Source organism: Pleurodeles waltl, chromosome 8, assembly GCF_031143425.1.
Source record: "Pleurodeles waltl isolate 20211129_DDA chromosome 8, aPleWal1.hap1.20221129, whole genome shotgun sequence".
NCBI classification, from domain to species: Eukaryota; Metazoa; Chordata; class Amphibia; order Caudata; family Salamandridae; genus Pleurodeles; species Pleurodeles waltl.
The window spans coordinates 1,136,962,172-1,137,034,260 of NC_090447.1; positions in this window are offsets into that span (position 1 = coordinate 1,136,962,172).

Here is a 72,089-nt window from a genome sequence, read left to right on the forward strand (position 1 = left end):
ATCAATATCGCTTGTCGCTTCTTCCTCTGCCTCTTCCTTTTAGTTTGCCACCTCCTCGCCATTGTCTGTGATTGGTTCTTTGATATTGCCTTAAAAAAATCAAACTCTTCCTGTAAGGTAGTATGTGATTGAACTCTTCCCATTTCCTCCAAATCTGTGTCAGAGCTTTCACTTATCACAACATTTTTTTCTCCCATTGTTGCATTCACTTCCTCAGTGTACGATCCATTTCACCTTTGTCTTCTCCAAAGATCAAACTTACTTGCAAATGTATAAATTTGTCCTGTTTCATAATCTGTTTTTTCTCTATTAAATTTCCGTGCTTTCTTTTGAACAATATCTTCTTTCACTTTTCTCAATCGGTCTTCCATTGCTTGATTTAGAGTGTCTACTAACTTCTTGTCTGTCAACAATTCTATTTGTTTTCTGATTGTTTCTATCTGTTCAATTACATTGTCTCTATGTATTTGGGCATACTTAATCAATATTCTCATCATTCCCATCGAACTTTGAACATTATGAGTTGCTCATTCCTTTAACAATTCTGGGTTAGGATTAACATACGTTGGAATAATCATAATTCTCAGTCCTCTAGGCACTCTTTCTGCTTCTGAATATCTGGTTGATGACTCACATTCCCACCATTTATTTAGTTCTCTTTTTTTCAATCTCTCAAGTTCTTTGAACAAACCGTAAATGTCCTTTCCATTGTGAGAGTTGATAACATCAGCATAATAATTGTAAAATCTGGCTAACTTGTAAAAATATGCAAGAACGATGCGTTCTAAAAACTGGTCATGTGGTATATAAAGCAAATTCCATATGGCGACCGCTAGGTTGACAAAGGCAGAAATGCCGAAACGCGTTCCTTTGCATGTCAGTAAAATGGAGTTTTAAATGTATTTAGTTTGTGGAGTGCTGAATCATATATATATATATATATATAATAGCTAGTTGAAGGCTCCGGCTAAAACGCGTCATCATGTGTTTAGTGTTTTTGATGACACTACTCACACTACTATGTGAGACTGTGAAGAAGAATAAAAAGGATTGAAAATTGCACCTGACTGTGCTGTCTCTTCCTGTCTGAGCCGCTCCGGGCCGGTGTAAGTATGGATGGGCCACGGAGCAATGCTTGAAGGAGGAAGATTGTGTATATATATTCCCGAACAGTTATATAATAATAGTGCTGTGAAGAAGATGTTCATGATGTCATAAGAATTTTTAAATGGAAATTAATAGCTATAACTAATATGACACAAGGAAGGATTCAGCCCTTCATGAAAGTAAGCTTCATTAAGTTTTAATTAAAAAATGTAATAATAAGCACTTTAGGAAGCGTAACTGCTCAGGACACTAGTAGAATGGAGAGGAGCAGTGGCATTTTAGTTTCAATTTATATCTATCTCATAAAAGAGAAGAAATTCTGTACAAGTCAGTGAGCATGTAAAACAAACTAAGAGGAAGGATAATGCCAGATGACACCTGTTTGCATACATAATGGTCAGGCTCTTTCTAACATGGAAGAGTTGTTAAGAAATTATATTGCTTGTGTATTTCCCAGTTCTTTGTACATCATACATTGGCGTTTGGAGGAGGGGATTGTTCTTCTTTAAGAACACTCCATACCTGTAACAACTCAATGGGTAGTTGAACCACTCATGTAGGCGGACGAACGGCACAGACAACCACAGGATTTAACCTCATGTTTTTTATTGCCTTCTTATCAAGAGTGTACAGGAAAAACTGGCCAGCACGTTTCGACTACTCCCTTCAATGGGGCAAAGGAGTTTCCACAATCACACAGTGTTTTTTAAAGAAACCACTCCCAATAGCCTTTGTTCATGCTAACTCACATGAGCACTAGAATGTACAGAGTTTAGAACCAATGTCACAGTGCTGATAACGTTTTTCCACACTGTGTCCATTCTTGAAGAAGCGGCAATTATTAAGAATACTCGATTATGCTTTTTACATATAACTGTTAAAGACATGCCTAAAAAAACAAAAAGATTCCATGCTTCTTCAATTAGCAAAGGTGAACAAATATCACTTAAAACTCATGCAGACATATAAACACATGATCAATAAACACATTCTCAAAGCAGGTTGCATTATGATATTTGTTACACCCTTGCAGGGTCTTCCTTGTCGATGCTCTTTGATGTTTCTTTTCCAATTTGTGTAAAACATCATCATCTTATGCCATTATAAAATGCCTACTTGCAATCTAACAATGCTTATTACCTGAAAAAATGGAATCCCGTATTCAGTATCTAGTAGGCATGGCTGTCTCAGTTCAGTAAGTGTATAAATTGCATAATTATGCTTCCTCGCGCAGTCAGCTCCCGAACCTATCAATCAATCAATCAATCAATCATAGTATTTATAAAGCGCGCTATGTACCCGTTAGGGTTTCGAGGCGCTGAGGTGGGGGGGGGGTGGAGAGGCTGTTTAGCGGTCGAAGAGCCAGGTCTTGAGGAGCCTTCTGAATGTGACAGGAGAAAGGTCCTTTAGTGAGCTTCGGGGATGCCCGGAAGCATTCAGTGGAGGGCCCGGGGTTGAGGGCGCGGAGCTCATCGGCCGAGAAGTGGGAGCGGGAGGCGCGAGGACCAGGGGGTGTGGCGCTGGGCGCGGTCCAGGCGCGGACGGGCGCAGACGGGCTTGCCTCTGGCGCGCCTCCGGCGCGCCAGGGGCGCGGACGCGCAGCGCCAGCCATTAAGAAGGAAGGGGGGAGGGAGGAGCAGCTGGGAGGCGGGAGGCGGGAGGGAGCGGCAAATGGGGGCGCGAGGGGGGCGGGGCCGCAGGGAAGCAGCGGCTGGGGTCGAGGAGCGCACAAGGGGCGAAAGGCACAGAAATCGGGCAAAAACAGTCACAAATGCAGGAAAAAACACAATATGGACACAATACTGGCACTAATAACGATCGGGGAGACAGCAATCAGGGGGGCGCAATGGGGCAAAAAGCGCCGGCGGCGAGGCGCAGAAAAGCGGAAAAAAGCTGAAAAACAAACTTACGGGACGGCGGAAGCGGCACTCGGGTCAAGTGAGCCCACTAGCCACCAGGGATGAGGCGCAGGAGGATGCCTGCGGGTGGAGGAGGGCCTCGAACACGCAAACGGCAGCGTGGTCGTGGGGCAGAGGCAGAAGGCAGCAGGTTGGTGCTGCGGTCGTGAGGGGCGAGTTCAGGACCTGAACCAGGTCCGAACTCGCTCACTGGCGACGCGCAGCGCCAGCCATTAAGAAGGGAGGGGGGAGGGAGGAGCAGCTGGGAGGCGGGAGGCGGGAGGGAGCGGCAAATGGGGGCGCGAGGGGGGCGGGGCCGCAGGGAAGCAGCGGCTGGGGTCGAGGAGCGCACAAGGGGCGAAAGGCACAGAAATCGGGCAAAAACAGTCACAAATGCAGGAAAAAACACAATATGGACACAATACTGGCACTAAAAACGATCGGGGAGACAGCAATCAGGGGGGCGCAATGGGGCAAAAAGCGCTGACGGCGAGGCGCAGAAAAGCGGAGAAAAGCTGAAAAACAAACTTACGGGACGGCGGAAGCGGCACTCGGGTCAAGTGAGCCCACTAGCCACCAGGGATGAGGCGCAGGAGGATGCCTGCGGGTGGAGGAGGGCCTCGAACACGCAGACGGCAGCGTGGTCGTGGGGCAGAGGCAGAAGGCAGCAGGTTGGTGCTGCGGTCGTGAGGGGCGAGTTCAGGACCTGAACCAGGTCCGAACTCGCTCACTGGCGACGCGCAGCGCCAGCCATTAAGAAGGGAGGGGGGAGGGAGGAGCAGCTGGGAGGCGGGAGGCGGGAGGGAGCGGCAAATGGGGGCGCGAGGGGGGCGGGGCCGCAGGGAAGCAGCGGCTGGGGTCGAGGAGCGCACAAGGGGCGAAAGGCACAGAAATCGGGCAAAAACAGTCACAAATGCAGGAAAAAACACAATATGGACACAATACTGGCACTAAAAATGATCGGGGAGACAGCAATCAGGGGGGCGCAATGGGGCAAAAAGCGCCGGCGGCGAGGCGCAGAAAAGCGGAAAAAAGCTGAAAAACAAACTTACGGGACGGCGGAAGCGGCACTCGGGTCAAGTGAGCCCACTAAGCCACCAGGGATGAGGCGCAGGAGGATGCCTGCGGGTGGAGGAGGGCCTCGAACACGCAGACGGCAGCGTGGTCGTGGGGCAGAGGCAGAAGGCAGCAGGTTGGTGCTGCGGTCGTGAGGGGCGAGTTCAGGACCTGAACCAGGTCCGAACTTGCTCACTGGCGACGCGCAGCGCCAGCCATTAAGAAGGGAGGGGGGAGGGAGGAGCAGCTGGGAGGCGGGAGGCGGGAGGGAGCGGCAAATGGGGGCGCGAGGGGGGCGGGGCCGCAGGGAAGCAGCGGCTGGGGTCGAGGAGCGCACAAGGGGCGAAAGGCACAGAAATCGGGCAAAAACAGTCACAAATGCAGGAAAAAACACAATATGGACACAATACTGGCACTAAAAACGATCGGGGAGACAGCAATCAGGGGGGCGCAATGGGGCAAAAAGCGCCGGCGGCGAGGCGCAGAAAAGCGGAAAAAAGCTGAAAAACAAACTTACGGGACGGCGGAAGCGGCACTCGGGTCAAGTGAGCCCACTAGCCACCAGGGATGAGGCGCAGGAGGATGCCTGCGGGTGGAGGAGGGCCTCGAACACGCAGACGGCAGCGTGGTCGTGGGGCAGAGGCAGAAGGCAGCAGGTTGGTGCTGCGGTCGTGAGGGGCGAGTTCAGGACCTGAACCAGGTCCGAACTCGCTCACTGGCGACGCGCAGCGCCAGCCATTAAGAATGGAGGGGGGAGGGAGGAGCAGCTGGGAGGCGGGAGGTGGGAGGGAGCGGCAAATGGGGGCGTGAGGGGGGCGGGGCCGCAGGGAAGCAGCGGCTGGGGTCGAGGAGCGCACAAGGGGCGAAAGGCACAGAAATCGGGCAAAAACAGTCACAAATGCAGGAAAAAACACAATATGGACACAATACTGGCACTAAAAACGATCGGGGAGACAGCAATCAGGGGGGCGCAATGGGGCAAAAAGCGCCGGCGGCGAGGCGCAGAAAAGCGGAAAAAAGCTGAAAAACAAACTTACGGGACGGCGGAAGCGGCACTCGGGTCAAGTGAGCCCACTAGCCACCAGGGATGAGGCGCAGGAGGATGCCTGCGGGTGGAGGAGGGCCTCGAACACGCAGACGGCAGCGTGGTCGTGGGGCAGAGGCAGAAGGCAGCAGGTTGGTGCTGCGGTCGTGGGGGGCGAGTTCAGGACCTGAACCAGGTCCGAACTCGCTCACTGGCGACGCGCAGCGCCAGCCATTAAGAAGGGAGGGGGGAGGGAGGAGCAGCTGGGAGGCGGGAGGGAGCTGCAAATGGGGGCGCAAGGGGGGAGGGGCCGCAGGGAAGCAGCGGCTGGGGTCGAGGAGCGCACAAGGGGCGAAAGGCACAGAAATCGGGCAAAAACAGTCACAAATGCAGGAAAAAACACAATATGGACACAATACTGGCACTAAAAACGATCGGGGAGACAGCAATCAGGGGGGCGCAATGGGGCAAAAAGCGCCGGCGGCGAGGCGCAGAAAAGCGGAAAAAAGCTGAAAAACAAACTTACGGGACAGCGGAAGCGGCACTCGGGTCAAGTGAGCCCACTAGCCACCAGGGATGAGGCGCAGGAGGATGCCTGCGGGTGGAGGAGGGCCTCGAACACGCAGACGGCAGCGTGGTCGTGGGGCAGAGGCAGAAGGCAGCAGGTTGGTGCTGCGGTCGTGAGGGGCGAGTTCAGGACCTGAACCAGGTCCGAACTCGCTCACTGGCGATGCGCAGCGCCAGCCATTAAGAAGGGAGGGGGGAGGGAGGAGCAGCTTGGAGGCGGGAGGCGGGAGGGAGCGGCAAATGGGGGCGCGAGGGGGGCGGGGCCGCAGGGAAGCAGCGGCTGGGGTCGAGGAGCGCACAAGGGGCGAAAGGCACAGAAATCGGGCAAAAACAGTCACAAATGCAGGAAAAAACACAATATGGACACAATACTGGCACTAAAAACGATCGGGGAGACAGCAATCAGGGGGGCGCAATGGGGCAAAAAGCGCCGGCGGCGAGGCGCAGAAAAGCGGAAAAAAGCTGAAAAACAAACTTACGGGACGGCGGAAGCGGCACTCGGGTCAAGTGAGCCCACTAGCCACCAGGGATGAGGCGCAGGAGGATGCCTGCGGGTGGAGGAGGGCCTCGAACACGCAGACGGCAGCGTGGTCGTGGGGCAGAGGCAGAAGGCAGCAGGTTGGTGCTGCGGTCGTGAGGGGCGAGTTCAGGACCTGAACCAGGTCCGAACTCGCTCACTGGCGACGCGCAGCGCCAGCCATTAAGAAGGGAGGGGGGAGGGAGGAGCAGGTGGGAGGCGGGAGGCGGGAGGGAGCGGCAAATGGGGGCGCGAGGGGGGCGGGGCCGCAGGGAAGCAGCGGCTGGGGTCGAGGAGCGCACAAGGGGCGAAAGGCACAGAAATCGGGCAAAAACAGTCACAAATGCAGGAAAAAACACAATATGGACACAATACTGGCACTAAAAACGATCGGGGAGACAGCAATCAGGGGGGCGCAATGGGGCAAAAAGCGCCGGCGGCGAGGCGCAGAAAAGCGGAAAAAAGCTGAAAAACAAACTTACGGGACGGCGGAAGCGGCACTCGGGTCAAGTGAGCCCACTAAGCCACCAGGGATGAGGCGCAGGAGGATGCCTGCGGGTGGAGGAGGGCCTCGAACACGCAGACGGCAGCGTGGTCGCGGGGCAGAAGCAGAAGGCAGCAGGTTGGTGCTGCGGTCGTGAGGGGCGAGTTCAGGACCTGAACCAGGTCCGAACTCGCTCACTGGCGACGCGCAGCGCCAGCCATTAAGAAGGGAGGGGGGAGGGAGGAGCAGCTGGGAGGCGGGAGGCGGGAGGGAGCGGCAAATGGGGGCGCGAGGGGGGCGGGGTCGCAGGGAAGCAGCGGCTGGGGTCGAGGAGCGCACAAGGGGCGAAAGGCACAGAAATCGGGCAAAAACAGTCACAAATGCAGGAAAAAACACAATATGGACACAATACTGGCACTAAAAACGATCGGGGAGACAGCAATCAGGGGGGCGCAATGGGGCAAAAAGCGCCGGCGGCGAGGCGCAGAAAAGCGGAAAAAAGCTGAAAAACAAACTTACGGGACGGCGGAAGCGGCACTCGGGTCAAGTGAGCCCACTAAGCCACCAGGGATGAGGCGCAGGAGGATGCCTGCGGGTGGAGGAGGGCCTCGAACATGCAGACGGCAGCGTGGTCGTGGGGCAGAGGCAGAAGGCAGCAGGTTGGTGCTGCGGTCGTGAGGGGCGAGTTCAGGACCTGAACCAGGTCTGAACTCGCTCACTGGCAACGCGCAGCGCCAGCCATTAAGAAGGGAGGGGGGAGGGAGGAGCAGCTGGGAGGCGGGAGGCGGGAGGGAGCGGCAAATGGGGGCGCGAGGGGGGCGGGGCCGCAGGGAAGCAGCGGCTGGGGTCGAGGAGCGCACAAGGGGCGAAAGGCACAGAAATCGGGCAAAAACAGTCACAAATGCAGGAAAAAACACAATATGGACACAATACTGGCACTAAAAACGATCGGGGAGACAGCAATCAGGGGGGCGCAATGGGGCAAAAAGCGCCGGCGGCGAGGCGCAGAAAAGTGGAAAAAAGCTGAAAAACAAACTTACGGGACGGCGGAAGCGGCACTCGGGTCAAGTGAGCCCACTAGCCACCAGGGATGAGGCGCAGGAGGATGCCTGCGCGTGGAGGAGGGCCTCGAACACGCAGATGGCAGCGTGGTCGTGGGGCAGAGGCAGAAGGCAGCAGGTTGGTGCTGCGGTCGTGAGGGGCGAGTTCAGGACCTGAACCAGGTCCGAACTCGCTCACTGGCGACGCGCAGCGCCAGCCATTAAGAAGGGAGGGGGGAGGGAGGAGCAGCTGGGAGGCGGGAGGCGGGAGGGAGCGGCAAATGGGGGCGCGAGGGGGGCGGGGCCGCAGGGAAGCAGCGGCTGGGGTCGAGGAGCACACAAGGGGCGAAAGGCACAGAAATCGGGCAAAAACAGTCACAAATGCAGGAAAAAACACAATATGGACACAATACTGGCACTAAAAACGATCGGGGAGACAGCAATCAGGGGGGCGCAATGGGGCAAAAAGCGCCGGCGGCGAGGCGCAGAAAAGCGGAAAAAAGCTGAAAAACAAACTTACGGGACGGCGGAAGCGGCACTCGGGTCAAGTGAGCCCACTAGCCACCAGGGATGAGGCGCAGGAGGATGCCTGCGGGTGGAGGAGGGCCTCGAACACGCAGACGGCAGCGTGGTCGTGGGGCAGAGGCAGAAGGCAGCAGGTTGGTGCTGCGGTCGTGAGGGGCGAGTTCAGGACCTGAACCAGGTCCGAACTCGCTCACTGGCGACGCGCAGCGCCAGCCATTAAGAAGGGAGGGGGGAGGGAGGAGCAGCTGGGAGGCGGGAGGCGGGAGGGAGCGGCAAATGGGGGCGCGAGGGGGGCGGGGCCGCAGGGAAGCAGCGGCTGGGGTCGAGGAGCGCACAAGGGGCGAAAGGCACAGAAATCGGGCAAAAACAGTCACAAATGCAGGAAAAAACACAATATGGACACAATACTGGCACTAAAAACGATCGGGGAGACAGCAATCAGGGGGGTGCAATGGGGCAAAAAGCGCCGGCGGCGAGGCGCAGAAAAGCGGAAAAAAGCTGAAAAACAAACTTACGGGACGGCGGAAGCGGCACTCGGGTCAAGTGAGCCCACTAGCCACCAGGGATGAGGCGCAGGAGGATGCCTGCGGGTGGAGGAGGGCCTCGAACACGCAGACGGCAGCGTGGTCGTGGGGCAGAGGCAGAAGGCAGCAGGTTGGTGCTGCGGTCGTGAGGGGCGAGTTCAGGACCTGAACCAGGTCCGAACTCGCTCACTGGCGACGCGCAGCGCCAGCCATTAAGAAGGGAGGGGGGAGGGAGGAGCAGCTGGGAGGCGGGAGGCGGGAGGGAGCGGCAAATGGGGGCGCGAGGGGGGCGGGGCCGCAGGGAAGCAGCGGCTGGGGTCGAGGAGCGCACAAGGGGCGAAAGGCACAGAAATCGGGCAAAAACAGTCACAAATGCAGGAAAAAACACAATATGGACACAATACTGGCACTAAAAACGATCGGGGAGACAGCAATCAGGGGGGCGCAATGGGGCAAAAAGCGCCGGTGGCGAGGCACAGAAAAGCGGAAAAAAGCTGAAAAACAAACTTACGGGACGGCGGAAGCGGCACTCGGGTCAAGTGAGCCCACTAGCCACCAGGGATGAGGCGCAGGAGGATGCCTGCGGGTGGAGGAGGGCCTCGAACACGCAGACGGCAGCGTGGTCGTGGGGCAGAGGCAGAAGGCAGCAGGTTGGTGCTGCGGTCGTGAGGGGCGAGTTCAGGACCTGAACCAGGTCCGAACTCGCTCACTGGCGACGCGCAGCGCCAGCCATTAAGAAGGGAGGGGGGAGGGAGGAGCAGCTGGGAGGCGGGAGGCGGGAGGGAGCGGCAAATGGGGGCGCGAGGGGGGCGGGGCCGCAGGGAAGCAGCGGCTGGGGTCGAGGAGCGCACAAGGGGCGAAAGGCACAGAAATCGGGCAAAAACAGTCACAAATGCAGGAAAAAACACAATATGGACACAATACTGGCACTAAAAACGATCGGGGAGACAGCAATCAGGGGGGCGCAATGGGGCAAAAAGCGCCGGCGGCGAGGCGCAGAAAAGCGGAAAAAAGCTGAAAAACAAACTTACAGGACGGCGGAAGCGGCACTCGGGTCAAGTGAGCCCACTAGCCACCAGGGATGAGGCGCAGGAGGATGCCTGCGGGTGGAGGAGGGCCTCGAACACGCAGATGGCAGCGTGGTCGTGGGGCAGAGGCAGAAGGCAGCAGGTTGGTGCTGCGGTCGTGAGGGGCGAGTTCAGGACCTGAACCAGGTCCGAACTCGCTCACTGGCGACGCGCAGCGCCAGCCATTAAGAAGGGAGGGGGGAGGGAGGAGCAGCTGGGAGGCGGGAGGGAGCGGCAAATGGGGGCGCGAGGGGGGCGGGGCCGCAGGGAAGCAGCGGCTGGGGTCGAGGAGCGCACAAGGGGCGAAAGGCACAGAAATCGGGCAAAAACAGTCACAAATGCAGGAAAAAACACAATATGGACACAATACTGGCACTAAAAACGATCGGGGAGACAGCAATCAGGGGGGCGCAATGGGGCAAAAAGCGCCGGCGGCGAGGCGCAGAAAAGCGGAAAAAAGCTGAAAAACAAACTTACGGGACGGCGGAAGCGGCACTCGGGTCAAGTGAGCCCACTAGCCACCAGGGATGAGGCGCAGGAGGATGCCTGCGGGTGGAGGAGGGCCTCGAACACGCAGACGGCAGCGTGGTCGTGGGGCAGAGGCAGAAGGCAGCAGGTTGGTGCTGCGGTCGTGAGGGGCGAGTTCAGGACCTGAACCTGAACCTGTGTTTCGCAGCACACAGAAGGATCATCCAAAGTCACCATTGGTGCAGAAAATCACAAAAGGAACTTATTAAATAAATATCCATATCAGCACTTATAAAGTGCAAACAACACAAAAGCAAACAAACGGCCAACGTGTTTCAACTCAAGGCCTTTCACTGGGCCTCGCCTACTGTCATGGTGGACACCACTATAATACAAGCACAGTCCTTTCAATGGTTCCATGGCCCCTAAAGCACTAGAACAGCAACCATTGTTTTTAACAAAGATTCCTCCATCAATCTCAACAACATGATAGTAAATACCGATCACTTTTACAGGAATGCGTTATGGCATTTTTGACTAATATTTATAATCCAGTTAAATAGTAAGATAGAATTCAAAAGAAAAAACAAAGGCGAAACCTATTGGCTTTGCTAATGCTTTTCCTGAGAGTGAGTATTCAAAACTAATAGCCAACTTGCTTTTTCACGGGCTTGACATCATTTCTTTTAATACACATCACTGTCAAATTCATATTTTGCTTAAAATAATTACATCTTCTAAAAACAATGACACTAATGCACAGCACATCGTGCCAAAAGATTTTTTTCAGCGCTGAGAGCTGCCACGGTGCTTGTAAACGAGGCTACCAAAGGAATACCGATCCTTTATTTTCCTATGCTTTGTCTCGGATAATGGATCGGATAATTTCAGCTTCTGTAATGTTAGATACGGTTGCATTTGCAATAAGCCTCGTGCCCGGCTAATGAATTACCAGCAGGTTTTAACACAACATATTCTGATGGCCTACTGAATAACTAAAACATACATGTAACGTTATTTGAGTTAGTAGAGTAGTGAGTGATTGAATGAGCATGAAAACTTTGCATCGCACCAACATGTCTTCACGTGTGTAACTTCAGTTCACTCAAAAATACCCCATGAAAGAACTGAAGACAATAGGAAATGGCTTAAATCCATTCCAAACTGAACTACCATTGAGCGTCAGACCTAGAGACAGGTCTAGATGTTTACAAGACTCCGACAATAAAGAAACAAGCATTTGCAATGCAACGGGTCTCACGTTTGCTCGTGTTAGAGCTAATAACGTTGTAAACTCCTAACCAGACTTTTCCTGCCACATAAACCATGTACGTAACCGTAAAAAGTGCAATTAACTGTGTAACAAGGTCGATATTATGCAAAGCACTCGACTTCTGCCAAGAGAGATTGCGCTGCAAAAATAGACAAAAAGTAGTCCACGAACCGGACGGAAAACAGCGAGCCTCGTGTGGTTTCTGTACTTGGTCGATGTGCTCGAGGAGTGCTAACCACCGGAAAAGACATGACGTATGCGTGCCTTCCACTAATGAAATCAAGCAGATTCTAACAGGCAAGCCCACGAACCAATGAAAGACACTGACGTAACGTGGATGGGGCTTCGAGCCCTTTTTAATTCCTAAAGCGTCTAGCTAGCAAAACGCATGCGCAAGCGCATGCGACGCAGGGTGGACCCTAAAAAGGTATAAAAAGTTCATTGGGGATATCCCCTTACAGCCACATGCAGGTATGATTCACATTTTAGATCAGAGTAAATAACAATCCCACTCACTCAGTTCATTTGCTTTCATGCCCAACCTCACAAAATTCTGTGGAGTATTAAGCTTATCTAACCAATCGGTCAGCTGTTGTGCTGTTAAACCTTGTAATGAGATATTCCCAGCCTGTGCTAAAGGTGTCTGTGGTATATTCACACTCGAGATCTGCGGAGTTAACAGTCTCGAACCTGACTGTCTCATGGCCTCTGGAGGAGCCCCAATCGGACTGAAGTCTAACAGGGACCTAGGTCCTTCAAATGTCGGTTCCACTGGAGTCATTCCTTGGGAGCCTCCTACGAACCCTCCTCTTGTCATATCTTGAGTCATTACCCCTTGATCGCATACACCTGGCTACGCCTGCGCATACAATGGTACTGGTGGACCAACTGTAATAGGCAAAGATATGGTGGCTGGTGTCTGTCTGCTCCCCCAAACCTGTGGAGGACTAACTCCCATATTCTGGTTCATCACTGGTGCCAAGTTTGACTGCGGCCCTGTGACCGAAGTATAATTCGGAATCATTTGCTGCTGCACCTGAGGCAGTAAAGGTAGAGTTGGCTCAGTCTGAATCAACTTTGGTCTTCCGTATACTTGCTCTGTCGGCATCATCAGATTTGTGGTAGTCTCTAAAATTGGAACATCTGGGTAAATTATCTGAACCTGTGGTGGTTGCAGTTGAGATTGCATACCGTGGGCATTGGACACGCTAAAACTACTCTGCAACAGGACTGGTGTCGAGACAGAACTAACCTGTATCGGATTTGTTGTCACCTTCTCTTGGGTCGAACCTGTGGGACATGTACTAGTACTCGGTCTATTGTCATCTATCGCATATGGCGGTGGTCGATCATTTAGTAACTGATTAAGGAATTCATCATCGTCTGAGTCATCTACCTCTGACCAAGGCTTCCTAACCTCTTTGTCTTTGGAGTGACTTTTGTCAGTCTTACAAGTAGCTTTCCCTTTTTTGTCTACACCTTCTTGAGCTATTGCCGGAAACAGTCTGACTCCATCTATTGTTTCTCTCCTCCAAACTCTCTGTGCACTATCCCACCTAGCCTCCGCTAGTGTCTTTTCTGCTTTCCTCATTCTCCCCTCAAATTTCTGTTGCTGTTGTCGTATTGCCATCAGTTCCCAAATTGCTAACGCCTCAAACTGTGCTGGCCTCGGAGGTGGCTTTAGCTCATTTAGCACCCTCCGCACATTCTCCAAAATCCTCAAATTGAACGTTCCGTGCTCAGGGAACGCAAAGCACCCTTCTGTCTCTGTAGCTTTGCACCATTGCTTTAGCCAAAGACATGCGCGACACCCTTTTCCTCCATTACAGTATAAGCCAGTGTATCCTCTGGCAGTGTAACCTCCCCTATACTCGTGGTAATATATGTCTCCCCTCAAAGCGCTCTTTAAAGCCTTGAAGAATTTAATTTTTTACGTGTTTTATTTTGTTCACAATCGAATCTGGAAGTGACTTTAATTCACAGAGCTCTCTTCGCCTATATTCTCAACCATTTGCCTCTCACGGACGGCTGCCGATCCGCGCGCGACCCTTCTCACTAACCAACCTATCCCAGAGTGGCTCCAATGACATCACACTCACGCACACTGAGGCTGACAAAGTCTTGCAGCTTGTCTTCCCACTCTCGATTCACACAAAACTAATGCAATATATTGCGAGCACCAACCAAATAAAACTCAAAGGGCCAGATGTATCAAGGTTTTTTGCATTCGCAAACGGTGCGAATGCCCATTTGTGAATGCAAAAAGCCAGTTCAGAATGTATGAAAGGCATTCTAAACGCAATTTTAAGGAATCGCTAAAATAGCGATTCCTTAAAATTGCGACCCTGTTTAGAGAGTCGCAAATTGCGACTCTCTAAAGAAGAAATCGCAAATAAGGATTCCTTATTTGCGATTTCTTAGCACATGTATGAAGCCATTCCTAAATGCGATTTGGGCATTTAGGAATCGCTATTTACCACCAGATTGAACCTGGTGGTAACCATTTGCAAAATTAAAAAAATGCATTTTAAATGCATTTTTAAAATGTACATGTAAAGCACACATGCCCTTTTGCCATGTGTGCGCCTTACATGTCCCGAAAAATAATTTTGGGTGCAGCAGAGGGGGCCTTAGGCCCTCAGGACCCTGGGGTTTTGCATTTCCAAAATTGCGATTTCTGGTTAAGAAATCGCAATTTTGGAAATGCAAAAAATTCACAGATATGGGCCGGCCCATAGGTGCGAATGGGGCCGATATCGCAATTAGCGATTCAGTAATAGCATTTGAGATTTTTAAGAAATCGCTATTACCGATTCGCAAATGTGATACATGGCATTTTGCGAGTCAGAAATGGCGGTTTCTTAAAAATCGCTATTTCCGAATAGCAAAAGGCCTTCATGATACATCTGGCCCAAAATTTGCCGGTTTACTACAGGAAAGGGTAACACAATCGCTTCAGAACTTTACAGAGATTTCGCTTAGTCTCGGCCGCTACTCTCTCCTTCTCAGCTCCCACACTCGCAAGCAAAATTTGACCCGCAAATTCTACTCTCGACTTGTCAATGGATTATTGTTCTAGTGCACTTTAGAACTCACCAAATCTCCATCGAAGTTTTCATTCACTCACCTCGACTTATACTCGAGTCGTCGACTTCACCATCAACCTATTAAACCGCACAAATTACAACATAAACCAAGTGTCTCATACACTTATCAATATACTCCGGAGTCTTAGACCACGCAGGGTCCGTACATTATCAACAACCACGTGGACAATTTTTGAGCACAAAGCGCCACACTCACATGAAGTTCGCCGACTTCCTTACTCTCATACTGCAGAGTAGGCACACTCCTACTAAAACATCATCATCTGGTCTAAAATCCTCACAAACTTCACAATTCACCTGCGGTATGCATAAGCTGTGCAAGCGCAAAATCTACTTCATTCACACTATCACTAGAATGCCGAGAACATAGTCAAACTCCCTTTAGCAAGCTCCGAGATTCCGTGAACGTCATTCGGGACTTAGGGGCACATAATTTCTCCAATTTGCATCATTGAAAGGAAAAAAAATCCCTCAAAAAAACCAATTTATTTGGTACACCTTGCCTACTTCCAAACCACGCCCATCAATCTCTCCAGCAACCGACACCTTTTCTACTAAACTGTAACTTTTGGACCATCCACTCTATCAAACCGTGGTCCCTCGTACTGGGGCCCCAAAGGGCCAAACCATCCTCTGCTACCAAAAACTGTTAGTGCGTCAGAGCCTTAATAAGTAAACTTCCAAGGACACGCGTTTAGGTCGATAAACCTTTGGACCACATTCGGGGATTTCCAAGTACGAGATGTCTTCTTGGCATCACCAACCAATAGATCAATAAACCAATCAATAATTACAAAAGCTAATCAACAACTAACCGATAACATTTAATAAGAATCAATAAATTGAACACACCATGACCTTTCAGTCATGAATAACCACACCAATTCGTTAAGTGTTGGGATATTTATTTCCCTATTGGTTACAATCTAATATCATCTCTGTTAATCTCATTAGCAATAAATCTCATTAGAAACTCTTCTAATTGACAATTTGAACGCAATTAATCAATGCATAGAGAATATTCATTCAGTATTTAGGCATATCATTAATATGAAGCAACTTAGTAAAGTCTCAGTAATACATGATTCAACAAAGCAAGAACTCAGTCATTTGTCTATTTGCACAAGGTTCTGTGAACGCCTTAACTAACCACGAATTAGCATTAGCATGTTGGGCTTCATGCAAAATATTTAGAAAACACGAAATTGGAAAACATCTAAACTAAGTCCTCTATCAAAATAGCAGATGGTATCTGGAAAGAAAAGGCAAACAGACAATTACAATTTGCATCAGATAGTTACCAATCCAACAGATCAGCAAACAGTGTCAGTCTTCGTCCTCAGGGCATCAGTCGATTCACCATCAGCAGAGGTAGGTCGGGTCAAAGCATAGCTAGGAATAGGACCCTTCCCTCATATGGAGGAGAAGTAAGTACCAGGCAAAGAATGGGGTAGAGAATGGTTTAAAGTACTCTGAATGAACTCAGGAAAACACTAGAGCAATAGGAATGACAAATGGAGTGGAGTGAATTTGGAGTGAAGTGAGCTTGTTTCTTCTTGAGTCACGCCGTTAAATCAAAACTGTCTAATTAGCCCTTAACTCCTCATTGGATAATAATTGGTGCATCGTAATCTCTGTCCAATAATTTTCCAAGCATCTTGTCAGAATTTTCCACAAACCACAGTTCTCATGTCGCGGATTGGTCCATATTATTGACGTCTTCATCGGTTGGAATGTCAGGTAGGAAAAGTTACACTTTGCGCTCCAGTCAGTGTCTCCATTGTTTTCTCCTACTACAGTTAACCTTGCACCTGTTTCGAATTACACTGTTGCATTCAGCAAGAACGTCGCCTTGAGCAAGTCGGTTCTCATGAGAAAGAATTTACTACGGCTACACACACACATAACTTCTGGAAAAGTACAGCTTTGAGTCCTTCAGAAAAACAGCACATTACACGTTTAGAAAATGCAGTTTAATATGAGGCCAGGCAGCTAGGCCCAGACCCTCGCTAAGCTAAGGCCCTCTGATTTAATAAAGCAAACTCTTAACACATAACTCTAATTACGATATACAGATACAAATTCAAACATTATTGCATAATAATTCAGAATTAACAAGCTTTTTTCATTAGTCTTCGTATACATTGGTAGCCACTCCCCGTGGGTACATTTCAAATGCGTGCAATATTTTCTATGTTAACACATCTTCTATGCCGCTTCATCACACAAGCTATTGCAAGCTTTTCATGTTAATATTGTTTTAAAAAGACACGCTCCAACACTATGAAACCATTTTTAACCGACATGCTCGCCCAGCCTTTGCCACTGAAACTGTAAAAACTATCATAACATTAGGTCAGACTTATTGGTGCACTACAAACGTCAGCAAAGCACCAAGCCCCCTGTTCCAAAGGTGACACTAGTGAAGCCCAGAATTGACCTCGAGCAGAAGACGCCACCAGAATCACATAACTCTGGTCCTGACAGGTATGTGGTTTTTAAATTGTGCTTCACTCCCATTCATACAGCTCCTTAGTGAGGTATCTCAAGATATGTCCAGAACGTGTAAAATGGGTTGCATCTTGCCATAACCCACTGTAGGTTTTATAGGACTCAACAGATAAATCTTGAATCTAGAGTTCAGAAACTAGACAAAAGGAGGAAAACATAATTTAGAACGCGGGCAATTACATTGTATCCACGTGCTCACACTAGTAGGTGGTAAAATGGGAAGCCAAGTACAACCATTTGCATGTCTTAGTAAACCCTTTGGTATGCTGTCATAGCACATTATTACAGAAGTAATTATCAGCAGTTTGCAGTTTACATTTGCACTACTATTCCCCATCCTTTCAAGGACTACTGAGGAACTTGAAATTGGAGAGTGCGGGAAAAGCCTGTATGCTCAGACATGCAAGATTCTCTTCGCATGCACCCACCAGGTGCAAGTCTGATAACTGTAAAAGTGACCAGTGAACCTCAGATGCGGTAATTTGGGGGGGGCTAAGCTTCTTTCAGCCCTTCGCTGCCAGGCCTTTTCCCCTTTGGGTGCCAGGCTATTTTTTGGCTATTTGGGGCAGTTTGCACTTAGGCCCTCAGAATTTGTTGTCCACATAAGCTACCCATGCCACATTTGCATCCTTTTTACCCAACATCCTAGGAATTATAGAGACACCCAGAGTTTGTGGGTTCCACTGGAGGAGACCAATAAAGTAGCCAAAATACAGCGAAAATTTCGTTTTTATTTTAAATAAATGGGAAAAAAGGGCTGCAGAAGAACGCTTGTGGGTTTTTCCCTAGAAATTACACCAACAAAGGTTTTACTGTGCTAAAATCACCATCTTCCCAGCTTTCAGGAACAGGAAGACTTAAATCAAAAAAGCACATTTTTCAAACCAATTTTGGCATTTTGTTGGGTCATACCTATTTTTACACTATGTTGTGCTTTCAGCCTCCAGAAATGGGTGTGAAACCAATCCTAAATCCCAGACAGCTAAACATTTCTGAAAAGTAGACAAACTTCTGAATTCAGCAAGGGGTCATTTGTGTACATGCTTTAAGGTTTTCCTACAGAAAGTAAGTAACAGCTGAAATATAAAAAAATATTAAAATTGAGATGAAAGAACGAGCCATTTCTGTACAAGTTTTCTTCTCTAACTTTTTCCAGCTATGGCAGATTTTTGAAAGCAATATACAGTTATGTCTGATGGACTCTTCTAGTTGTGGGATATATAGGGCTTGTAGGTTCATCAAGAACTCTAGGTACTCACAGCCAATAAAGGAGCTGCACCTTGCAATGGGTTTTCATTGTAGACCCGATATGCAGCAATTCATTTGGTGAAATATAAAAGGTGAAAAATAGGTATCAAGGGAAACTGTGTATTTCCAAAATGGGCACAAGATAAGGTGTTGAGAAGCAGTGGTTATTTGCACATCTCAGAATACCGGGGGTCCCCATACTAGCATGTGAATTACAGGGCATTTTTCAAAGAGACGTCCTTTTACACTGTCTTACATTTGGAAGAAAAAAAGGAAGACAAGGGGCAATTACACTTGTTCTGCTATTCTGTGTTCCCCAAAGTCTCCCAATAAAAATTATATCTCACTTGCATGGGTAGGCCTACTGCCCGCAACAGGAAACGCAACATGGGCATATCACATTTTTACATTGAAATCTGACGTGTTTTTTGGAAAGTGCCTAGCTGCAGAATTTGGCCTCTACCTTAGCCAGCACCTAAGGAAACCTAGATACCTAGGGGAATCCAAGATGGGGTGACTTGTGGGGCTCTCACCAGGTTCTGTTACCCAGAACCTCAAAATTTGGCAAAAAAACCTCAGTTTTTTCTCACATTTTGGTGACAGAAAGTTCTGGAATTTGAGAGGAGCTACACATTTCCTTCCACCCAGCATTCCCCCAAGTCTTCCAATAAAAATGGTACCTCACTTGTGTGGGTAGGCCTAGTGCCTGCGACAGGAAATGCCCCAAAACACAACATGGGCACATCACATTTTCCCAAAGAACACAGACCTGTTTTTTTGTGAAGTGCCTAGCTGTTGATTTTGACCTCTAGCTCAGCCGGCACCTAAGGAAACCTACCAAGCCTGTGCATGTTTCAAAACTAAATACCTAGGAGAATCCAAGATGGGGCGACTTGTGGGGCTCTCACCAGGTTCTGTTTCCCAGATTCCTTTCCAAACCTCAAAATTTGGCAAAAAAACACTTTTTCCTCACATTTCAGTGACAGAAAGTTCTTGAATCTGAGAGGAGCCACAAATTTCCTCACACCCAGCATCCTCCCAAGTCTCCAGATAAAAATGGTACCTCACTTGTGTGGGTAGGCCTAGTGCCCACGACAGGAAATGCCCCAAAACACATTGTGGACACATCACATTTTCCTAAAGAAAACTGACCTGTTTTTCGCGAAGTTCCCAGCTGTGGATTTTGGCCTTTAGCTCAGCCGGCACCTAGGAAAACCTAGCAAACCTGGACATTTCTGAAAACTAGACATCTAGGGGAACCCAGGATTGAGTAACATGTGATGCTGTCACCAGTTTCTGTTACCCAGAATCCTTAGCAAACCTCAAACTTTGGCAAAAAAACACCTTTTCCTCAAATTTCTGTGCTTCAAAGTTCTGAAATCTGAGGGGAGCCACAAACTTCCATCTACCCAGCGTTCCCCCCTAGTCTTTCGATAAAAATGGTACCTCACTTGTGTGGGTAGGCCTAGTGCCCGCAACAGGAAATGGCCCAAAACACTATGCGGACACATCAAAATTATCAAATACAAAACTACCTGTTTTTGCAGGGGGGTGCACCTGCGTTTTTGGTCCTAGGCTCAGCAGTCATCTAGGGAAACCTACCAAACCCAAACATTTCTGAAAACTAGACACCCAAGGGAGTCCAGGGAGGTGTGACTTGCTTGGATCCCCATGTGGTTTCTTACCCTGGATCATCAGCAAACCTCAAATGTAGCAAAAAAATCTAATTCTTCACACATTCTGTGTGGGATCACTGCACTGGCACAAATTTCCTACCACCCAACATTCCCCTCAGCCTCTTGGTAAAAATGATACCTCACTTGTGTAGGTCGGCCAAATGCTTGTGACAGGGAAGAGCCAAAACACATGTCGAAAATGAGGGGGAACCAAAGAGGGTCCAAAAGGGCAGTTTGGAAAAAAAAGTTTTTAGGCTGACAAGTGGGGCAGAATTTTTATCAATATGAATGTGACAATGCTGGGTGGTAGGAATTTTGTGGATTCCTGCAGATTCTGGAAGGTTCTATCATAAAAATGTAGAGAAAATGAGTGATTTCCAGCAAAGTTGGAGGTTTTCAGGGCATTGTGGGTACGAAAATGGTGCAGGGTGCATGTGAAGCACACCACCCTGGACTCACCCAGATGTTTAGTTTTCAGATGTGTCTAGGTCTCGTAGATTTTTCTACATGGTAGCGTCCCAAAGTCCAAAAAGTGCAGCCCTACCCATTCCAAGTGGTCGCTCCCCTTGCATGAAACTGACCTAAAAAAAATCCCTGGTGTCTAGTGGTTTCCACCCCGATTGGGGGCAGATTGGCTTAGTCAAAATAGGCCGATCTGACCCCAAGGGAGGCGGAAATGGCCTAAGGATAATTTGCCCCCCAGGGGAGCGACCCTTGCCTAAGGGGTTGCTTCCCACGTGTAAAAAAAAGTGGAAAAAAATCAAAATCATCCCTGGTGTCTAGAGGTTTCTGCCACCCCTAGGGTCAGATTGACCTAATTACATTAGGCCGATCTGCCTGCTGTCTAGTGGGCATTTCTGAAATCCTATCTCTTCACGATCGGGCTGCAGAAATGCTCAGAGAGACATAAAAGGAAAGGAAAATCGTTTCCTTTCCTTTGATGCCTCTCCCGCCCCCAGCACGTGATTGGAGGTGGGGACTGCCTCTGATGAGGTCAGCGCACAATTGCACACTGAAGTAATCAGACATCACTGGAGCGGGCTCAGGCGGGGCAGAGGTGAAAGGGAAAGCGATTCCACTTCCATCCCTGCACATGGGAGAGGGGTGTCAGGTTATTGGGGGGAGCATTAGCGCTTCCCCCAAGGGCCCATAGCAGGACGTAAGTGTTACGTCCTCGACACCCGAGCAATGCAAACGAGGACGTTGCCGTTACGTCCTGGGCACCCAAGGGGTTAAACTGCTTCCTTTGACACAGAGGACCAGGTCCCAGATCCCAGGTCCAGGTCTATGTTGTGATGCTGGGAACCAGAGCACAGGGTCAAGAAAAAGCTGGGGAGGCTCAATGCAACAATACTACACAACACACTAATGTAGCACATCATTCATTCATTGTGACACTCATCTTATAACCATGCAGTCAGCTAGCCACTAATTCATCCATCCACTGACTCACTCATCCATTTACCCATTGATTCATTCTCACATTAACTCACTAGCCATCTACGCAATCGGAAACAAAAACTTGCCAATCAGTGAAGAAACACTTTTAAGCATAATATAGGCAGGCCTATCAGCTTTGACAATGCTTGTTTAAAATATATTTCTTCATGGCAGAGTACGGAGTTGTAAAATTTTACTCAGATGCATGAGAAAAGTGCATGCTTATCTACATATTTAAAGCGTATTTCACTTTTCAATGAGCTACATGCCACGGCTAGCTTCAGAGTGCAAGACTGAAATGACAGCAAGCAAGAAGGTAGCAGGGACACCACATGGAGTTTGGATAGTAGAGGTGGCACAGGAAAAGCCATTTCATCTTCTGTGGCTGATGATGTTTCGCCTGACACTGATGCGTTGTTTCCGCTTCTGTGTCAGCATTACAGCATCATGGCGGCACACCACTGCTGCTGTAGCTGTCAATGCTGGGCTGCCCAAGCTCGGTTAGCCCCTTCCGAGTGCTCTGCTGCCCTCTGCCCGCTGTTCTGGACCCTGCTTATCCGAGCACCACCTCACCGTGCCACTGAGTTGTCTAGGCAGGCCAAGATCTTTAGGGGCGGCTTACTGACCCCACTGCCGGCCGCCCACTTTTTGTTCCGGGCTTGAAGAGGATTGGTGCTCAGCGGTGTCCCATGACAGGAGGTGAGGACGCGGGTCGGTGCAGGGACGCGGGTCGGTGCAGCTGGCTCGTGAGTTGGAGTGTCCCTTGTGGAGGGTAGGAGCTGGAGCCAGGGGCTAGGGGCCAGAGAACTGTGGCAGAAGGTGGACTCAGGAGACAGTATGAGTGCCTGTCCCACAAAGGGCCTGTTTGACATTTGCTTCCCCAACCCTTGCACAGTTAATATTATCCAGATTGGAGATATTTCACTCATGGGGCCTCAGGATCAATCCCTTCAAAAAGATTGGATATCCCACTGTGTTGGCAAAGCTGCAACCCACTATAGTGCATTGCAGGAAGAAACCATATTAAAGCCTGAAAAAAGCTCAAGGCAGTGCAATCACAAAATACAGTAAGCAAAGGGTGGAAGCTCTTGAGGCAATAGGGATAAGGTGGAACTGGCTGCCTGCAGCCCTGTCTCATTGAAGCTCTGACTGAATTGTGCCTTGGGCACTCCTGCACCCCATCCCACCACTGATATCCATGTGCATCTGGAACATCAATGGTATGGCACAGAAACTAAAGTCGCCTGACCTAATTACATTTTTAAATACTCACAAAATTATAGCTCTGCAGGAAACCTGGGCCGAGTTGAGCTGCCCGATAACAGGCTACATTGAGTTCTGGAAGCCGGCCCTTACGGAACACAGATATGGCAGACCAAAAAGTGGGTTATCTACATACACAACAATTAAAATAAAAGGGAACATCAGTCTAACAACACTTCAGAAGAACTGGCTGCAAGGAATTAAGATCAGTAACTGGAGATCCTTGCACGCCCTTCTGCTGATAAATGTCTGCACTAACCCAGGTGCAAAGGAAGAGATGTAAAAATTCAACCGTTTAACATAAATTGTGTGTGACTTAGCTTGTGACCACCCCCAGGCAGACTGTTTGATCACAGGGAACTTTAATACAAACCTCTCTCAAGAATTCCCTGAGGACTACAATGGGTCCCAAATAGAGAGTGCCCTGCCTATCATCGAACAATCTAAGCCAAGGGGCTGTCCACGTAGCCTGCTGGGTGAATATCTGGTTTAGCAGCTCAGTAGTGTGGGTTACAATGTACTGAACAACTGTTTCCCACATGATATTCCACCAAATTGGTTGAGAACTGATGAGAAGACCTGCTCCTTTCTCGACAATATCATCTGCAATACAGAAATGCTCCCCTTCATTGAAAATTATCACATTGCCTCACGGGCATAGAGCGATCACCACACACATATCACTGTTATGATGTCTAATTTACCTCACCATGCCTCGGCTTGAGCCACATGCAGAGGAACATGCACGTAGGCTCTCATTATTCTAATGAGACTACTGGATTTGAGCGGCAGAATCGCCTGCAGTGTGGGAGAATTAACACACTACAGGTGACACCTGTCGCCCTAATCCTGGTTTTGCTCCGGCTAACCAGCAATGCCTCATCTCTACCCAAGAGCAGGGATGATTGGGCAGCCGAGCACATGACACAATTGTCTCCTCAAGGAAATTGTGGTTACTCAGGTCTCCTTTGTTTTCTCTCAGTTTCATTAGTCTCACATACACAATGACAAACAGAGGCGGTATATGTTTCAATAAGGTTTTAATGAAGAGACTGCATCTTAGATAACAAAGCATATACTGCAATAACCAGGATGATACAGCATGACAAAATTAGAATTGTGACAAGGAGAGTGAAGCATAGAAATAACGCTACCATATTGTCACTAGAGTCACTAGACTAATTCCTACCTAGGCTATAATAAAGCACAGCATGTTAAGCTCTAATTCTGCCCTTCGGGTTCCCCTGGGAAGACATCATCCCCCATACCTGAGCAATGGCCTGAAGTCTGCATAAGCAGCTGTAGCGAAGCGTTCAGCAATCAGCATACAGTCATGGTACTCTGGTTGGAATCTCTTTCTAATGCGTAAGGGACAGGGAAGTGTTTATATAATAAAACAGCTGATGTTCTGGGGAAATGTCCCTACTTAAGGATGAGTGTTTTTCCATGACTACCAGAGACAACACTTTTACCACGTTCACCAGCAACCTATCTTACTGCAGCCTTGAAAGAAGCACAGAATGAACAAGAATGTCTTGTTTGAGAACGTAGTGCTGGCCTAAGCAAGAACAGCTAGATAGGAATAAACAAAACAAGACCGCAAAAGTGGCTATTGTTAAAATAATAAACAAAGCTGGATAAAATATATCTAGGTTAAAGCAGGGGCAGGCCTAGTATGCTAAAATAACATGCATGGAGCTATAACTAAAATGGCTACACAACAGTATCACTGCAGCACCTGCTCACTCCCTACCCCGAGATCCTGACCATTTGCATCCCCCAGCTAGGGTACCATTTCCTCCCACACACTGATTAGAGTGTGTAATATCTAAAGCAGGATCAGATGGGGCTGCAGAACCCAACGGTTTGCGTTAGGCACTTTCCAAACAGGATACAAAATTCTGGGCAGGTCAACTCAAAAAGCTCTTTTATTACTGCCCGGGGGGGTTCAACAATACCTGAATCATGGTGTGGTGCCATAATCCATCCAATCCATAAAGGAGGTTCAAGATCTGACATGAGCAACTACAGGTTAATAGCGCTCCACGACAATGAACCAATACTATGCCAGCTTTCTTCTGGAGGACTTATGACTGTGGGTTGAGCATAAGGGGCTAATTCCAATGCACCAGTCAGGCGAAGTCCGGCACGCTAACTAACCTAATGGCAATATCAATTCTGATGGACAGAGCAACAACATCATGATCCATGATGCATTGCTATTTTGCGAACCATAAGTCAGCGTTTAATTGGGCACCAAGTGGAGCCTTGTGGGACAAGTTACGGAAATGGGGAACACCCTCAAATCTTCTGGAGGCTGTAATCCAGTTGCTCACTGATACCTGGATCAGCATCAAATTGGGAGATGGTGTCAGCCTGTCAAGGAAAATCCCCACATTCCAGGGAGTGAAACAGTGGTGTGTGTTAGCCCCTCTTCTTTTCAGCCTTTCTATTGTGGACCTATCACAGCTCCTCGATGCCACCAACTGTCACTCCCCCAAAGGTTGGTGGTGCACAGATCAGTATCCTATGCCGATGACCTTGCCATGTTCAGTCTCACAAGGGTAGGTCTTCAACGGCTACTCAACCAACTACATGCCTACATGACCACCAACAATCTAGAGGTGAACCTGAAGAAAACAAAGGTTGTCACTTTTGGCATGAGAAAATAGGGAGGTGGCTGGCTTTAATGGCAACAAAATTACTTCAGATCAAATTTATAAGGGCCTATGGGTGCATATTGAAGCCAGGGGTTGTTTTGTGAATCAACAAAAAGAAGTTGAAGCAAGGGCACTGACCCTCCAATTGTCCCTATCGAAATTATCAAAATCACTACAGGGGCCAAGCCTATCCTCTCTATTGGAAATTATGAGGGCTAAAATCAATCATTCACTGACCTATGGCCGGGAAATCCAATTGGACAGATACAGTTGGCTGTTGAACAAACTAGTCACAACGAAATGCAAAAGGGTTTTCTGGTTGCCAAAGTCTTCATCTGCTGCACAGATCAGGCTGGAATGTTTGCCTCCCTAACCAGCGGGCAGCCGATGCATAGCTCAACCTGTGCCATAAGTTGTGGGGGCTGGCCAGACTGCCTGGAGGCATTGTTATGGACTGAAATCAGCTCTAGTGGGCCACTATTGGTTCCTTGAGGACTGCCGTCAATTACTGAATGCGAAAGAACTCTGGACTAGCAACTTGAGCCAACCAATATTTAAAACAAGTATTAGAAAACGTGTCTGCCTTTGGGCATATCACTAGGCACCGGCTCTCTGCTGGAACAACATGTAGGGGCTGTGGCCACTGTGAAGAATCCTTTGATCATGTTGTGTGTCTATGCCCTGCCCAGTATTATTGAATGAATGCAGATACAGGCTATGGGAAGAGTGGAAAAAACTGGGAGTTCAGACTTGCCAGCAAGCCATCATCACATCTCTGAATCCTGACAATACAACTTTGAATATCTTGTTGACAAAACTTCTCATCACTGCGTTAAACAGGTTCAGCCATTTGGAGGCCTCACTGGGGGACTCTGCCATTATCTTTGGGGTTTAAAGACTGATGTGTTACACAATATTGTGCTAATACTTATCTGCCCTCTCCTTATTTATGTAACTTTGGTATTGACACAGGGATGGATGCATGCATAGACTAGCGGATCAAACCATCTGCATCTCTGTTGCTGTTAGTTTTATGAATAAACCTGCCACTACATTCTCTGCAGCAACAAACCTAGGATCCTTGTGAGCAATTGTAGAGTGATTAGTTAGGCCATTTTACTTATGCACTATAATTTCCTTTAGGACAAAGTAATAAACGATTTTAGAGCAACGGAATTCTGATTGTGATTATTTTAAGGAATGCTCAGTTGTGACCATGGCAGACTATATACTCCCAGCATTACTATTGATAACAGCTCACTGCTACACTTATTGCCACACCCATTGCGCAGGCACTTTTAGGAATTATTTGCCACTCCCAATAGTGAATAACTTGAGCAGTAACTCCTATATGTTTTAAACGCTGATTATATTGCTTTGCACTTGTCACACACTTGTTTTAATAACAATTATGGTTTCATTAATCACATATGAATGTGGATTGTGCCTTTGTGACATGTGGGCAATGTTTTTTTGTTTCTATCAATTGCAATGGTTTTAAAATACCCTACACAATAAATAATATATATGGCTGTTTCTTGGGGTTCTTCAGTGCAGTGGAAGTGCTTCTTTTTGTGTCAGGAAGAGAGTTGAACAGTTATATTTTGAGGTGTATAGATTTCTGACTTAAGGTGAATGCAGTTGAAGGCGATGAGTGAGCATTGAATTTCAATATGAAGACTTCAGAGTTAATTCCATGTGTGGCTTTTAGTGTACAATACAGATTGCCTTCAAATAGCAAGCAACAGCCAACTGCAGATAAGCACTAGTGAGATGTGTTCTCAGATATCAACAAATATCATGTTGGAGATATTATAGCTGATGACCTTGTAGGAGTTTGTAAAGGTTGGTACAATAGTGGATCATTCAACTTGATGAGCTCAAATGTGTTCATTTGTCTTGAAAGGGGAGAGAAGAGAAGAGAAGAGAAGACTCAGCCAATGTCAGGCTGGGGCAGAAAATATGCCCCAGCATCAAAATAAATGTGGCCCTCAGTGCAACAGATAGCTAAAAAAGTAGCCCATATTTGCAAATAGGGCAGCTGTATGGGCCTTTTGTAAGGTATGCATCCATTTTTGTTTGCTACAAGCAATGTTTGTGGTAAAACCAGACAAATCAACAGTAAAAACCAGCCCACCAGACCATAAAACAGGCACACAAACCTCCAAAAAACAGACCCACACACCATGTTATCAGACTGCCTGATTGCCCTATGGGCCAGTCTGACCCCGGAATCAGCACAGATGTTTTAAGATGTGAGAAATAGGATTTGACAATAGAGGCGTGTGAGTGGAGCATGCAGACTAACTGAATATGACCAGTTGCCTACAGTGTGGTAAAAAGGGCAGATGAGGGCGGAAAAACTGCATTGTTAGACGATAAATTAAAATGTAAAAAAGGTTTAAAATCTGACCAGTCGGGGCAACAGCAAATCTACCTCCTCTTGGAGAAATCAGTCGGCATGTGGACACATTCCAGCAAAACCACCATCAACTTCTGAATGGAAATAATGTTTTTATCCCGACAGAAAAGACGGTTCCATTTACAAACCTGGCTCACGGGGATATCTCAGCTGCACATATTCCACATATCCCAAGCACACACGCTTCCCCTTTTCTACATCTAAATTCTTCAAATAATTTGTTGGAGTCAGTATTGCTATTAGTGTTTTTGTTCTAGCTTTAACAATTCACAATCATAAAAAAATAATACTTTGAACACGGGGAGCGGGGTGCGCAACAGAAAGGGGAGTGGAGTGGGTAGGATAGGGGAAAGCAAAGGGGCAAATGGAAAGAGAGTCCAATGGGGGACAGGAAAAATGGGGAGAGAGCAGGAAACACAAACATTTCAATGGAGGACAATAAAATAAATAAAAAAGGTGTTAGTAAAGCCAGTCGGTCTGGGTTTAATCTGCTAAGACCTTCAAACAGTGTTTGAGCATGCTTCTACTTGCGTGCTTTATCTAATTAAATGCTGAAGGACTTTATCGCTGCTTTTCTACTCATGCAGGAAAGTTGATGTCCTGAAAGAAAGGGGGATGGAATCCTGCATATCCTCCACACCTGTAGCCAACTTAGAGTAGTGAAAGGTAGTGATTTGTGTTGTACTGCTAGAGGCAGCTCCAGCTTCCTGTCCAGGAAACAGCATTGTATACCATACCCCAAAGAGCCATACTTTGCTCAAGAGTCTATGCCTTTCTTATTAATCTCAGTTACTATGCTCCTATTAGTTGTTTTTTTCTCCCTTTCTGTGTTTGACCCAGACACAGGAGCTTTTCGGTTTAGCTGTCAATAGATACGTCATTTGTCTCGCTCCAAACACAGCATTACAAACTGTCACATTTAAACTTGAATTTGCTGCCTTACATTGGCACCTACTGGTTAATAGTAGGCATGGGTGTAGAACTTCGCTCCACCAGTGGAGTTTGTAGAATTCAAATTCCGTCTCCCAGAGTGGAGCAGAGTTAGTGCACGCTCACGAGATTGGGTTTTGGCGTTCTCTCATGAGCGTGACGATTCTCCTGAGCCGGTAGTGAGCACGTGCAAGACCTTACGTTCTCTTGCATTGCTTCCGGCCACACCAGCAGCCAAAATGGGCTTCTCACAAGCGTGAACTCACTTCTGAAGTAGATTTTCTACTCCAGAGCCACAATCTAGTCAAAAAGAGCTTTTTTTCACTAGATTTTCTTCTCCAATGGACCTTGCAATTTGCACACTTAGTGCACTTTCTCCTCCTCCCACCTCCTGTGGCCCAGCCCTGCCCCTTCCTGCGCAGGTGGCTGAGCCAGCAGATGAAAAATAAAACAATAGTGTAACTATCATTTTATTTTTCATCTCCTGGCTCTTGGCCAGGGGGGCAGTGCTCCTCCGCCATTGCAGAGGAGCCGCTCCTGTAAGTCAGTCACTGCAGGCCAGTACTACTAGTTAACAGTGCATGAAATAAATGTTTCAGTGGTATATGTTTTTAAAACTTCGTTTAGGGCAGGGATTGCATTGAATAATTTGAATTTGGAATGTTGGCTGTTGTTTGCATTTCATTTTTTTGCAAAAAATATATATATTGTGTGGTATTAATATCTGAAGGCATAGGAGGATATAGTTTGACCATGTGGCTGGCTGGCAGCCATTTTGTCCATCCAGCCAGTGTTCTTTGCCATAGGCTTGCACGTGTTCTTTGTTTGCCATGCCTCCTTAGTCCTTGTTGTTGTTGTTTGACCATGTGGCTGGCTGGCAGCCATTTTGGCAATGCAGCCAGTGTCCCTTGCCATAGGCTTGCATGTGTTCTTTGTTCTCCATGCTTCCTACTTATTATTGTTGTTTGAACATGTGGCTGGCTGGCAGACATTTTGTCTACGTAGCCAGTGTCCCTTGCCATATACTTCCATGTGTTCTTTGTTCTCCATGCTTCTTCTTTGCTTCTTGTTGGTGTTGTTTGACCATGTGGCTGGCTGGCAGCCATTTTGTCCATCCAGCCATTGCCTTTTGCCATAGGCTTGCATGTGTGCTCTATTTGACATGCCTCCTTGCTCCTTGTTGTTGTAGTATGACCATTAGGATGGCAGCCATTTTGTGTATGCAGCCAGTGTCCCTTTGCCATAGGCTTGCATGTGTTCTTCTTTGTTCTCTTTGCCCCTTGTTGTTGTAGTTTGACCATGTGGCTGACTGGCAGCTGTTTTGTCTATGCAGCAAGTGTCCCTTGCCGTAGGCTTGCATATGTTCTTTGGTCTCCATGCTTCCTCCTTGCTCCTTCTTGTTGTTGTTTGACCATGTGCCTGGCTGGCAGCCATTTTGTGCGTACACTGTGCAGCCAGTGTGTCTTTAAGTTGACATAGGCTTACATACAAACATCGTTAGTTATTGACCATTTGTTTTTTAAGCTTCTATTTATATTTTTTCTATTTAATTTTTACATTTTTATTTTTAAATTTTAATTTAATTTGTATGCCTTTTTTATTTCTTTTTTTATTTACTTTTTTATTTTCTGTTTTATTTTTATTTTTTTATTTTTTTAATGTTATTGTTTTATATCTTTTTTATTTTTATTTTTATATTTAAACTTTTTAAATAATTTTTAATTTTAACATTTATTTAATTCTGCATTTTGCCTTTTATCCATCCATCCGATCCATTCCAATCCTCCATCCATCCATCCACAAAAGCATTTCCCCTGGACCACCTTGCGGCCATAGGTTATTTAATTTAAAGGATTATCCCATTAACCATGCTCCTCTCTCTGACAAAACAACGGGTCTCCTAAAACAGATGTAAATAAAGCAAAGAGTTAGATTTGCCTGTTGTGCTATCTGATTTGAAATGTCATTTTTTATGGTGTGGTGGTTTTCCTTTACAGTAAATACAAGGTATATTGCATAAGTAATCAGGGGCGTGGCTACCAGCCCAAGATGGCAGACGCTTGAATCGGCAGCTCCCGGCTTGGACCTCTAAATATTTAAAAATCCACCAGAATCTCCTGCACTCTGCGTCCCCAGTAACACTCAAAGTGACTAGTGACTATAAGGCACCTGATGACATAAAACGATGCCCCGCTCATAACAGGAGATGGATGAGGCCGGTGTCTGCATCGAGGGAGGGGTGGAGCCTGGAGGTTGTTGAGGCTGTAGAAAGAGACCCAGTGGGAATTGATTCAGAGAGGATCACGGGGGCACATAATACAGAGGTGAGCCTGTCGCCCCTCGGTCTTCGGTGTGCCCATCTCCTCTCTGGCATCCATTAAGACTGAGACCTAAGGCCCTGGGCCATGGGGTGAGTGCCGGAGTGAGAGGGAGGCTCCTGGGCTGACGTTGCTGTGGGTCTGCTGGGGGGCCTGGAGGGGGCCCTGTAGGACTGCCCTAACCATTTGGCCCCAAAGGTGACCCAGTGAGGTGGTGACTTAGGGTGGGACGTTAGGCAGTTGCGATTGGCCTTGGAGACAACTGCAGCCCCTCTGGAAGCCTGGTGAATCCCAGTGCTGGCACAAATCAAAATGGGGTGTCCTTGGCCCCTCCCCAGGTGCCAGGTGCCCTGGGCCCTGTAAGCAGTGCTTAATTTGTGTTTCCAGTGGTTTCCGGTGCTGGGCACTTATTTTTGAGGGCCGCCACTTATTTTTCTGCCTCAAGCAATTGCTGTGAGCAAAAGACAAATATGGAAAGATGGAGGAAGAGAAAAACTAAAAAGCATCACAAAGGGAGAAAGGTGCAAGAGTGAGGTGAAGGGTCAGGGAGTGGCTGTAAATGGATTAAGGAGGCCCGAGTTGGCTTCAGGATTATGCTACCTCAGTATTCCATGCTTGCACATTCAATTGCAGCAGCCGTGTGTTTCAGAGGAGAGCTTTGGGCTCTGGCACGTTTTTATTTACAAATTAAGTACTGTCTGTATGCGAATATGGCACTGCATCCCTGGGCTCCAGAGCACCTCTGACATGAACTGTGGTTTAACTTGAACACCTGTGTCAGCTATTCAAATGCCTGCTTAGTGAGTGGCCTTACCCTATTGGCAGTCTGGACATCCGCGTTGGACCCTAGCACCTGGATACACAAATTAGATCTTAGTCTTCGCTCACAGTGCTCTGTGCTGCCATTAAACCCACCAGTACAGTTGCCAATCTTAAGAGACACTACCACTTCCCAGAAATTGTGCCATAAAACAGACACAATGGGACGCATAAAAACAAAAACGCAAGGCCAGGATAAAATGTCTGACCGTCACACTCCTTCCTCGGATTGTTCCTCCTCGTGGATGCCCACAGATATGATACCACCCACAAACCACACATCTCCAGTGGATAAATTGGATCTCATTTTACCGGAGATTCATGAATCTAGAGCTGCAGTGGAACTACAACTTGGTACCCTTACCACAGATATAGGCATCATAAAAGACGATCACCGTAAGTTGACAGTCAAAAACAACTGGAAGAGTGCTAATGACCCTAGTGCCGGGCCTAGCAGAACAAACCACAATAGCATTACAGTTACATCGCCAAGTGGAACACCTACAGTATCATGCTAAGGATGCAAATGGAAGGGCTCGCTGTAATAACGTCCACATTATTGGCATGTTGGAGGGGCCTGGAGGGCACCCATACAACACAGTTCATAGAAGAATGGCTCCGCACAGTGGTGTCCCCAACCAGGAATTCAGAATTTTTTACTGTAGAGAGGGCACATCGGGTGCCAACAAGGAAACCTTTACCAGGAGCGCCACCAAGATCCATTGTGGCAAAAATCCTAAACTATAGAGACCAGGATCAGTTGCCCCAGGCGGCCAGAGAGTAAGCACCGCTCATTGTTGACAACACAAGGATCTCCCTGTACCCGGATTACACTGTGGCTGTACATCGTTATGCTGCATTCACAGAAGTGAAGAATCATCTCCGCAGGGCCAGTCTCACCTATGTCCTGATCTTCCCGGCAAAACTTAATCCATGAACAACAATCCCATTTTTTTTATATGGTGGAGGCTGCACATGACAGGATAAAGCACACCATAACGAATCCATAAAGGATGGGAGTTCGGCGGACACCACTCCAGGGACCGGCCGCCATCGCGAGGCAACTTCTGAGTCTCAGGTGTGCCAAGGCAAGTCAGAGGGAATCCCTGCTCTTGGCGGCGGCCTTAAGATACGTGCCACACCGCCCTTGTACTAGCACATGTGGAGGTAGCACTTGAGATTCAGATACCGATGGCAGTGTGGCACTTTTCCCAACTATAATGCCACAAACAGTCACAGACTTGTAAGACTACGTACCTGTAGGAATGCCTGTTGCAGGCCTTTATCTTGTCACAAGGCCATAGTTGATCGCATGGGAGCTACTTACTTGCTGATACCACCATAATGAGTCCCTAAAGAGAAATTCTCGAATAGATGATACTAATACGCTCTTGCTTTATATTGATAGCCACATTATCTGGGGACCACATAAGATTATACCACAAAATAATTAATTATATATGTTATGCACTTCCAATGCTGCATTAGCAGTAGTACGGGTCCATACATCTGTCTAGCTACATAAAAAGCATCCTTAGTAACACTGTTTATAGCTTGCACCCCCCAAATGCATACATTTTGTCTTGTACATTTTATTATGTTTGCTTCAATAGTTTGGTCGCACAGCTTTTGCTCGCTGGACCGTATATTAGGGAAGTTACAGTTAAATTTTAAGCTTGACAGTTATGTTATTACTAATTGGAGATGCTGGTATTGCTGAGGGACGTAATGTACTTACTAGTCCCTTATAGCTATGACTACTGTCCCTAATGTTTGTGACATACTCACCTGGAAAGTTCAAGGGCTAGGCTCATTACATGAGTGCTATTGAGTATCAGCGCAACTGCATAGGAGAAAAATTCATATCACCTTCAGGAAACACATCTCACATTAATAGAAGCACAAATACTACTTAGCAAATGTAGAGGCCAGTTGTTCCTTACTTCTTATACCGCTTATGCTAGAGGAACATTTGGTGCGAGCGGATGTCCACTACATACACCAAGAAACCAAAATTGACAAGCAGGGCAAATATGTACTTTTGCAAGGAAGCTTAGATGGAACACCAATAGTACTAGGTTGTATTACGCACCCAATTCGGAACAAGATGGGTTTCTCTCCCATCTGTCTAAGGCACTGGCAGACTGGGCACACCTTTCATGGGTGCTGAGAGGAGACTATGACACAGTGATGGACACACTTTTGGATCGTTCCCGCCCCCCATTGCCAAGTGTGAACCCGACCCAACACACTAAGGCCCTAAGACAGTGGGCATAGGGCTGGGACCTTGTCGACGTTTGGTGTGGTCACAATGTGGGAATGAGAGGATACTCATTCTACTCTTACCTACATGCATTGCATTCCCGTCTTGACCCATTCCTTTCTCACCATCCTCAAATCCCACATATCCCATGCCACGTATTTGGGCAAGACATTTTCCAATCGTAACCCATAGGAAAGAACACTGACATGGGGCCGGGTCATGGCACTGATCCCTACGTGGCGACTTCAGCCAATGCTACTAGAAGACACAGTATTCTGTGATACATTACTAACAGCCATTACCACATATTTCATGGATAATGTTAACTCTGCCTCTTCTACGTTGATCGAATGGGAGGCCTTCAATGTAGTAATAAGTGGTACCTCTATAACGGCATTAGTGGGAATCAGGGGGGAGGTCCTGTGCAACCTCACACAAGTAGAGAATAGCTTTGGCCACTTGGAACGAGTGGCTGTACATGACCTAACAGATGCTTCTCAGCTTCAAGAAGCATGTATGACATACAATGAATTGCTAGAATATTTAAGAATCATTGACTATAGAGCATATATTAATAGGAGACATACAGAGGCAGATCATTCAGGTAACCTCCTGGTCCGCCTAATTAGGCCAGCACTGTCACCTACTCCGATTCTCCGCATAAATAGACTGACCCCAGGTCCCATACATACCCAGTTGGAAATTAACCAATCGTTCAAGGCATATTGTACAAAACTATACACTGCTTCTTCTATGAATGACCCCACAGCGATAATGTCCTATCTTGCTCAACTAACGCTCCACCAGGGAACACCCCTGGAACATGCGATCCTAGAAGCGCCCATAACTGCAAATGAGATATGCAGCGCTATCAAAGATTTTGTGTGCAATAAAACACCTGGCACTGATTGATTACCAACAGAATTTTATTACACTTACTCCACGCTCCTGATCCCTCACCTCGTTCAACTATATAACATCTTGCTAGAAAAAGGCGAGCTCCCTCAGTCGACTCGAGAGGTGTTGGTGACGTTTCTCCACAAACCGGGAAGAGACCCCGCTGAGATGTCCTCCTATAGGCCTCTCTCTCTTTTGAATACCGAATATAAACTCTTTAGGAAGGTGCTGGGTGGCCGATTGCTCCCCCTGCTTCCTTGATTATTAAATGTCGACCAGTGTGGCTTTGTGCCCTGGAGATGTACCTCCCTAAACATATGTAGATTGTTTCATGTCATGACACCACCTATGACCTCAGCCCATACACTGGCTGTCTCTCCTTAGATATTACACAAGCTTTTGACTCCCTTAGCTGGGATTTCAGGTTAGCAGTCCTCTCTGCCTATGGCATGCCCTCTATATATGTCCACTGGGTGAGACTACTTTACTCCAACCCCACGGCAAGAGCCAAAACTGGAGCTTATGTTTGGCCACATAACAGATATTGTGTGGCACCAGACAGGGATGCCCTCTATCCCCCTTATTGTTCATCTTAGCAATAAAACTGTTGGCCTAATGCTTTCTTTAATGATCTGCTACTGGGGAATATATGTGGATAGATCACTCCATGCGGTATTCCTCTATGCAGAAAACATGATCCTATATTTGTAAGATCTGCGGTTTCCCCTTGAGATAGGGGCACAGTTAATGTTTCAATGTGGCGACCTGTCAGGTTTGCGGATAAACGTTAATAAGTCCTACGCCTTTTCTTTTAGTGGCAGGTCACATTCGGACCACTACAGATCCAACTTGCAGCACAATCGTTCAGGTATCTGAGGGTGCAAGTATACAGCAACCCAGAAGATCTTCTGGATAACAACCTAGGCCATGCAATAGCATTGGTACCATCACAGGTAAATTTCTGGACAAACCTGATTGCTTGGCATTGTCCAAAATGGTTTTCCTTTCCCTGTTATTATACTATTTTGTAAATTTACCCATCTTGATACCACCACGTATGTTTACGTTGCTTAATACTCCATTAATAAACCTGATAAGGGGCACAGGTTGCCGTAGAATTGGCTTAACTAAATTAGAATTACCATCTGATGAGAGCGGAATGGGTGCCCCAGGCCTGAAATTCTGTTGAACAGAGTGTCAATTACAATGGCTGACATATTGGATGGCAGGCCATAATTTGAAAGATATTGGATATACTTCCCACGTGCTATAAAGTGGAAGGCTGCATTGATTACTCTGTCCAGACCCCACTCCACCTCCAGGTGGTCTGTTGTTGTTAAAAATAGTCCTCTCATATTGGAAGCTTGCCTGAAATACACACACTCACTCACCCCATACGCTCCCAACATACCGCTGTGTGGTCTCCCTATTTCCTTCGGTACTCTCACTACTAGGATGCTGCGTCCTTGGAATCAAGGGATAGAATTGACTGTGGGCTCCCTATTCATGGATGGAGTATTAATGCACTACCATGAGTTTACGCAGGCTCATGTCTGCCAGAAACTCTCTTTTTAACACATGCTAGTATGATTGGCTATGTATGCTGCTATTGTGCCCATGATGGAAACACGCCTATAATGCATAAACTACTACAGGCATTCCACACAATGGCACATGGAAAGCACCTGATCAAATGGTTATATAAAGGACTTAGAGCACACTTGGGAATCCCTTTAGACTCCCTTAAGCATAGATGGGAGATCAACATTAATAGGGCATTCACAGATGTAGAGTGGTCCTTCCTCTTACAATACCTGAAACAAATCTCACAGAATACACATTTAACATTCATTCAATTTTAAATATTCCACAGGTCCTACCTCACACCACATAGATTGAATTTGATCTTCCCATCTGCCTTAAAGTCCTGCCCATGGTGTCATGCACTGAGTGCAGACCTAGTTCACATGTTGTGGTCATGCCCTCTCCTAGTGGCTTACTGGGCCGAGGTGGGATCAACATTGTTAAGTCTGATGGGGAGGGATCACTGGCGCACATTTGCACATTGTATATGAGGCTTGTACCCCAGGCCCAAATCAGCCAAGGTATCCTCCCTCTTCGCGAACATGTCACTAATACTGGCCAAACGTTTATTGATACCTCATTGGGAATCCTTGTGCCTCCCCTCGATACACAAATGAAGAGAAGAGGTGGCAAAGTCGGGATTGGCAGAAAGTGCTGCAATCTGACGAGAGGAATACAAGGGAAACATACAGGACAGTGAGGAAGATCGCACTCACTAGGGCATCACAAAGTTTATCCATTGACATTAGACCTTGACCAATGCCCCACTATAGAACCTGTAATGTTACACCTTATGGGTGATGTGCCTGCACCCGTGCTAAGGCTCTAGGTAGCATTTTCTGACTACTTAGTAATTGGTACATTCTACATGAATAGATCACTTAAAATACTAGTCCAATGCCCTATAAGCTATTATATTCCTCATGCAGTAGAACTCCCCATGTGCCTACAAAGGATACACATGTATGTCTGGCTGTTGTTAGGAGGGAGGGTGGGTTAGAGGGTTTACTGTTGTATTTACATATGTATTTTTTATCTATTCAAGACAATACTGTATATTTTATACTATGTTACTGCTTAGCTCAGGCCATGTTCCGTGACACTATTACCACCTGTATTCAATCACAAGCAGCACATCCTTACGTAACTGAAAAAAACGTAATCAAGTTTGTGTTAAAACAAAATTACATAAGTGATAAACCACACTGAAATTGCATTTCTCCGTACTATTTTCAACCTGCTGCAACAATGACATGCCGCATTTCATTAACTACATGTTTTTCTTGCTTGGCTCTTTTTAGGTGTATAAGAAAAGAGACTCCACATCACCTGCAGTACTGCCAAAGAGAAGGCCCTACAGTTACTTTGGTCCACAGGCACCAAACTCTTTTGCTTGTGCATCTTACTGCCACTGCTGACCTAGAGCTAGTTCGGATGGCCCCAAAGAAAGTTGCTCCCAAGAAAGTGGGCAGTGAAAAGAATCAGCTTTCCACCAGTAGCGTGCCAATCGCAACCTTATTCGGGAGACTTGTGCCTGCTTCCACACAGGCCTCTGGGGAGGAACCTAGGAGCACTCCTGCACGAACAACAGCTCCACTCAAAGCCAAGCCCAAGATGATGTCTGTCAGTGAGGCAGCCACTGCAATCATGGTGACCCTAATGAGCAGTGATGTTGAGTTGGATTTGTCCCTTTCACAAAGTGGTACCCAGTAAGTTCAGGAAACAGAGCAAAGTGGACAGCAGCTGCAGCTAGATCTTCTTGAAGTTGAAGCAGAACAGGAGGTCGAGCTTTCAGTCGAGCAAGAACTTCCTCTTTTAGAATCAAGAGCTCCCAGTTCTCCAGAAAGAAAAAGGAACGGTACTACTCCATCATCTTCTCCAAGAACCACTTCTGATGGCGATGATAGGAACATGGAGTGGACCCTGCAGAATCTGGGAGATGCCAGAAAAGGCAAAGGAAAAGAAAAGTTCCAGAAAGCCTTCAAATAATGGAAGGGGATGACGACGAGGATGATGACAATGACCTCTGTCATTGTAGATGCTGGTACAGAGGAGTCCGACATAACTATTCAACCTGCTGTGATGTGGCGCAGACAGCACCACCAGCTCCCATATTTGTAAGGCCCCAGAAGAGACCAGCACCAACCCTTACCTCAGTACAATTATGCACTGCTGAGAGGCAATTGGCACACCCAAGACCACCTACATCCAGTTCTTCCTTAGGCATTGGCCTAATAAGAAAGTACTCCTATCCAGTTTGGGATTTTTTTGCAATTAGCAAACAGGAGGAGAACATTGCCAATCCGGTGGGAGCAGCACCTTAAACAAACGGCTCCATGTGGTCGTGGTGGTGAAGGTGAGGAGAGCCAGGAAATATCAACTACTCCTCGTCAAATCACGGTGGAAGGTGAGGAAGAAAAGGGTGACATCATCCTCACACTAAGCAACCTTGTCCCCAGCAGTGCACCAGAATCACCTGCCTCAGCGACCTCACAATGGCACAGGAAGACTCGGAGTCAGATGGAGACACCACAACATGCGGTGACTGCAGCACCACGACGTGCATTGAGACTACCACCACCTACATCTGAAAAGTCGCCTGCGTCAGTGGTCCCACAAAAGAAGAAAATCCAGGCTACAGTTACAGGCATGTTTAGGCAGGAGGGGCCATATGACTGCAACCGCCAAGTTGGCAAAAATGGTAGCATTGGACCTCCTATCTTTTTCTTTTGTGGAAGGAGTGGAATTCTTAGAGTTTGTGGAAGCCCTCTGCCCGAAATGCAAGGTTCCAAGCCAGGCCTATTTTGCCAGAGTTGCTGTTCCAGCACTGCATCACAATGTGCTGCAATTGGTTGGACAAGCTTTGCAGCAAAGTGTCCAACTGACAACAGAAATGTGGGTCAATCGTCAGGTGACTGATTACATGTGCATTACTGCACACTGGATCTCTTTTCTGGGGGTAAAGCAAAAGCTATCTACCGGTCTTGGCCCTGAAGAAATTTTTAAGAGCATTCGGCAGCATGCAACAGTTGCCATGTTCGCCATAGAGAAGTCACACACAACTGCAAACATCTTGGAAGAATTTAATAGCAAGCTGTCCAAATGGCTGTGACCTAGAAGTTTTTCAGTCGGAGTTGTTGCCACGGACAATGGCAGTAACATAGTCAAGGCCATGGCAGACGGTGGCTATTTCAGGGTCCTGTGTTTGGCGCACTGCATCAACCTGGTTGTGCAAGACTTTCTTAAAAAAGAATATGTAGTCATCAACATACTGACCACCTGCAGATGCATCTGCACTCATTTTAGCCATTTTTCTAAAGCCCGGAAACAGTTGCAGAATATTCAACGTCATAACAGAGTACCAGTTAAAGCCCTGCTACAGAAGGTGCTAACATGTTGAAACTCAACCTATTATATGCTGCAAAGTCTATTTGAGCAGTACAAACAGATCAATGGAGGAGCTGATGCAATTGGAAGAGCTATGGCCATGGATGCAGACTAATGGGGCCTAGTAAAATGCCTCAAACAGATGTTGCTCCCTTTTCAGGTTTTCATGGGGAAGCTAGAAAGGAGGACAGTACAATAGGCCAAGGTATCCTTTTATTGCATTTGTTACAGGAGCAGCAAAAGAAGGTGTCTGAAAATGTTGCATTCGGGGGTCTGAACGGAAACCCAGAAGTGCATGCCTTGGTTACTAACCTAAGCTAATACTTGACTTGTAATGCAAGGCAGCAAAATGACATAATCTCGTTTAAAGAGTATATCTGTGCCAGCCTACTTGATCCACACTACAAATAAATTCTTCCCACTATCATTCCTTTTTCTGAAGGGGATGTTTCACAATACAAGAGGTGGATTGTTGAACAAGGAGAAGCAATGGAAGAAGAACGGCTGGAATTTAGAGTTCCACTCTGCAGTTCTGGGGTGCCACCTTCAACTTCATGAGAAGGCAGTCTTGTCTCACATCCACCAACCCCACCAACAAGAAAAAGGGTGACACCAGCAACAGAAGACATGGACCCAACATCTGCATTGGCTTGGTTTCAAGTGGCAGGTCTTAAGTCCAGTACAGAGGCAAAGTAAAAAGTGATCGAGAAGGTGGCAGTACCAATGACCATTCAGAGGATGACCCAGGAGAATCTGGGTGACCCGAAATAGGTGTATGGGGATCAAAACCCATTGGCGTATTGGTATGGGAAGACGCGCCAATTGCCAGAACTCAGCAGGCTGGCAATTAAGTTTCTGGCTTATCCTGTAGCCAGTGTGTCTGCTGAACGTGTGTTTAGTGTAGCTGGTGCAGTTGTTACAGTGAGAAGGACCAGTCTGTCTCCTCAAAACGTGGAGAGATTGACCATGGTCAAAATGAACCAGCATTTCATACCACCTGATTACACCATTCCTGAAACACTACAGGAGGAGGAAGAGCGTGTTAGCTGACCAACTTCTGGGTGAACCACCAGAGTTTGAGGACAAACTCTATTTTCTGGGTTGAGTTTGCCAGTGCCACCACAGAACTTTTCATTTTTATCATTCAGCTTCTTTTTCTCTTTCTTTGTTTAAACAAAAATGCTAGTACATCATTATGTTAGTGTCGGATTTATGCTGCCCCACCATTGATTTTATAGTCACATAGAAGGCCGGATTGGAGTTGGACCCATGTACAGTGAAGAAGCCCTCACATACCCTTCAGGAAATTGGATATGCCACCTGTTGTCCTCGCATGCCATTGCTTATCCTATACATCATCTAGCAGGGCTGCCAGTAGAAGATCATTGATTAAAAGACTGCCAATGTCTAATTCTAATGGGTGGATACCATCAAAGAGGAGGTATTTTGTTCAACAACCATCCTTGGATTGGAAGAGATAACTAAGTAAATATTGCACCAATGAGTGGTGATTTATTGATTGATTATCACTGTGAATTTGTGAGCGATAACGGATGTATGTGATGGCTGTGAGGGAGTGAGTTCAACAAAACTGTAAACTTGTTTCTGATGATTTGCAATGTTTGGGGGCTGATGGGTGATCATTTTCTCCTGAACATTAAGGGTGTTTCAAAAGTAGTAACATTTACTTCCTGGGTCTACTCCTTTATTCTGGTCCCTCACACCAGCCACTTTACTCACAAAACAAAAATCTACACACAAAAAATACTCCAGTTCTGTTTCTCTATTTGTTCTTCAACAGTAGTGTACTTCACAAGTCTACCTTGCTCAGTTTGGGACTGGGATGGAGTTACCCTGAATCTGGAGGAGGAAGATGGAAGGACTCAGGGCTGGGCTACCTCTACAGCTAGAAGGGAGAAGGTTTTCAACTTCAATGAGAAACCATGATGATGGCAAAGACTTTGAGGCCTAGTACTCACTCAGCTCTATGAATTGGAGAGATGTGTGTTGTTTTAGAAATGCTTTTGAGTATGTGGTTGCTACATTGCTAGCTCAAGCATGAAACTCCTCTTATGTTCTTGCTCTGCCTCTGAGTCTTCTTGGAATAAATATAAGACACATCACACGTCATGTATAACATGTGGACATATTTTCCTATCTGCTGTGTGTAGATGGGGGGGAACCATGCACTGCAATACAGGGAATGAATGGGCTATATAGATTGTATTTGGCACGTTTGTCACAGAGTATCCCCTACACCTAACTTGAAATCAAATCGGGCACTTACTAGTCCCACTTTACCCATTGGTCTTGCCCACCATCACAAATCCTTTACAGCAAATTGATTTGCTGGGCAGTAATGAAAGTAAAGGAACTTGACTTACTCTACTACAGAGTAAGGCGGATGGATTAGGCAGGTAGGTGGAGCTTTCACTACAGAAGAATAGAGGGGCGTCACAGATCTAGATACAAAAGAAGGCTTCCCTTCTTTATACATTCAAGCAATTATTCAATCATCCTTTCATTCTTTTCCTATATACATTATATACCTGTAGCCACCATGATTTATGCTCCTTATTCTCACATCCAGTCTTCGAACCAAATTCCCAATCATTTATCCATCCATTCAGTACCCACAATTTCCACCCTTTCTTTCAATCATCCTTTCACCGATCCATCTATTTACTCAGTACCAACACTCATCCACGCATCCTTGTTCATCCACCCACGCATTCTTTCCTTTCACTCTTTTCACCCATTTTTTTCTTTTAACCTGTTGTTCTTCCCCCTTTTCCATCAAGCCATCATTTTTAGCATACATTATGTATGGTTGTGCTGAGCTGCAGATAGACGAGGCCATGAGTCACCCAAACATGACTGTAGTTGTAATGCAGGGGGTTCATGAATCTGACCATGAAAACACCCTTGCAGCTAGTGAGTAAGAGTAATTGTCAATAGGCAAGCACTTGATTTACCAGAGCCCGTCCCTGCCTCCACATCTCCCAATGCTCCCCCTGCTCCTGCAGTGGTCGAACTCGAGCTAGCTCCTCCTACTCCACTGGTGGTTGATGTGGCTGTAAAAAAAAGTATACAATTTTTAAATGCCAGATCCCATTCTTAATTTTTTTAATAAACAAATGCAACCACAATTGTTACAGTTCAGTTAGCACTGCAGTATCTGCTGTCAAAATTATCACTCTGGGCATTTTCTTGAAATTTAAAAAAAGCTGAGTAGACAAGCCAACAAAAGGCTTCACGCAATAGAGAGGAAGACAAGCCAACCAAAAGCATCACATAATTGAGGGGCAGAGTTATAGCCTATGATTGATGATGACTCGGAATCATTGAAGAGCAACAAAGGGGTGGAATACAAAATAGTCAATGAAAGACAATGCAGGGGTAACAAGAAATAATTAAACAAAACTTGGATAGGGAAGTTGGAAAAAAGGGAGATAGTAGAGAAAAAGTAAACAAGGCAAAATAAATTAAAAGTATGATTAAAGTGGGGAGAGGTAAAAGTTAGGGAAATAATAATATGAAATAATAGGACTTACTGGGATGAGCAGAGCCAACAGCATCGGCACTTGAGGTGGGCGCCTCCCCAGCTCCTGTCGGACCTGCCAGTGCAGTGCCCTTCTTCTCGCCCTTTGGTACTGAGGTAAGATTAGAAAGAAGACAAAAAAATACATTTGTGGTACTGTTAATCTCCACAAAATTATTTTATAACAGGCAAATATAATAACATTGTACTTAAATCAGATTGCCTATGGTACTATACTAGTATGATCAACTATTGTTGTGTTGGCTATACTAAAATCTCTATTCCAAATTTCCTTAAGAAAATCTACAATCAGAACTAATGCATTGCAATGAATGATCTTTCATTCTATTCTCATTTCTCAAGCCCCTTGATTTACCAACTCAGTCTCCCTTTTTTGCAATGCATGCATACTCGCATGAATGTGAAATTGCTTGGAACTGTACGCGCTCCATAAAGACACAGAGAACTCTAACTCACTGATATCGCCAATTCACTATGAAGCTAGGAGGAGGACAGGGGAGTCTGCGTTGCAATGGCTTCTTAAATAATCAGCCAAAGCGAGTGCTTACCTACCAGTATATAAATAAATTGTGCAGCACTGAGCACCTGGTTAGCTCTAACTGTATCACACAGTAAATAATAATCTAACATAAACTAAATGTAACGTACCTCTGAGTGGAAGCCGCATGCTATTGAGGACAAAAAGTTGGCATTGTAGAACACAAATACGATCAAAAATATAATAGTCACTGTTGGACCTGGCCATTTTTGCCGAGTCATCCCTAAATGTTTTGCGTCCTTTGTCCTTCTATTTCTGACCTGTTTTTGTTTGCTTTGGGACTCTGGGCACTTTACTACTGCTAACCAGTGCTAAAGTGCATGTGCTATCTGTCTAAATTGTATTAGTGATTGGTTTATCCATGATTGACATATGTGATTTAATGCTAAAGGTAACCAGGGCCTGTAAATCAAATGCTACTAGGGGGGCTGCAGTACTGATTGTGCTACCCACATGAGTAGCCCTGTAGACATGCCTCAGACCTGCCACTGCAGTGTCTGTGTGTGCAGTCTTGCACTGCCAATTCCACCTAGCAAGTGTACCCACTTGCCAGGCCCAAGCCTTTTACTACATGTAAGTCACCACTAAAGTAGGCCCTAGGTAGCCCCATGGGCATGGTGCAATCTATTTAAAAGGTAGGACATGTACTGGTGTGTTTTTCATGTCCTGGTAGTGAAATACTGCCAAATATGATCTTCACTATTGTAATGCCTATCTCTCCCATAGGTTAACACGGGGATTGCATTTAAATATATTTTAAGTGCAGTTTCCCATTGGGAGCAAATGAGATTTGGAGTTTGGGGTCTCTTAACTCACAATTTAAAAATACATCTTTTGGTAGAGTTGATTTTTGGATTGTGTGTTTGAAAATGCCACCTTTAGAAAATGGCAGTTTTCTTGCTTAACCATTCTGTGCCTCTGCCTTCCTGTGGAATCCACATCGGTAAGTTGGTCTGTTTGTGAATTCCCTCTAGACAGTGGCACAAAGGGAGCTGAGGAGTGTCCTGCATATTCTGATGAGTCTCCTGGGCTAGAGTGGGGCGGAAGGAGCTGACACCTGCACCTGAAAGGGCAGTGCCTGTCCTCACATGATGCAGTCTCCAACTCCCTGGTGTGTGTCTGGCATCAGGCCTGGGCAATGCAGGATCTTGTAAACAACAGAGACTTTCCTTTAAAGTTTGCCTACTTCAAAGGCAGAAATACGTATGAGTAGTGGACCGAAAACCCCAGACTTTTAGATTACTTCTAGATCAAGAGAAACCTCTACCAAGGAGAAGAGCTTGATGCTTGAGGAAGACCTGCCACTCTGCCTTTTGATTTGCTGTGCTGGCGTGCTACTGCTGTTTCTGCCTTAAGAGGTAAAGGACTGGGCTTTTCTTTCTGAAATGTTGCTTGTGAAGTTGGACTGAGCTTGACCGCAGTTTTGAAGTCTCAGGAACATCAAATACTTCATCTGCCAGTGCCTGGACCGCTCGGATGACAGTCCTGACTTGCGAAGGGTTGCCAAATTCAGTGCCTTAGAAGTGGAAGCTGGTAACCTGTGAGGGGAAATCCATGCACCGATGTGTACGTGTCAGAAAAATCGACGCAGCGTCAGTCTTGCATCTGAAAATTCAATGCTGCGCTTGCTTCGCAGCTGGAAAATTGACACAGCCGATGTTCTCAATGCAGACCCTTCACACAGCGCATCGGAATTTTGCACGCATCCACCTTAGGCATCAAAATCCTCCACATGACCGCACAGACCTGAGGCTTCTTTCCCGGAAATCTGAGCTGTGTATCTCTCTCACCCTGACTAGAGTGAAGGACCCTACCTGGACAGGGTGCAAACTGACACCAACCAAAGACCCCATTTCTAACACTCACCAAGCCCCAGGATCTCCACACCTAGCAGATCGAGGAGGTAATACTCAAGGTCGATGATATACACCCAGTGGTGTGTCAGCTGCTGGGTGGTATGCTGGGCCTGGGTGGTGGCCTTGACCAACAGGCACACCCCAGCCCAGTTCTGACGAGGCTCCTGCAGGGAGTACCCACTTCCAGGCCTGCCACTTGCTGCCAGCATGGAGGGGAGGTGACGCTGCACATAAAAAACAAGCGCTGCCACGTCCTCCTCGCTGAAGATCAGGTGAGGCTGCACCCGTTGACGGCGGTGCCGCCCTCAAAGCAGGCAGCCGCTGCTGCTCTGGCATAGTGCTGGGTGGTTAGGGTAGGAGAAAAGAAAAAGAAACAAGAGGAAAAGGAAGGAAAAAGGGTCAAATAAAAAAAATACAAAAAGTCACAAAAAACACACAAAAAATAAAACAATGTAAAAATAATGAGTCACAAAAAGAAACACTGATACAATAAATTAAAAAATAGGGTTAGATGAAGTGTGGGGTAGAGGATTGCAAAGATCGAGAGCAGATAGAAGTAGAAGTCCCAGCACCATAAACAGAGTGAAAAACAAGATGGCTGTGCCCTTGCGAACCGCATGGTGCTGTTCACACAACATTTTGAACGCAAGTACGCACTTCCCATTGCTTGTGATGTCAAATACAACGCGAACGGTTGCAACTGAGAATTCCGCCTGCTAGCGGAACTCCGAATAGTGTGGTGGAGTGTTTTTGCCATTCGCCAAATTGCATATAGCACAAATCCACGCACTCCGCCCAGGCCTAGTCACTAGTAAAACTGTAGAAGAAATGTGCAAGACACAACAACATCAATCTTGACAGACATTAAACACTACAGCAACATTGAAGGCTTCAATATAGATCCTGATTGCCATTGAACAGTATTTTAAACAAGCATTTCAATACCAGTCAGTTTCACTTGTATTTAAAGATAAGCGAGATCGATTTGAATTGCCAATGCTTATTTTGTCTGATGCTGAGAAAGTTGGAGACGGGACCAGGTCTCCTTATGCTCATGGCTTCAGGAAGATGTCAGGGATCAGTAGCGGCGGTCTCTTTTTCTTTCTACCGTGGATACAATGCATTGCTGCTGGCACTCTTTCTCATCCAACATGCAGTGAGGGTATGAGGCTGCTGCAGACCCAAAAATGGCAGCCTTAATTGTCCTGTTGCCTGGTACAGTGAAGATACTTAACAAAAAAGATGAATTTATGTATACATTTAAAGTATAAGTAACCAAAAAAGATTACACACGGTTCCACCTAATACTGAGGGTTTCTTTCAAGAAAATAGTTCAGCAAGTCAATGAAAAGCGAACTTTATCGAAGCAAGAGCCCTCACTCACCATCCGGTGACATGCTTCATCATAGGGCCAGCTCCTCGTCAGGCCGGCACTGCAATGCCTGACGGGCCCCGCAAGGGGGCTCTTTGCCGGAGATCTTTTAAGAATCGATTGTGGCCGGTCGAGAAAGAAGTGAAGTGAAGGATTGGTAAACAGGAAAAAATTAAAAATGTCTAGAGGTAAAAATTAATAATTTTAATACTCATGACTCTACCTCTGACAAGATTAAAATCAAATAAAGCTGGGAATTAGTGGAATAATGTCCATAATTCCCATGAAAGCTAGGTAGGTATAAACGTCAAAAGACGGAGCACACAGGGTCCCCTGTGTCACTCTATATAGTTGGTCAACATGTTTCTCGCTTATTACCAAGGAATTACCTTATGCGATTCGTCAGGACCTAGTAACATACCTAATCCTTTAAATTGTGAAATTGTCACATATGAAAGTCAAAAAACCTAAAGAAATGTAGAAGGAAAGAAACCACAATTAGCATTGCATATGCTTAAACAGATAACAATACAAATGGTGTGCAACCCCAAATTGAAGTGCAAATTCACTCTAGTGCCAAGTGGTATATGAGTGATTAAGATAAATACAAGTGCACAAGCCAATTTAGGCAGAGAAACATTCAAATAGCTTACCCTCCAAAAATTAATGGTAGGGCCACGTCGGGGGAGGCCAGGCTAGAAAAATCAATTCTGATCTACATATACGCAGATAAGGGGACATAAAAAATACTTTCATTGAGAGAATCAGTAATTCATAATTAAAGGGTATTGTCCGTAGGCTTTGGCCCATTCTCACCAGTGCGGGTGCTACACTAGAACGTCCCTTATTCGCCTTCAAAAGAACTCCCAATATTAAGGACTTGGTGGTACACACAAGACCTGCAGTGGTTCGGCCCCCTGACCTCCTGGGCCCTAGTCAATGGCTGAGAGTAAAGGGACATTATCCCTGCTGCTCTTGTAATGTGTGCCCTCTGACTTATAACATTCAAGAAGTGGACATAGGGGAACTAAAAACTTGGCAACTAAGATCCCATACCAACTGTCGGACTAAGAACTGTATTTATATGATTACCTGTCCGTGTAATCTGAAATACATCGGCATGACGACTAGGATGGTGAAAATTCGTATTAACGAACACCGGAGCACCATTAGGTGTAAGAGATCATCCACAAAACTGACCAACCATTTTATCGAAAAAAAGCACACCCCTAACGATATTAAATGGTTTGTTCTGGAAACTATGAGAGACAACATTGACAGCACAAAGAAGCTCTTTGAAAAGGAACAACGGTGGGTCTTCAGACTTAAGACACAAATAGCTGGTCTAAATGATGATATTCAATGGACTAACTTTATCCATTAACCACCTTACTCCTTTTCATCACAATGACCAAACCTCGAGTTGTTCAGGACATGATCCATTACTTAGGAGTTCCTTTAATAATACTGAATATTGCTTCCCTACACTTAACTGCGACATTGTTCGCTATATATATAGATATATATATATTTACATATTTACATTTTTATTTTTTGACTTTCATGATAGGTCTTAGATTTGTTCACTTGATTATTGGCATACTTCAATAATGGCCGACACCTTTAGCCTTCTAGTTCATGTATTTACATGCTAAGATGGCTGCCACCTTTCTGCCCTTGTTTAGTCCCTTTTCTCTTCTCTTTTCCCTGCTCTCCCTTACTGTTCTTAAACCCCGTGGTGACAGAGACTCCATGATTCCGGGGTGCAGAACCTGGCGCAGGTTTACCGGCAGTGCCCGTATACATTGAAAGTAAGTGCCATCTTCGAAGATTGCTAGTTTTGTGTCTTAGTAACCGGCATCACCGCGATCTCGGCCTTTTCAGCACCAAGTCGTTATTGCCGGTTTTCCCTAAACCGTTAACCTATACATTAGTACAGATATCCGTGACGCCAGGCTCTGAGGTTATCTTCTTTTCCTCAGTCCGCGCACGCTGATACATTTAGGAGCGACGAGTCACAGCCGCGCGCTTCCTTCATTTCGGCATATTTTTGCCGAAATTGATATGCGTTCCTAATTTACACGCGCCCCTCTGTTTTGACCTTTAATGATTTCTTCATTCCGCGCTCGTAGACACTTGAAGAAGCGACACGTAGCAGTCGCGCGCTTCCTTCATTTCGGCAGCACATTGACACGCGTTTTTACTTTTACACGCGTATTTCTATCTCTATTTTTATACATGTGCTGGGTCCAGCGGTCACATTGCCCCTTGCTAAGAGTCTAGATGTATTAATGATTGTGCCCATACCTACTCTAACATTAACCTACTAATTTTAAGCCATTTATTTTATTTTTGCTGGCCATGTCAAAGTTAGTTCCCTGCCTCTGCAGGCTTAATGTCCTGCTGGGATATCATAGGTTCTCAATCGGATAAATTACTTTAATTATTTCTATAAATGTTACACTAACAATCTTATGAATTACTGATTCTCTCAATGAAAGTATTTTTTATGTCCCCTTATCTGCGTATTTGTAGATCAGAATTGATTTTTCTAGCCTAGCCTCCCCCGACGTGGCCCTACCATTAATTTTTGGAGGGTAAGCTATTTGAATGTTTCTCTGCCTAAATTGGCTTGTGCACTTGTATTTATCTTAATCACTCATATACCACTTGGCACTAGAGTGAATTTGCACTTCAATTTGGGGTTGCACACCATTTGTATTGTTATCTGTTTAAGCATATGCAATGCTAATTGTGGTTTCTTTCCTTCTACATTTCTTTAGGTTTTTTGACTTTCATATGTGACAATTTCACAATTTAAAGGATTAGGTATGTTACTAGGTCCTGACGAATCGCATAAGGTAATTCCTTGGTAATAAGCGAGAAACATGTTGACCAACTATATAGAGTGACACAGGGGACCCTGTGTGCTCCGTCTTTTGACGTTTATACCTACCTAGCTTTCATGGGAATTATGGACATTATTCCACTAATTCCCAGCTTTATTTGATTTTAATCTTGTCAGAGGTAGAGTCATGAGTATTAAAATTATTAATTTTTACCTCTAGACATTTTTAATTTTTTCCTGTTTACCAATCCTTCACTTCACTTCTTTCTCGACCGGCCACAATCGATTCTTAAAAGATCTCCGGCAAAGAGCCCCCTTGCGGGGCCCGTCAGGCATTGCAGTGCCGGCCTGACGAGGAGCTGGCCCTATGATGAAGCATGTCACCGGATGGTGAGTGAGGGCTCTTGCTTCGATAAAGTTCGCTTTTCATTGACTTGCTGAACTATTTTCTTGAAAGAAACCCTCAGTATTAGGTGGAACCGTGTGTAATCTTTTTTGGTTACTTGTCTATTGGGATCCTTACACACGGGACCAGGAGTCACTCTCCGAATATCCCATTTTTCATGCCCCTCCTTTGTTGCTTTTTTGATAGTACATTTAAAGTATCACATAAAGAATTGAATGTGGGGGGACAGGAGAGTTAAAAGAAACGCATGCATTCCAATGAAGTGCTGACAATAAAATTTAAAAAGTACCACCAAGTATGGAATACAACGATATAAGTCTTCCAATCAAAATACTGAGAGATCAAAATGCTGTTTGGTGGGACAAAAACAAGAATAGGGAAGAAAGCCTCCAAATCAAAAGGAGACACATGATATAAATAGCAAAGTGATTGAATCCTGATTAAGAGGCAGACCCAAAATCCCATTCAAAGCATATGTTACACATTGGAACCAATAGATATGCCTACAGACAGCTTAAGCTGTCTGTGCCTGAGACCTACAAATGGTTCAGTAGTTGCACCAAAACATGCTATTCCTAACTTCATTAGCAGGACAAAGGACAAGCTATCCCATGTATGTTCAAGCACTCAGTAATTGTGGAGATGCCCCATTAAGAGTCACATTTGTAGCAGACGTTGCTCTAAGTCAAGGCTGTGAAAAATGTAATTTCAGTCTGGTGTTTGGACAGTTGCTGATCTTCTACTTCCCCGGAGCCTCCAAGGTCCTAGAGGAGGAAATGGAATGACAGATGATGATCAGCTATTTAACCAACCGCAGTCTCCCCTGTCAGTCATGGTATTGTGCTAGATGAATTTTCACAAGGACAGTAATGTAAGTTCAAAATAGGAGCTTAGTGGAAAGAAACAGCTACACCCCAGCAGGTAACAGGTCTTTAATAGGCCAGTAACGCGCTCCAAGAGCAGAGTTCACAGAAACAACTAAACAAGAAAACAATGAAGAAAAGGCAAGAAAACTCTGGCACAACAAACGCCAAATATAATCCTCATATGAAGAATACAAAAACTTAAGAATGGCATAATGTGAGAACAAAATATGTGGCACTCAACAGACCTGTGGTTGACTTGGGATTTGTCTCTGCACTGAAAATAGCTGTCACAGAATCACTGAACGCACTGTGGTAGCTCAAAGCATGATTATGAGAGTGGGGGTATGGCCCAAACTATTTTTTCAAACATTTGGGCAAGTTGGGAGATGTATTACTATGAAAACACAACATAATAAAAATCCCACTCCAGTTTATAAAAATAAAGAATACTTTAGTTAACAATATTACACAAAAATGACAAGAATACCAGTAAGGGGAACTGGAGATGTGAATTTCTAAACATTTAACTGAAAAAAGCACCAAAAAGTGCTAAGTGTAAACCGTGGTCAGCTGGCTGTGCTTGACCAGGACCCAATCCCAATTTAAGGTTGACCGCAATGAAGCATGGATCAGATAAAGAAATCAGGTTTATGCTAGTTGGAAGTTTTACCTTCTGACTTAGGGCCTGATTTAGAGTCACTTGTAAAGCGCAACTTATCACCCATGGGGTCTTAAGGCGCTGCTGCGGTCATGCTGCTCACTTGAAAAGCCAGGTCTTAAGATCCTTCCTGAACTGCTTCAGTGGGGTGGCCTGTCTGAGGTAGAAAGGGAGCATTTTCTATGTCTGGGCTGCGAGATGAGAGAAGGATCTGACTATAGCTGTGCTCTTCCTGATTCTGGGGATGGTAGCAATGATGGCAAGAGTGAGTTGGGAGGATCGCAGCTGTCTGGTGGGGATGTAGAAGATCAGGTGGTGGTTGGGATAGGCTGGTCCTATGTTGTGCAGTGCTTTGTAAGTGTGCATTATTAGCTTGTAGGTGATGTGTTTGTCGACCGGGAGCCAGTGCAGGTCTCTGAGGTGGGGAGAGATGTGGCTGTGGCGGGAGATGTCCGGGATGAGTCTGGCTGCTGTTTTCTGGATTCTCTGTAGTCTTGTTTGGAGCTTCCTTGTGATGCCGGCGTAGAGTCTGTTGCTGTAGTCTAGTTTGCTGCTGACGAGTTCATGAGTGTCCATCCTTCTTGTCTCTGTGGAATTGACTTGAAAATATTCCGAAGTAAGTGTAGGGTTTGGAAGCAAGACGATGAGACAGTGTTGACTTGGTGGGTCATGGAGAACGTGGAGTCCAGGATGCTGCCCAGTTTGGGTGTGTGGTAGGTGGGAATGAGGGTGTTTCCTAGGGCGGATAGCCACCAGGACTCATCTCAGGCAGAGGGGGTTGAGCTGATTACAAGGATCTCTGTCTTGTCTGAGTTGAGTTTGAGGCAGCTGGTTTCCATCCAGGTGGTGACTGCTCTCATGCTGTCTGAAATTTTTAGTGAGAGGACCATGTAGATGTTAGAGAGGGTGGGACTTAGTGAGTATCCCTGGGGTACTCCGCAGCATGTTTCTTTGGGTGCTGAGGTGAACAGAGGGAGTCTGACACTCTGGGATCTTCCAGTGAGGATGGATCAAACTCATTCCAGTGCTTTACCATGGATGCTGGCGTTGTGAAGTCTGGTGCAGAGGGTGGAGTGAGAGACTGTGTCGAACACCACGGAAAGGTCGAGGAGTATGAGGGCGGCTGTGCCTCCATGGTCCTGTATGGCACAGATGTCATTGGTGGCGGCAAGGAGGGCTGTTTCAGTGCTGTGGTTGCCCCTGAATCCAGACTGGGAGGGATCTAGGACCTGATTTGGGTCAAGGAACTCCATGAGTTGCATGTTGATGGCCTTTCCAGTCAGCTTGGCAGAGAAGGGCAGCAGATAAATGGTTCTGTCATTTTTCAAATCTCTTGGGTTTGTGGAGGGTTTCCTTAGTAGTGTGTTGATCTCTGCGTGCTTCCAGTTGAATGGGAAGGTGGCTGTTTTGATTGAATGGTTGATAGTCCAGCAGAACGCTGGTGCAATGGTGGCGCAGGCCAGGTTGAAGTTTGATGTGGGCACGGGTCTGAGGGTGCCCCTGAGTGGATGGACTTCATGAGACAGGGGCCCAATGTTTCAGGGTCTAGTGTGGTGTGGGGTCTGTGGTGGTGCTGGTGGGGCAGTGGGGGCAGGCTTTGGATCTTTAATCCTTAGTATATGTTCTGGATTTTCTGGTGAAACAAGGTGGCGAGGTTGTCGCTGAGGTCTTGGGGGGGATGTATGAGGGTATCAGTTCTGGGGTTTGTGAATTCCTTGACTATGGTGAAGAGCTACTTGCTATTGTGTGCGTTGATGCTGATGCGTTTTTGAATGGCAGCTTTCTTGGAGGCTCTGATGACCTGGTGATGCATGGTGATTGCGATTTTGTAGGCTTTGTGGTCTTCAGTTGTTTTGATGTTTCTCCACTTTCATTTCAGTCTTCTGCAGGTTCATTTAGACTCTTGGAGTTCTGTTGTGAGACAGCTGAGTTTCTTGTGGTGCTGGCTTCTGGCAGGTTTTCTGAAGGGGGCTATGCTGCTGGCACATTCTGTGATCCAGCTGTGCAGGTTGCGCGCTGAGTTGTTTATGTTTGCGGTGTCCAATGGGAGGAGTGGTTGAGTGCATCTGTGAGCTGTGCTCGGGTGACTTTGCCCCTGCTTCTGCCGGGGGGACGTGGTGGCATGCAGTGGTCTTCGTGAAGGTGAAATGGACACATCGGTGGTCGATCCACTGGTGTTCGGAAGTGTGAAAGATGGTGATGCTGTTTCCTGCTAAGAAAACGCTGTTGAAGGAGTGACCTGCTGTGTGAGTGGAGAGGTTGACTAGTTGCTTGAGACCGAGAGTTCTGTGGTTGTTCCAATGGGTTACACACATAACAGATATCCCGTCCACCCTATTACATGTCCCATTGGATATAAGGCCCTAGTAGGACAGGGGGGTGAGATAACTGTCAGATTTGTGATGAAGTAACCTGCTGTCCCCCAAACTCTAATATCAGTCCCTTACTTCCTGAAATGGTAGGGAAAAATCCCCAGCTGTGCAAGGCAGCAAGCTGTTGCCAAGAAGGGCCCCAAGGGGCTGACTAATGTTGGTGCCTTCTTCCAGTGAAGATCTCCATGTTGGGACTTAGTCACTTTTGTTGGAGGTCAAATTCCTCTAAGGCAGTAATGCTGCAAACAGTAGCTGTATAGGTCTCCACAAGGCTAAATACCTTTTCCACAACATCTAGCTGAAACAGATTTGATGCTGTTAAAAAAACACTTAGTTGGTGTAACCTGAGGTTTTGGCCCAGCGGCAACGCACCATTGTCAGACTGACTTAGCAGATTTGCCTAGTTCCCCAGAGATCTTTAAGCAAAAAAAAGTTCCTAAGTCCCAGGTTTCTCAGGATGTTATGAGTAATACACTTTTCTGCAGCCAAGGGTGCCCTCAGGAACAGCACTTGTAGGGTTAAGACTCATTTCAGCAGAAGCCACCAGCAGGATCCAGGGTAGGTGCTTTTGTGACTAGTCAGCTGGGCTTTTCAGGGAAAGGGCTTCTAGCAACTGGTTGTGTCCCTGTAGCTTAGCAGGAGGTCATGGTGATCCTGTAGCATAGCAGAAGGTCAAGGTAATCCTTGGAGTTCACTTCTTTGACCAGGGTACAAGTGGGAGCAGGTTCAGCCTTTCGGGTATTCTTGCAGGTCCCAACAGCATGTGCATTCCTTCTTCCTTTTTCTTCCACAGGTCCCATAGTCTTCTTAAAAGGTTATCCAGGGGTGCCACATTTATGTCTGTCTCGAGCTTGTGGGTGGACTTACTCCAGGTCCCTCCTAAACCAATATGGAAAAAAGTTCCTATCTACTTTTGCAGCAGTTGCTATGTGATCTACTGCAAACAATCTCACAGTGCCCTTCTCTACCTAAATCCAGGATTGCAAAACCTTTCTTCCTCTGTGCAGAGCTCCTGTGGTACCCTTAAGGTGTGGCCAGGAAAATGAGCAACCCCTCCTCTGTGATCACTAATAAACCCATTCTGGGGCCAGCTTCTCTTTCACTGGGATTGGTGTCTAAAGGGACAAAGGAGGTGGCAGGCCCAGGTGTTCACTACATTTTCCAGTGACAGGGTAGGCCTCTTTGAAGTTAACCAAATTGTCATTCTGCCAGAGGAACAGAACACCACCCCACACCCAAGGCCTTTGTCTCAGCTCTGGGAGCAAACTCACACCTCATCAAGAGGTCTATTCAGCTCCTGGGTAACAGTTAAAAGCTCATGCAAATGGACTTCTGGATGTTTTAGGCACGGAAGAGGGGACGTTCTAAAAGAACCTGTTGAAAAATATTTATTACTAATCCAACCATATTAGTGAATTGAACTTGTAACACATATTTTTAAAAGTCCACAAATTAAATTTGTAGTCAGTTCTTAGGAAGAGATAACATTATTAAATGCATTATTGTATCCTAATGATTTCCTGTGGCACAGCTAACCATACGAAAGTGAAACTAGCCTCTGAGACCTTCTCTCTATAAGGACATTCTTTACATTAAACTTTTGCATGTCCTATTTTTAAATATCATGCACCTTGCCTTATGGGCATTAAGACCTACTCAGGAGTGACTTATTAATATTTACAAGGAAGGTGTAGGCCCGTCATAAGATCCAAAAGTTTGAATTTGCAGTTTTAAAACTGCACATACAAGCTACAGTGGTAAGCCTGCAGTCATGTTTGCACTGTCACTGTAGTGGGTGACACAACTGGTGCTGCAGTCCACTAGTGAAATTTAACCTAAAGGCCTTGTGCACACTTTGTACCATATATTAGGGACTTATAGGTAAGTTAAATATGCCCTCTGGGAGTATAGCCAATTTTAACATGTTTTAGGGGTTAAAGCACATGCATTAGGACCTAGTTAGAAGAGTTCTGGTGCACAGAGGCAAAACACCAGCAGCATCAGTCCAAAAAAATTGGTCAATCGTGCAAAACAAATGTCCTCCATGGCCCCTCTCCAGATGAAAGGTGATGAGCAACTCAGCCATTCCCTTGACAGTTCTCAGCATCTAAACAGAACTTGGTTTGTGTATCTGACCTGCGCTCCATTGCAGTCTGCCTTAAATCGCACCTAAGTACTGGTCAAGGTCAACCAGACAACCGTAGTTGGACCTTAAGGATTTTTGGAGCTATATTCATTTAAAAATTAAAAAATCATCTGCCTGGTTCCGCTTATTGGATGTTTGTAATTTTGTTCATTAAAGTATTCTCTATTTTTATAATTTGAAGTGGTATGTTTATTGTGTTGTGTCCTCGACTTTTTAAGTGTTTTGGTACTTCTAATGCTTTACATTTTTGTATGTCAAGCATGTCTGCTCTGTATCATAATTACTAGCAGCTGAGTTCAGGTTAAATTACTAAAACATTTACTGGACCTTACAAGAATAGTAACATTGTGTGTTGTGCATCACAATTTAAGTTGTAGCAATTACGGGATGAATCACAGGACATTTCGTGCATATAAAATATAGGTAATTTATTGATTGATGTTATTTTGTAGAAGAATTTAGTTTTTTTGCTTGGTGCCTATTTTTGGTGCTTACCTAGTTACACACTCATGTTGTACATATGTGATTAGCTGACACTGAGTGACTGGATTTACTTTTTTTTTTGTCAAAGGTGCTCTAGCCAGATGACTATTGTCCTGATGAAATTCGGCAATTAATATCAGGTCGAAATGTCGACGCTTCCCCTTGCTGTTAAGTGATTTAAGTGCAGTCCCCTCAAGATTTATGCTAAACTGATCTAATGGCCTTGGGTTTTGTAGTGTCTATTTACACTTATTGTATATGCGCTTATTTTTCAGTAGCACACCTGTACTCATTTTTACTGTACATATTGCACTTTTCTTTGATCAGACAAATAATACTTTTTTGTAGTCTACTTTAGTGTGACTTACTCTAGTAGCATCCCTGAATTCCAGGAGTAAGGCAGGAGTGAAACAAGAGTTTTCCTCAGTCACCCTCACTTATAGAACAATCTTTGTGAATCGGCCTTTTTGGTGTCCGCAGCAAAACAATGTTGCTGTACTTGATCCACGAGGTTGGGGGATGTTCGAGATACTAGTACATTATGTGTAAAACACTATTTTATGAGACAAACTATTTTCAACACATATGAAATAGCTATATAGGTGTTTAGTTTATAAACAAAAGCACATAACGGACCCGATTCAAAAAGATGGGTGAATACGTAGTTATGACTTACTCCTGTAGTACTTCTGGCATACTGGTCAATTTCAGGCATAAGCCAGAAGTATTACTGATTTACTCCTGGAATTCAAGAGTCAGTCACAACAAACGTTTTGGGCCCTAGCCTTAAACACGACCTTTCTTCCATTTGCTCAGCTTGATCGCCTACATCTTAATAATGGACAGATAAAGAACCACTTATAATTTTCCTTTGATAGCCTAGTCCTAGTTTGGGATAATATAAGGAGGGGACCTTGTGGGAATCCGTTCATTAGAAACAGGCCGGTTTCTGTTTACACGGGCTAGGCAGGAAATATGCTTCTGAAATGAGAAATGAGTGGGAGTGCGTCCTTCGGGACTTACAGTACAATAATCACACGCATAGCTTTTGGATTTATTGGATGAGTATGTGGACTTGCTGATTTACAAGACTTTAAAATATTCGTATTGTTAGCAGCGGATACATTATCCACAATCTGCAGCCGCCCAGTTAAAACAGAATTTGGAAAATGATGCAATCTTATTCCCATGGTGCACCACACATACACAACGAGCCCTCGCATCTACGGGGAATTTGTGAATAATCTCAAATTTTTAATTTTACAAATAGACGATATATTAGAAAAGAAGGCTGATCCTACAAGAAGCTCTGAAGAAAAACACTTCCATCATTGCACTCCGGGGGCTCGGGCTGGAGCACGGAGCAATACTTATCTGCTGCGGAATATAATTTAGATGATTTAAAAAAGTGGGCGCTCTCTCCTGTGGCTATTTCTGAAACGGGGTCGCTTGTGAACCCCAAAATCATCCACATTTGGTGTCCCGAAGTCCACCAGAGCTTTTCTTTCATCACCAGACTGATATTCTTTTATCGCCAGACTCTTGACAATTACACAGCCGACTTCAAACCGGAGTCTGGCTGTCAGAGCAGGGAGGGGCTGCCATGACCCGACCAAGTCTCCATGGCCCCATACCAGTCGTGGACTCCTGCACTGTGCGGCTCATTGTTGACCTGGCTGATTTTGGTTTCCTGTCCTGCCTTAGTTTTCTCCGTCATCTCCATGACCAATCGAACCCCGTTTCCAGGCGGAATTAGTAATGTGAACTATAACTGCTCAGAGTGGTGTGTGCTACTTCCAAGCAGACACTGGTATTTGCTAGAGCCATTAGACTTTATTGCTCACTTCAAATGTATTTCTCTAGGAAATACTCAGAAACGTGTCAGGTAAATATGTATTTTCATTCAGTTAAATAAGTTTCCGCTTTCACCCAATAGTCACCTTTCCCTTTTAATTCCTCAGATCTTCCTGGTGAGTAGCACTTATTTTTGCTTAAGTGTTTGATGCCTACAAGAAAATCCCGCGTGCCATGTTTAATGAAAATAGAATGCCTCTGGGTGTGTTATCCAACCTGAAATAAGGGAAGGGAATAAAGGTGTAGTCTAACCACGAACTTGATCACTCTGTGAGCTGAGTGTTATGCTATTTACCATTATAAAGTATTATATTGTCGTCTGTTGCACGGCTTTTACATGACAATAATGCACGTTACATACAAGACTCTGCAAGTGTATGCAAACATGGGTGCGCTTAACATCAAAGAATGTGTGTAATAGGTGTAGTGCTAGAAAACCGGACTAACTATTTGTAAGGTTTGAGTGTGTGCTCGATCGCCAAGTTTTCTTCTTAGAACGTCCATTTTTTACAGAGATCTTTACAAACTCGAATCAAACAGTGTACCTGACGTGATTTTGGTGGAGAAACCCGAAGCCTCTATTTGAAGATGTTTTTTTCTAGTGGATAGTCACCCGGGGGTTTCCTAAAAAGGACAACAGCCCTCACCCCCTGGAGGGCCATGCTTCATTATGGGGACCCCCTCACCATAAAACCTGAAGGGTGTGCATGGTGGGCTCTCCCTGGAGCTCTTTAAGAGGATAGTGACAAACACCTCCTTTAGTGATGTACCTTAGAGAATAAAAAATGCGTAAGGAATGGCTGAATTGGAAAATGTATTGATGTCCTCCATCACACCAATAAAAGCAACATACTCTGAAATCTGTGCAATGCAGGTCCTTAGTGATGTATCAACATATTTCTGTACTGTTTCTATGTGGCCGAGTTGGCCCACTGCATTCATCAGAGCTCTGTCCCACACTTACATATCATGATTACTGCTGTCAAAAAAGCTCACTGTTTGTCAGTGTGGGATGAACGAAGAGAAGAACCACAAAAAGTGGTCACACCGCATGCTAGGACGCTGGAAGAAGCCTTCAAAACGTGTCTTGTCAAGGGGATTGGTGGTGATGACTAGGGATTGGTTAGGGTGATCGCTAAGTACTGTGGTGTGCCTTCTAGGTGACAACATGATAATGACTCATATTTCCCTAGTCAATTGCGAAGCATTTTGTTTGGAAAATGTGAAAAACCCTAAAAAAAAAATGTTTTATTAAAAAAGTGGTCACACCATGCCTGACATGGTGCTATCACTGGTCATTTAACTGGGGGTAGGTGATGGTGAGCCATGTGTTGGCAACCGGTTTCTATGGGGTACCTTCTGGACCCAAAGACGAAGCATGCCACCTCAGTGGGTGAGGGCCGTCATCCTATTTGGTGAAACCCCCAGAAGATTCACTACCTGAAAAAAGCACCCTCAAATAGGAGCTTTGGGTTCCCCAACCCATATGTGAGTCCGGTACTCTGATTCTATTTCCGATACCAGGGATTCCCTACCATGACACTTTTAGGCGTTTTTCTCCTGTTTCTCCCCCTTTTGTGTGTACAACGTTTCAAACTATCAAGGGAGAGATAGCGGCCTTCTTTTCTATTGCATGTGTTCTATAAAACAAAAGGTGATTTTGGAGGGATCAGTTTTGGAAGGAAAATGGGAAAAGTAGTAGTAGTTTCCGTAGCTTCTGTATGTTTCTGCAAAGGGACATTGTTAGCAACATATTTGCAGCAGAGCAGGAGCCAAGCACTAGTGACCCCTTCTTGCTCCAAAAGACATTATGAATGAAAAAGGTATTTAAGGCATTGATGCAGGGACGGGGTAAGACACATGGCTCATTTGATGAGGGGACATGCTGAACTGCTGAATTTCGACTGCTGACCCAATGCCAACGTAAAGCATGTGGAAAACTATACTTGAAGGCTTAGTAAAATAGTACAGACAAGGTTAGATGGCAACCAACTCTTAGACACTTTATGGTGGGGCTAGACTAACAGGTTAGGCTTGTGTGATTAAATGTGAGTGGGGATTACCTAACATTTGCTCCAATATTATTTTCTGAGGTATTTATAATAATTATGATCATTCTGATTCACATAATTTGTAGACAAATACTAAAAATTAAATAATCATATGATAGTAATATACCTTTTAATCCTTGTGTGTTGCATACTGACTTGAGATACCAAAAGGGGGCTTCATTTATCATGAACTGCAAATAAGAGATTCTCTGAATGCTTTTTATGATTCAAAATACCCCCACCTAAAAGAGCATAGCATATTAGAGAAGGGCATAGGAAACACCTGCCAGTTCTCCTTTTCTCCAAGAAGGGTGTATTTCTGATTGGGACTAAGGAGTGTCACCCAAATAGTGTAAGAGTGAACATTACAGTGTGTAAACAGTTCCGAGAAGGTTGCTAATAGGATTATATTCAGCATGCTGTCTGTGATTGAGACATATTTACATTCCACGTTCACATTCCAGTCACTCTAATGAGGTGGCCCCTGAGGACTTCCTGTCCCTGGCAATGAGAGGCCATCACAGCAAGCCATGATGTGTGCTCTGGCCACCTTTGGAGCAATGCTGTAAACTACAGGCAGAGTATGTCCACATTTTATTTCTACAAGCAGCACAAATTGGGTGTCACCGAAACGCACATCTACTAACAGGCAAGTGCTGAGTTTTGTGGAAGTGTCCTTCATTTGTTGGACGAGTGACCCCCTTCTGAGTATTAGTGACCTCAGCATGAAGGCCTACCATTAAGTACAACAGACTTCATGCTTGCACTCAACGTGTCAACCATCTGCAAAAGGGCAGAGCATTTTGTACCTGTGCACTCAGTACGCCTGATGCCCTTGTGCCTGCTGCATCACTTCCAGCACACCAATTACCATCTGTGGAAACGTGACACAGATTATTGGTGCACTCAAAGTGCTTGTCATCTGCTGGGATTCAGGGAAGACAGCACACAGAAGTTTACCCGAATATCCTACTGCGGTCATGAAGAATGCAAGACAACTGCACCACTTTGTTGAATCACATTGACTGGCCAAACCCTTGCAGGAAATGAAAGGAAGACCATTAATGGAAAGGTAAAGGTAAAGGCAACAGTAGTAGAAGAGGTTACATTGGTAATATACATGGCAAGAACAAAATGAAATAAAAAACAGACTACTAATAGCAGTCAAACTCAACACAAGCTGCAGCAGGTATCAAAGACATATACATTTTGAATAAATAACTCTGCCGAGCAGTGTCACAAAGGAAATCTATGAAGAGGTACATTGAGACAGTATACTTCAGATATGTTGCAAGTATGCTTCCAATGCAAATAGTAGTGACTATGTTTATGATTATTTATTTATGTATTTAAAAATAAGTCTATCATCACGATTAACAGCAAGTTATCAAGTTTAACAGCAACATTGACTTTCACTAGAACTGAGTGATATTTACTATAGTGATTATTATTTCAGTCGCTTCTCTGCTATTTTTTGCAAAACCTGAGTCATCCATCAATGTTGTTGAAAGACTAAAAGAAGCCTTTAAGATATCATTGGAATCTCTGGGTGGAAAGGAATGTTGGTCGACAGGGAACATTGGGAAACGGGCTGTTTTATCATTGGATGTGGTTTTCCGTTTGCTCTCCTGGGTGCTCATGGGGGAGGGGGGTGGGGGCTTGTTTGTGTTTGGGTGTGGCTGCTGGAGGTGAAAGTATGGGTTGGTGGGCATGGTCCTCAACTCTATGGCCTTAATAGAATTGAAAATGTCCATTCTGCTATTTACATTTTTCATTTCTTACCTTTGAAATAACCCATCCACAGGAGGGGAACTCTGGAAATATGTTGCACACTGTCACAGCATCAGCCAGGATACAACCTGTGTCCAAGGGTGTGAGAACACGTTGCTAGATACTTCAATTTTCAAATTCCACACAAAGCTGAAGATGTGGATCTTCTAATATCCTCCATCAACCTAACCTGACCATGCTCCTCCTCCTTAAGCACCGTGATATCCCCTGGGGGATTGAGTGCTCTACAAATATACATACCATTTGTCACAAAAGAACGTTAGCTAGGGTCAAACATATAACTGGGTAGAAGTGAGGCTACTGAAGCACAAGCCCTTTTCAGAGACAACAAATTAATTATTGGGTGATGATATGGATTTAAGGGAGGAGAACAACCTTGGAGATGAGTATGATGGGGTTGTGAGGGCACTAAAAGAAAATAGTGGTACACTTTTTTACATGATGGTTGAAAGACACAGGTTTTTTTCCAAGGAATAAAACAGGGAGAAGTGTGTAGAACAGTATGTGGTGGTGTTGTGTACATTAGCAGCTACAAATAAATTTAAGGACTTATGGGAATAAAACATTAGGGAACAACTAGTAAACCATACAAGCAATATACGTACAAATTCTAAGTGTTGAATTCCAATGTTCTAAAGAATAAAAGTGAAGTGATAGATAATAGCAGTTAACTGAAACTGTTGTATAAGAAAGTAAGCAGAGGGAAAATAACTCAAGAATAAAAGAAAACGGGGGTTAGCAATGAGAGATAAAGGAAGCAGTAAACTGCAATGTTATTCTTACACAGGTATAAAACAAATACCACTGTCTGGAAACTGTTCAGCCATGCAGGTTAAATGCTACAGGTGCAGCGAGGTAGAACATTTTGAAAGAGTGAGCATGAATGACGGTGGATGTGTGAACAGGGTACAGGAATGTGTTGACAGCAGCAATGAGAATAATTGAAGCAGTCAGGTTTTAGTTGTAAGTGATGAAGATGAGGTCCAACAGGATGTGTGCAATGTATGTGAGGAATACAGTCCTCTATTTAGTATGATTGATTTGATGGAGAAACAATTAGAAATGAAACTTTCAAGAGACTGAAAGGAGTAAAGTAGGAAAGGTGTGTGTGTCCCAGTGGGGGTCTGTGGGACTACATTTCTCACTGTGGGAGCTTTGAGTTAATATGAGCCTTAAAAGACAGAAATTTTTGGGAAATGTGTATGTGGCATACAAAGGAAAGCTTGTGCTAGGGTGAAAGACCAAAGGAAGTTTTGGATTGTTGACAGTAATTATCCTGATCAAGTGTTTGTGATGCAAAGCGGAAAGAGACAAATGACACTGCCTGTTGCCACAGTTTTTCTGAGAATAATTAGGGGTGTCTGAAAGACTTCACTGATAAGATTAGGTTGCATGATAGACCGACTTCCAATATGCATAGGATTAGGAATGTTCCACTTGAATTTCGAGACATGTTGAAAGAGGCATCAAAGTAGTCGTGTGATGCAGAGGTCATTGAACCCATTGTGGCATCTGAGTGGTCAATCCCTCTGGTGCTGGTCAAATGGCACAATATGAATGTGTATAAACCCGTGGGACACAGATGAGAATCTCTGGGTGAACTGGCACCCTATTTCCAGTGTAAATGAAATGTTAGCAAAACTGAGAAAGACAACTGTCTTCATAACTCTTAATGTGTAAAATACCTAACATCACATTACCATGCATTGTAATTCCAGACCACAGACCTCTTTTGTGACACCAAATGGAGTATACCAATTTTTTAAGACTGTAAATCGCATTGGCTTTGACCTCTGCCACGTTTCAAAGGGAGATGCACAGGGTGTTAGGAAAGATCCCTAAGATGACATACTTTCAAGATGACATATTGGTTTTGTGGTGAGGACAAGAAAATTGAGGGAAGTACAAGAAGTTCAGCAATTTATGTTCATTGTTGAAGAGGTGAAATATTTTGATCACAGCATACCTTCTGTGGGAATTAAACCTAAATTGAAGCAATTTTCAAAGCACCAGTGTCAGGACTCAGATTTGGAAGCACATACCACAGGACAAGAAACAGTCTTCATCACATTTCACTTACTGGTCCACATAGATATGTAGGAGAAATAGTTGTGTTCCCTTTTTCCTCAGTGTACCACCCCAGACTCTGAGGACTCCATGTCCAAGGAACTTGTGACTTACTGTAGGAAAGTACCATCTTGCCTGGCATGTTACCCCCATATTTCACTGTATATATGTTGTTTTAGTTGTATGTGTCACTGGGACCCTGCCAGCGAGGGCCCCAGTGCTCATAAGTGTGCCCTGTATGTGTTACCTGTGTTATGACTGTCTCACTGAGGCTCTGCTAATCAGAACCTCAGTGGTTATGCTCTCTCATTTCTTCCCAAATTGTCACTAACAGGTTAGTGACCAATTCTACCAATTTACATTGGCATACTGGAACACCCTTATAATTCCCTAGTACATGGTACTGAGGTACCCAGGGTATTGGGGTTCCAGGAGATCCCTATGGGCTGCAGCATTTCTTTTGCCACCCATAGGGAGCTCTGACAATTCTAACACAGGCCTGCCACTGCAGCCTGAGTGAAATAACGTCCACGTTATTTCACAGCCATTTACCACTGCACTTAAGTAACTTATAAGTCACTTATATGTCTAACCTTTACCTGGTAAAGGTTGGGTGCTAAGTTACTTAGTGTGTGGGCACCCTGGCACTAGCCAAGGTGCTCCCACATTGTTCAGGGCAAATTCCCCGGACTTTGTGAGTGCGGGGACACCATTACACGTGTGCACTACACATAGGTCACTACCTATGTGTAGCTTCACAATGGTAACTCCGAACATGGCCATGTAACATGTCTAAGATCATGGAATTGCCCCCCCCAATGCCATCCTGGTATTGGGGAGACAATCCCATGATTCCCCGGGTCTCTAGCACAGACCCGGGTACTGACAAACTGCCTTTTCAGGGGTTTCACTGCAGCTGCTGCCAACACCTCAGATAGGTTTCTGCCCTCCTGGGGTCCAGCCAGGCTTGGCCCAGGAAGGCAGAACAAAGGACTTCCCCACCCTCTCCCTTTGGAAAAAGGTGTTAAGGCAGGGGAGGAGTAGCCCAGCCTCCCCCAGCCTCTGGAAATGCTTTCATGGGCACAGATGGTGCCCATTTCTGCATAAGCCAGCCTACACCGGTTCAGGGATCCCCCAGCCCTGTTCTGGCGCGAAACTGGACAAAGGAAAGGGGAGTGACCACTCCCCTGACCTGCACCTCCCCTGGGAGGTGCCCAGAGCTCCTCCAGTGTGCTCCAGACCTCTGCCATCTTGGAAACAGAGGTGCTGCTGGCACACTGGACTGCTCTGAGTGGCCAGGGCCAGCAGGTGACGTCAGAGACTCCTTCTGATAGGCTCCTTCAAGTGTTTCTAGCCTATCCTCTCTCCTAGGTAGCCAAACCTCCTTTTCTGGCTATTTAGGGTCTCTGCTTTGGGGAATTCTTTAGATAACGAATGCAAGAGCTCATCAGAGTTCCTCTGCATCTCTCTCTTCACCTTCTGCCAAGGAATCGACTGCTGACCGCGCTGGAAGCCTGCAAAACTGCAACAAAGTAGCAAAGAGGACTACTGCGACCTTGTAACGCTGATCCTGCCGCCTTCTCGACTGTTTTCCTTGTGGTGCATGCTGTGGGGGTAGTCTGCCTCCTCTCTGCACTAGAAGCTCCGAAGAAATCTCCTGTGGGTCAACGGAATCTTCCCCCTGCAACCGCAGGCACCAAAGAACTGCATCACTGGTCCTCTGGCTCTCCTCTCAGCACAACGAGCGAGGTCCCTTGAACTCAGCAACTCTGTCCAAGTGACTCCCACAGTCCAGTGACTCTTCAGTCCAAGTTTGGTGGAGGTAAGTCCTTGCCTCCCTACGCTAGACTGCATTGCTCGGAACAGCGTGTTTTGCAGCTGCTCCGGCTCCTGTGCACTCTTCCAGGATTTCCTTTGTGCACATTCAAGCCTGGGTCCCCAGCACTCTGACCTGCAGTGCACGACCTCCTGAGTTGTCCTCCGGTGTCGTGGGACCTTCCTTTGTGACTTCGGGTGAGCTCTGGTTCACTCCACTTTGTAGTGCCTGTTCTGGCACTTCTGCGGGTGCTGCCTGCTTCCGAGTGGGCTCCCTTTCTTGCTGGGCGCTCCCTCTGTCTCCTTACGCAATTGGCAACATCCTGGTCCCTCCTGGGCCACAGCAGCATCCAAAAACCCTAACCGTGACCCTTGCAGCTAGCAAGGCTTGTTTGTGGTCTTTCTGCACAAAAACACCTCTGCACAACTCTTCACGACGTGGGACATCCATCCTCCAAAGGGGAAGTTTCTAGCCCTTGTCGTTCTTGCAGAATCCACAACTTCTACCATCCAGTGGCAGCTTCTTTGCACCCACAGCTGGCATTTCCTGGGCATCTGCCCACTCCCGACTTGATTGCGACTTTTGGACTTGGTCCCCTTGTTCCACAGGTACTCTCGTCTGGAAAGCCATCGTTGTTGCATTGCTGGTGTTGGTCTTTCTTGCAGAATTCCCCTATCACGACTTCTGTGCTCTCTGGGAACTTAGGTGCACTTTGCACCCACTTTTCAGGGTCTTGGGGTGGGCTATTTTTCTAACCCTCACTGTTTTCTTACAGTCCCAGCGACCCTCTACAAGGTCACATAGGTTTGGGGTCCATTCGTGGTTCGCATTCCACTTCTAGAGTATATGGTTTGTGTTGCCCCTATCCCTATGTGCCCCCTTTGCATTCTATTGTGACTATTCATTGTTTGCACTGTTTTCTATTGCTATTACTGCATATTTTGGTATTGTGTACATATATCTTGTGTATATTTGCTATCCTCATACTGAGGGTACTCACTGAGATACTTTGGCATATTTTCATAAAAATAAAGTACCTTTATTTTTAGTATATCTGTGTATTGTGTTTTCTTATGATATTGTGCATATGACACTAGTGGTACTGTAGGAGCTTCACTCGTCTCCTAGTTCAGCCTAAGCTGCTAAGCTACCTTTTCTATCAGCCTAAGCTGCTAGACACCTCTTCTACACTAATAAGGGATAACTGGACCTGGTGCAGAGTGTAAGTACCCCTTGGTACCACTACAAACCAGGCCAGCCTCCTACACTTACCCAGCTCACATTGATGACCAGCTCCTGATCTCTTTCCATAGCACCTTTTATTGCCTTTGTCCCTCATATCTGTGTTATAAGTAATATTCCATATATCCTCTTGAGGGACAGCAGGTGGGAAAACTGGGTCTGTTTACAAATCAATCACCCTCAGTCAAGCTTAAGAACCAGATCATCATGATAAAGAACGATTGAGGTTGCTGTTGGGGCTTGTAGAATATTATTCTAAAATTGTGGGTCATTTTATGGTTCAACCACATGTGTTAAGGGTAGTATTGAAGACGGAAGTGTGTTTTGAATGGACAGAGATGTATGGAAAAGCTTTGGACAACAAAAAGGTGACTATTGTAAGTATTATGGCATTGAACCCATATTATTTCAGGCACTGTCCCTGTGTTGCGACAGATGCAAGTGGATACGGTTTATGGGCTTTAATGATGCATAGCAAGCAAGGGGTAGAGAGAGGTGTTGTGTTTGCATTCAGGACATTGAGTCATGTGAAGGCCAGTTACTGGGGTGTTAAAAAGGATGCCCTAGTGTGTTACTGGCAGGATACAACTGTTTCATACTCATTCATTGGAAATTGAGATTTGCAGTGATCACAAACAACTGGTTGAAAATTTCCCAGTGAAAGGGACAAACTAAGCATCTTCACATGTGTCTAATTGGAGAGGGTACCAGAACCAGTTTTTCCAAACTCCAGTACCCAAGCACTTGCACTTCTGGCTTGGACCATATGACCCCCACCACAAACTGGTTTGTCTCCCCTTTACCCCTTTCCCAACCAAACCACCATTTTTTTAGGGAGAGACAAATGGAGAAGGAAACAGGACACAAGAGGGGACAAAGAAGAACATTGGGAAGAACTGGAATAGATGGGGGTACAGACAAGAAACAGAAGCAAGGAACCACAACTGGAAACCAGCAATCTCCGAATTTATTGTTTAACTTAACAAATGAAGTCCTAACTGAATAAGAAATCAAAGACCTTAACAAAGCGCTATGTTTTGTCCCCTGCAACTTTGCACATACATTTAACCTGAGATGTGAGTTGGGGGGCTTCTTCCATAAAATGAAGGTGAAAGCCTTTTTTAATCAATGAGCCAGACGCATCACTGGGTAAGTACTCAAATATTTATGAAAAAAATCTTCTTTTAATCCCCCCGCCTTCTCCATCTCCCCAGAAATACTGGCCTTTGGAGACACAGTTATTAAAGACATAGCAAACACAGACACAATAAAAAAGAGTACCCCAGTCTAACAAAAAAAGAAAGAAAGATGTGCCCTTCAAGCATTACTCAAAAAGACACACCTCATTATCAAAGAAGCTGATAAAGGTGGTGGGATAGTCATCCAGACAAAAGACAACTACCAGGAACCCTGCCTCACCCTGCTAAGTGATGGAAGAAATTACAAAATACTCGAGTCAGATCCCATTATATGTTTACAACATGAAATAGCCACATTTGTAAAGGAAGCTGTTAGACACTGGGCTGTTGGTTGACTGGGGTGTGAACCTTATTCAAACAGCAACCACAATCCTAATCAGGGTAAGTTTCAGGGAAACCCTAAGTTAACCTTTGCTCACCCTCTGGTAGCTTGGCACACATCATTCAGGCCTAAATGAGAGGCTGTGTGTAAAGTATTTGTGCAATACGTCAAACAGTGAAACAATGAAAACACCACACAAAAAGAGCCCTCACCAGGTTAGAAAAATAATTCTGATTTCAAAAAATAAAACAAGACCAAAGCGACAAAAATCAAATAAGTAGAACTTTAGTTATGATTTTTTAAAGAATAAACAGTAAATTAGTGCTTAGAAGCAAGAAATGCCAAACAGGATATCTAGTTATGTTGGACCAAAACAAAGTCAAAAGTTCATGGATCGCAGGCTGGCTACAGGGCCACAGTCAGGCCCGCTGAACAAAAGTACCTTAATTCTGACTGCTGAGCGTTGCATTGGTTATGAAGCACGCAATAGAAGTGATGCTTTGATTGTCCCTGTGCGGTGGTGGTTCTATGTTGATTGTGTGATGCAGCAGTGTTCGGGTGCAAGTTCCTACTGCATCAACATTGAGGATCTAGGTGCCGGGGCTTGCGATGCGAAGCCTGTGTCGAGGATGCTTTGGACAGTTGAAGTGATGTGTTGGTTCCAATGAGCACAGGTGGTGCGATGCAGAAATATGACATCATTTTCGAGGCTGCCATTGACGGATATGCGAGGATCTTGCACCAGGAAAAGCGTTGCAGTGGTGGTCCCGAAGGCAATGCGCTGGTTCTGTTTCAAGCACCAGTGGCAATGTGTTGATTCTGCTCCCGCAGCAAAAGATGCAACGTTCTGCTGGTGCAACATATTAGGCACACTTTGAAGGGTTCAGGACTGGGGTGGCACCACAAGGCAGGGCAGACTCACTGATGGCAGAGTCCAGGTGCAGACGCAGGTTGGTTAGAAGTCCTTTATGTCCCTGAGACTACAGATCAGAAGGCCAGCCAACTGGCCCTTGGAGTCCCTCTGGGTTCTGGGTTGGAGAGATTCAGGTCCAGGCCCTCTCACACTCAGGCAAGAGGGCAGCAGGTAGCAGGTCAATACAGCAAGGCAGTAGTCCAGCAAAGCAGAGGTCCGGCAGAGTAGCAGTCCTTGTAGCAGCACAGCAGTTCTTCTTCCTGGCAGAGTATCCACAGGTTCAAAAGTGGACTGAAGTGGTGGTGTAAGAGCTCCAGTACCCACCTGGCCTTTTGAAGGGGGGATACTTGATAGACATGCCTTTGAAGTGCACAGAATCCCTACCCTTCCTGCCCTGGCTCCAGACTCACTACAGGGGGTTATACATCCTTTTGTGTCTGGACAGGACACAACCTAGTTAGGTGTCAGTGAGCTCCTGCCATCCTCCCAGGTTGGTCCATTTAGTCACACTTATGCTCCTGTTGTATGTGGCTGTCAAGGGGCAATACACAAAGTCCAGCTGTCATCCACCCCAGACGTGATCAGAGACAGGCAGCAGGCACCAAATGGCTAAAGTAAGAAAATGCCAACTTTCTAAAAGTAGGATTTTCAGAGTTGCAATTTAAAATTTGACTTCACCATAAGTTGTGAGTTTAAATTATGATTCCAGAGACACCAAACTTAAAAATTCTATCTCTTCCAAATTGTGAATTACATTTATAAAATGTAATAAGGTATTCCCATTGTTATCCAACGGGAGAGATAGGCCTTGCAGCAGTGAAATACATCTTTGGGAGTTTTTTGCTGTCAGGACATGTAAAACGAAAAGGTACATTCCAACCTTTTACATATATTGCACCCTGCCCTCTGGGCTGTTTAGGACCTACCTTAGGGGTGACTTACATGGATGAAAAGGGAAGGTTTAGGCCTGGCAAAAGGTTTTTTGTTTGCCAGGTTGACATGGCAGTATAAAACTGCACACACAGAATCTGCAGTGGCAGGCCTGAGACATGGTTATTAGGCTATTTAAGTGGAAAACACAAGCAGGTCTGCGGGGTCACAAGTGACATTTAACTTACAGACCCTGGGCTCAGACAGTGCACTTTACTAGGGACTTATAGGCACATTAAATATGCCAATTTGGGGTAATCCAATGACATCATGTTTTAGGGAAAGAGCACAAGTACTTTAATACTAGTTAGCACAAAAGCATAGAAATTCAGCAGTTATAATTATGGTTAGCTTAATTAATTATAGCTCATGCTGTAAGGTAACTATCACTTGCACCCCAGTCATGCATAGTTTTCTTTTTAATAATGTCACTGCAAATGTTATATTGATATTATGAATGATGTTATCAAAGATCTCATGAGTGATTTAATATGTGGGGTAATTAGCAGTGCATGGTGAGGGCCGAGTTATCATTACTGTAGGGCGAAAGTTGTAGTTACTTGAGCGAATCATAACAATAACTGTTAAATTTCTATGGTTTTATGCAACTGAAATGTGAACTTATCTATAACATCCCTGTAACTTTTGGTTTTTAAGTGAATTTCTATAGCTTTTTAAACTCTATTTCCGAACTATGACGTCCCTGTAACCTTTGTTTTTTT